At 41.7% G+C, this 61,776-nt stretch overlaps 2 protein-coding genes across 4 annotated transcripts in view; one reads left to right on the forward strand and one right to left on the reverse strand.

Annotated features, from left to right (window-relative positions):
- The window catches only part of LOC116698148 (transmembrane protein 50B), a 15,297-nt gene extending 4,908 nt beyond the window's left edge, over nt 1-10,389 (forward strand). Inside the window, exons 5-8 of one of the 2 annotated variants that reach the window (XR_004334132.1) lie at nt 1,214-1,306; nt 5,851-5,908; nt 9,212-9,415; nt 9,448-10,389. Coding sequence is in view for 1 of the 2 variants with exons in the window: in XM_032529934.1 (XP_032385825.1) it covers nt 1,214-1,306; nt 5,851-5,908; nt 9,212-9,257 (197 nt within the window). In the remaining variant the exon portion in view is untranslated. The other variant, XM_032529934.1, reaches the window with a different exon arrangement.
- A 19,713-nt stretch (nt 10,390-30,102) lies between these two features.
- Nucleotides 30,103-36,859, reverse strand: LOC116698147 (interferon alpha/beta receptor 1). Of its 2 annotated transcripts, none has more exons than XM_032529931.1 (5): nt 36,628-36,859; nt 35,004-35,118; nt 34,278-34,447; nt 32,954-33,099; nt 30,103-30,294 (listed from the first exon to the last, which is right to left on the reverse strand). In XM_032529931.1, the coding sequence occupies exons 1-5, from the start codon at nt 36,665-36,667 to the stop codon at nt 30,118-30,120; spliced, it is 648 nt and encodes a 215-aa protein (XP_032385822.1). In that variant the 5' UTR covers nt 36,668-36,859; the 3' UTR covers nt 30,103-30,117. The 2 variants fall into 2 exon arrangements, with proteins under 2 accessions (XP_032385822.1, XP_032385823.1); XM_032529932.1 differs by lacking the exon at nt 30,103-30,294 and adding an exon at nt 30,358-30,387.
- Between the last annotated feature and the right edge of the window lie 24,917 nt (nt 36,860-61,776).

Raw genomic sequence — 61,776 nt, forward strand, 5'->3', positions numbered from 1 at the left:
TTGCGAAAACAATGCATGTATGGGACGGTTATGTCATATTAATTTACAGGTTAATAGAGGCTGCAGTAGTCTACATTATAGCACAGTATTATGATAATTGATTTCATAATTGGAACATACACCCACTTACCAATACATAATTAAAAGCACTTTTGCTCAGATACAGAGGCAGAATTACAACAGGATTAAGAATATGTGTGTGTGCTTAGCACAATTGTGAAGGAGGGTGTCATATAGTGCCTCTGTCTGTAATGCCTGCCTCAGTGGAAACGCTATTTTTATTTTGTCAACCATTTTAAGACAGCATCCTGCTCATAAACTGCTATAGATAACTAGCATGGTGTTTAAACAGTTGTTATATATTATTTAATGGACACAAAACATTGCAATGGTTCTGTTTTCATACCTTGTATTCTCAAATACTACAGTGGGTGTGTTCAGCTGTCATGGCCCATACTACGAAGCAAGGTCAACATGTCCTTCACCCGGCTTCACCAAACCTAACAACCGCAGTCCGGCACAAGATGTGACACAGCGGTGGTTATCAACTTGTTCAATCAACCCAGGTTTTTCCCAATCTAGCGACGAGCGCCTTCATATAAAAGTGGCGGTGTTTGCACTATATGACCGATCACAAACATGGACAAGTCTACCAGAGTATTTTAATACAAGAAGAGCAAACCATAATCCTATAGAAACATGAAAGAACACAGACACGTAATACAGGCAACAGGAAAATGTATATGTGTAAGTTACCAGGCTTATTAATATCACTTCCCCATCAGTCAGGCACAACAAGATGTGAACATAATTACACTTGTGCATTCTGCAACCCTGGCAGTGGTAAGCAATTGTGGGAGCGAAAATAAATATAAAAACATAATTCAAACCAACCAATGGCAACATACGGTGGAAACCGAAACTTGTGCATGTTAAATCTGAATGATCTGATTTGAAAACAAAATTTCCCAACGGGTCCAAGTCGGAACTGGTTCTAGATGCCCAATCCTACTCCCTAGCAGGTTAGGTGTTTAGCATAAGTTACCATAGCGATGTAACCCGGTAACAAGTGACTGGCCGTTGTAATAAACATAACCCTGGGTTGAACTTGAAGCTACCTCGGTAGCCCCAAATCTTGCTTCGTAGTAGAGGCCTAGGGTGTGAAGACTAGCGGGTGAGCTAATGACGGTGATTGGCGCTGCTGTGCCTGCAGGAGCTCGTCTCTGGCTGTTTATCGGCTTCATGATGATGTTTGGCTCGCTCATCGCTTCCATCTGGATCCTGTTCGGTGGCTACGTGGTGCCAAGTGAGTGTCCCTCCACTTCAGCACATTTTCTCTAACTATTCCTTCTTCACAACTTCTTCTGGCCCTGCTTATTTTTTTGTACTTCCATTGATACTTGTGTACCAACCAATTATTTTATCTTTCAAAATAACTTTAGCTTTCTGGATGAAAGAGGGTCTGTGTTGTTGTTTTTTTGCTGGCCACTGCAGTCTACATGTCTATTGCTCCAGATGGTGTGTGAATGTTGTTGAATATTTATCTAATTAGCAGGTGGCCCCTGTATGACAGCCTCGGCCTCCAGTGAATCAATGTGTGTGTGTGTGTGTGTGTGTGTGAATGGTGAATGCTGCCTGTAGTATTAAGTGATTTAATTGCTTATTCGTCTAAGAGACAGCCTTTTCCCTCACTCAAAACATATCCTCTTCCTCTGGCTCCTGTCCTTACATGTCTAATGCTTCGCACATTCAAACACAGTAGAGTAATAGTTAGAAATAGCAAGGGGCCTTACTAAGGATATTTATAAACAGAAGAAACTGCTCGTTCGGTAGACTACAGTCTACTTGTTTTATCAGAAGCAGATATGGATTTATTGGAATCCGAATCAGAAATTATTCCTTACATGTATTCAATAAAACAGAATAAAAATGATTTCATGGAAAAGCTAGACTAAACTGCCACTGCAAAAAGGCTAAAATATAAAATGTAAGTTATCAAACACGGACTGTCTCTCACACAATTCCACTCCTAAGGAAAGAAAAAGACACACTTCCTCCTTTGTCACATGCTCTATTGTCTTATAGATTATAACAGAGAAGGAGGTCTCTAAAACAACAACACGCTTAATATCATCACACAAACACATAATACAGATTGAATAAATGCATCCATCAGGTTAAAAGTTAAAGCATTACACACACACACATACACACACACACAAACACACAGATCCCGATGCAAATACATACATTGGAATGCACAGTTCACTCACTTTAGGCAGGTTAAAAGTTCAGACTCAAAAGGGACAGATGATGTTTGCTGTTATCACACTCAGGCTGGGAAATTTACTTAAAATATAAAAGTTAAAGTGGCCTTGCGAATGACAACCATTTTTTATGCAAAGCTACCTCGACCACACACACGTTACTAGAGCTCACACAGAGAAACTTCAGTAGACGTGGAAAAAAGGCTCTTTATATGTCATTAGCTACATTTTAAATGGATGTCTGCCAACAGGCCTAAAGCATCCCATATATGATTATTGGGACAGAGACTGGGACTCCAGGTTAATAAGATTCTGACTGAGCAGCAACATATGAATTCAGTTGTGATTCTGTGAGAATTCACAGATCCAGTTTCTCTTCTTTAATCTTCCCCTTAAAATTTAAAGGAATCTACAAGTATGTGTGTATGTTCAAATATGGAACCATATAAGGAAAATAAAGGATTAAATATGAATTACTAAACAGACATTAATGAAGAAGTTCCCCATACATTTAGAGTTACATTGGCCAGGAGTTATTCTTGATGCCTGCTATCTCAAACATCTCTCTCAGATAAGGCCAAGGATTATTGGGAATATTATGCTACTTATCTGCCGAATCTCTGGGATCTTCATTTTCAATCATGTTGCCGTCCTTACTACTACGTGTTAACTTTACCGCCATCAAGCCGCAATGATTTACCGCAAATGAATCGGTTGAGTCGTCTTGTAGTGGTGCGTCGAGTGCAACGTACACTCACCTAAAGGATTATTAGAGCACCTGTTCAATTTCTCATTAAAAAAAATGAGCTGACAACATCAGTTATAGAACTTACAGTTCTTGAGGACTCACACACACCCAATCTCAGCTGATTATCCTCCAGACAGCTAGTCTCTTTCACTTTTCTCTCACTTTTTTCTCCGTCTGCCGTGCGCGCCTGCTTGCAGTGTGAGGCGCGTTTCCGCGCTATTCTCCGATATTAGTACCGATATTTGTGTTAAAATATGAGGAGTAAAAGTAAACAGTCGCCACAGAAATAAATAGTAAAGTAAAAATACCTGAAAAGATTGAGTACGGTAACAGTATTTGTTCTTCGTTACTTCCCATCTCCGCAAAACAACCTTAAAGTACATGTGTTTGGACGCTGGCTTGTGTAGGGAACATGTGAAACAGCACTATGGGCCTCTGGGCCCTTCTTACATATTTCTGATTTGTATAGGTGAGTCTTTACACCCCTACCCTGCATAGTTCCTGATTTGCCAGCATTAAAAGAAGATTTCAGCAGGTAAAGCTGAGCTGAATCCTTTTTCTATCTCGACTCTGAGAAATTAGGCCTGGGCACTGCATACCATCTTGTCGTTTGACCTTTCTCTTATTACACTGACAGAATCATATGTCCTCTCTGCCTGCAGCAGCTTTCACCTTTACACCAGTTGCTAGCTTGAAAAATGACATTTCCTGGCTTAAACTGGAGGCAGTTATCGTCTTTTAACCCACAGCAGTGAGAAGTTCATATTTTTTAAAAGAACTTGTCTGGTCACTTCGTGGAAAGTAAAGTAAATCACCTATGAGGCACTACAGCAGCACTGTCAGCTCATTAACCTACAGAAAGACTAAAGGTCATTTGAGCCATTACTTTCATTCCAACAAGTACAAGTTATTGCCATGTGCACAAGATCAAATCAGTGGTCAGTGGACAGCAGTACACAGGGAGAGGAAACAAATTAAAGGACAAAGGTGGAGCTATAACTAAGCAGATGCTTCCATACGGGGTACAAGTGCTCACTGACAGCCATGCCACGATACAATATTATTACAATTTTAGACATATTGCAATTTGGGATGTGTTTTATGTTTTAGCTAAAAAGATACTTTCATCGTCAGTTCTAACATTTTCTTTTTATATTTGACTGAAATAGCAAATGATTTTATTATTATAGTACCAAGAAGTAAAAATAATAAAAGTTCGATACTTGGGGGCGCCCTGGTTGCTCACCTGGTTGAGCGTGTGCCCCATTTACTAAGGCTCAGTCCTTTCTGCAGCGGCCCGGGTCCAATTTCGCCCTGGGCTCTTTGCTGCATGTCACCCCCCTCTCTCTCCCACTCTCCCATCATCAGCTATCCTATCTTTTAAAGGCCAAACTGTGTGTTCGTCAGTACTAGCAACTACAGAAAATAATTTCTTTCTTCATTGGTGTAAACCAAGACCTGGGTATCGTGCTCTGCCTTTGAGAAAATGAAAGCTCAGATGGGCCGATCTGGAATCTTACCCATTATGATGTCACAAGGAGCGAGGTTACCTCCCCTTTCTCTGCTTTACCCGTCCAGAGAATTTGGCCCCTTCATGAGAGTGAGACATCATGTCTTTCAAACAAACAAAGTGCCAGTGCCCCCCCCCCGCTCCTCCTCAAAAGCTACAGACTGAGAAATGGCACATACTAAGGAAAGGTCATTGTGGCTCTAGTGGCTGTAATTCTGCACCAAGGCTGTATTTTGGGAAAGAGACTTCAGATACAGTATTAGGGGACCACAAAGGTCTATATAAAAGAGACTTCAGATACAGTATTAGGGGACCACAAAGGTCTATATAAAAGAGACTTCAGATACGGTATTAGGGGACCACAAAGGGGTATATAAAAGAGACTTCAGATACAGTATTAGGGGACCACTAAGGTCTGTTTAAAAGAGACTTCAGATACAGTATTAGGGGACCACTAAGGCCTACATAAAAGAGACTTCAGATACAGTATTAGGGGACCACTAAGGTCTATATAAAAGAGACTTCAGATACAGTATTAGGGGACCACTAAGGTCTATATAAAAGATACTTCAGATACAGTATTAGGGGACCACTAAGGTCAATATAAAAGAGACTTCAGATACAGTACTAGGGGACATCTAAGGTCTCTATAAAAAAGACTTCAGATACAGTATTAGGGGACCACTAAGCTCTACAGAGACTTCAGATACAGTATTAGGGGACCACTAAGCTCTACAGAGACTTCAGATACAGTATTAGGGGACCACTAAGGTCTATATAAAAGAGACTTCAGATACAGTATTAGGGGACCACTAAGGTCTATATAAAAGAGACTTCAGATACAGTATTAGGGACCACTAAGGTCTATATAAAAGAGACTTCAGATACAGTATTAGGGGACCACTAAGGTCTATATAAAAGAGACTTCAGATACAGTATTAGGGGACCACTAAGGTCTATATAAAAGAGACTTCAGATACAGTATTAGGGGACCACAAAGGTTTAATGTTCATATAAAAGGAAAGTGGGTCTATCATAGTGAAGAACCTGCTGGGAAGACTGCAGTCCCTGTCAGCTGGATAGTTTACAGCTGGAGACCAAAAACATGGCTCGAATGAGAGTGTATATTGGACTTACATTCTTTAGTTATCCAGAAAACATCTCCAAATGTATGATAATGGATGTTGGATCCATTGGACGCAACTGGTGGCTAACACATTTATAATCAAACATTTACACACACGCAAGCATCTGTTTCAAAATCCCTTTGCTAACTGTTACTGTTGTGTTATTGACTGTGTGCTTTTGTTTTGTTAAATTCCTAGAGAAAGAAGTGGCCCCCGGGCTGGCTGTGTTCTTTCAGAACGCCTTCATCTTTTTTAGGTGAATATAACCTGAAACTGGACTAAAACCAACTTAGTGAGCAGTATTCAAATATTCACACATTGCCTGTCTGTAAAAGTAGGGGTAGCTGATATTTCCTAAAAACTTTGTACTTTCGTTTGCATTTTAAGCAACTTGTAAAAATTAAGAGACCACTGCATTATCAGTTTTTCTGTTTTTACTATTTAAAGGCATGTGTTTGATTACAATAAACATGTTTGTTTTATTCTACAAATGTTTTGACAACATTTCTTCTAAATTCCAAATAAAAATGTTGTTATTCAGATTATTTATTTTAAGAAAATGACAACTCGTCAAAATAACAAAAAAGATGCATTGTTTTCAGACCTAAAAAACTGCCAAGAAAACAAGTTCACATTCATTCTTAAACAACACAATACTAATATTTTAACTTAGGAAGAGTTCAGAAATCAATACTTGGTGGAATGACCTTGATTTTTAATTACAGCTTTCATGCGTCTTGGCATGCTCTCCACCAGTCTTTCACATTGCTGTTGGGTGAAAAATTCAAGCAGCTCAGCTTTATTGGATGGCTTGTGACCATCCATCTTCCTCTTGATCAAATTCCAGAGGTTTTCAATTTGGTTCAGGTCTGGAGATTGGGCTGGCCATGACAGGGTCTTGATCTGGTGGTCCTCCATCCACACCTTGATTGACCTGGCTGTGTGGCATGGAGCGTTGTCCTGCTGGAAAAACTAATCCTCAGAGTTGGGGAACATTGTAAGAGCAGAGGGAATCAGGTTTTCTTCCAGGATAACCTTGTACAATGCTTGATTCATTTGTCCTTCACAAAAACAAATCTGCCCAATTCCAGCCTTACTGAAGCACCCCCAGATCATCACTGATCCTCCACCAAATTTAAAAGTGGGGGCCAGACACTGTGGCTTGTAGGCCTCTCCAGGTCTCTGTCTAACCATTAGAGGACCAGGTGTTGGGCAAAGCTGAAAATTTGACTCATCAGAGAAGATGACCTTATTCCAGTCCTCTAGGGTCCAATCCTTATGGTCTTTTGCAAACTTTAGCCTGGCTTGTCTTTGCTTCTCATTGATGAGGGGATTTTTTTCTGGTTTTGCACGACTTCAGCCCTGCTTCTAGGAGCCTGTTTTGCACAGTCCTTGCTGTGCACTTCAGCCCAGTTGCTGTTTGCCATTCTTTTGTAAATCACTTGATGTCATTGTACGTTTTTTGAGTGGAATGCGAATGAGTTGGCGGTCATCCCGGTCAGTTGACAATCGTTTTCGCCCTCTTCCAGTTTGTAGCTTTGTTGTCCCCAATGTCTGTTGCTTGACCTTGTTCTTATGAACTGCCGTCTTTGATATGTTAAGGATGGAAGCAACCTAACGCTCACTGTACCCTTCTACTAGTAAAGCCAGAATTGAACCCTTCTTTCCTCTCTCAAAACTTTTCTTTTTAACTCTTTTGGCATAGTCAATTGTTCCTTTTTTTGTTTAAGTTACCTGTGTGGTACTAGTAGCCCTGTTTTTGCCATCCAGCAGACCCTATTGCAAGAGGATAGTGATGACCACAGCAGTGGCTTTTATACTTTTCCTCGTTGAATAAGATTTGGCTCAGGTGATCACTTAATCAGCACCTCATTAAGTAGAATGAGGTGAGCCTGTGTTGGAATTTAACAGCCACTGGTGTGAAATGGCTGCCATACATGTAGAGATACTGATTTAAGAGAAATAAAGGAGTGGTCTCTTAATTTTTTCCAGAGCTGTATATATATATATATATATATACTACCCCCAAATCCATAGACCACCGATAGAAAAAGTCTTCTCTGTGAGTTCATCTCGTGAAAAAATGGGTGCAAAAACTAAAGTGTTACATTTATAATTTTGTTCAGTGTGTGTTCAGTGGGGCTCAAAAATTTGGGCACCCCAGGTAAAAATTTGTATTAATGTGCATAAAGAAGCCAAAAAAAGATGGAAAAATCTCCAAAAGGCATCAAATGACAGAGTTGTTTATATGTCACAAAAAGTTAGACTTTATTTCCATCATTTACACTTTCAAAATAACATAAAACAAAAAAATGGGGTCTGTAAAAGTTTGGGCACCCTGCAGAATTAATACCTTGTACCCCCTCCCCCCCCCCCCCTTTGGCAAGTATCACAGCTTGGAAACGCTTCTTGTAGCCAGCCAAGAGTCTTTTAATTCTTGTTTGAGGTATCTTTGCCCATTCTTCCTTCCAAAAGTCTTCCAGTTCTTTGAGATTTCTGAGCTGTCTGTTACGCACTGCTCTTTTAAGGTCTATCCATAGATTTTCAATTATGTTGAGGTCAGGAGATTGTGAAGGCCATGGCAAAACCTTCAGTTTACGCCTCATTATGTAATCCACCGTGGATTTTGAGGTGTGTTTAGGATCATTATCCATTTGTAGAAGCCGGCCTTTCTTTAACTTCAGCTTTTCACAGATGGCATTAAGTTAGTGTCCAAAATTTGCTGACATTTTATTGAATCAATTTTTTTCTTCTACTCATGAAATGTTCCCTGTGCCAATGGCTGCAATACAACCCCAAAGCATGATTGATCCACCCCTCATGCTTGACAGGTGGACAGAGGCTCTTTTCATTAAATTCTGTGCCCTTTCTTCTCCAAACGTACCTTTGCTCATTCCAACCAAAAAGTTCTACTTTAATGTCATTGGTCCACGGTCATCGGTCATCAAATGACATTAAAGTAGAACTTTTTGGCCAAATTGGCTAACTTGATGCCATCTGGGCGAAGATACCTCAAACAAGAACTGAAAGACTGTTGGCCGGCTACAAGAAGCGTTTCCAAGCCCTGATATTTGCCAAAGGGGGGAGTACAAGGTATTATCTCTGCAGGGGCCCAAACTTTTGCAGACCCCATTTTTTGTTTTATGTTATTTTGAAAGTGTAAATGTAGGAAATAAAATCTAACGTTTTGTGACATATTATACAAATGTCTAATCTGTCATTTGATGCCTGTTGGAGAAATTTTCCATCTTTTCTTTGCTTCTTTATGCACATTAATACAAATTTTTACCTGGGGTGCCCAAACTTTCGAGCCCCACTGTATGTATATATATATATATATATATATATATATATATATATATATATATATATATATATATATATATATATATAAATAACAGGGTACTGCAGTAACCTGTTTCTTGTTCAAGCACACTAAATGTGCAGCACTTCCACTGAAGCTTTTTGATTGTGAAAAAAAATGGTCTGGTCTGTGTTGCAGAGATGTGTCCTAACAAACTGTTTACCCCCCCCCACTCCCCTCTCTCTCTCTCTGCAGCACTCTGATCTACAAGTTTGGCCGGACTGAAGATTTATGGGGTTAGAGGGTCTGTCTGATTACTGTCTTTCTGTCTCTCACTCTCTCACCAACACACACACATCTGGTATACAGTGTGTTAGTAGTTCTGCATCCCTTTTCATGTGTTTCCTGATATGAAAATAGTTTTTCTGTCCTTGCTTTGGCTACATTTGCATACTTCTAGTTTTTCTCATACTATCTGTGCTGCTCTTAAGAATTAATTTCAATGTTTGCATTATAAATGAGGGAATTCCTTTTTTGTTATTGAGAACCAAGAAGCCAGGTTCAGGTCAGTGTTATTGTATCTCAGATGCATCTTAAGTGTCAGTTGTGTCAACTCATGTCAGCATTTGTTCAATGTGTAGATGGTTACAGTGTAAGTTTACTGTAGTGGATCAGAAAGGGAGAACAGCATTTGTTCTAGGATGGACTGATTTATTGATATAAGTACAATCTGAAGTGGATGTGAGGCCCTTTCTGCTGTCTCTACTTATTTTTTATTATAATGTATTTCAGAAGACATGAGTTTTTTCTTTCATCGGTCTGATTCATATTGGGGTCAGTTTCCTTTTGACATACTAGTCTCTGCCGTTCTGCCTCAGGAGGAAGTGTTTTTTACATTGTCTGTTTTGTCCACTTGTACTTTGTCCTTGTTTAGCTCTCGTTTCTTCAGAACATGTGTAAAGTGAAATGCAAGTATTCTGATGGTTTTTGGTATAAAACAAATTTTGTGAAGTCAGACTGTAGGAACAGTATTAAAGGACTTGTAATGGACTAATTTACAGTATTTGCTACAATATCACATAGAGACATGTGCATCAGGCAATTTTTTAACGTAATAAGATGGACTTTTACTCTGAAGCTTTTAAGGTGGAGTAAAAATACGATCTGGGAATTTGGGGTTATTTCCCATCTGTTGTTCAACCTTTTTATCATTTGTGTATCTTGTGAAGAGCTTAAAATGTGAAAAATAAAGAACATTTTTAATTGGAGAATGCTGTAGATAGTCATCCATCCAGCTGTCCAGAAGCCAAAGTAGCCAGACCCTTTGAGCCTATGATTAGTTTTGGGCACTCTGCGACGCAGTCGATCAGCTGACCTGAGTTCTAATCAAAGCCCATGAAGGGAAGAGTTCAGGATGGATGGATGGGTCAAACTGCCAGGACTTTTACCCAGGACACCGCTGGTCATGTCCTGTACAAAACCAAAAGGGAATTTTGACTTATTTTAACTTACGTAGGTTAAAAAATTGATGTAACATGCTTTTATTTCCATAAAGTATGTGAGCAAAGTGGAGAGGTAAGAGCCTGCAGAACTGTTTGTTCCCTCTGCTCCACTAAATAGCGCTTCACCTTCAACTCAGATTTGGTCCCGCTCTACTCAGTTCGCTTACTGCTCACTCCAGAAAAAGAAAAAAAGTGGTGTTGTATTTATGAGATGACCGGTGCTCACCCTTACTCCATGCCCAGTGCTTTTCCAGCACAAAGTGGATGATACGGGCAGCATGGAGAGGTAGGGCGGCGGGCGTTCATCTGCTGTGCTGCTGTCGTCAGGTGGCACCTTGTATGGCAGCCTCGGCCACAATGTGTGAATGGTGAATGGTTCCTGAACAAGTGTTTGTAAAAGACCTTTGAGTAGACTAGAACAGCTATATAAATACAGTTCCTTTCACTAAACTTTGCTCACTTGTGCTCTGCTCGTCTCACATGCCCTGTAACGTACCTAAGTTCGGTAGGTAGGTTAGACAATATGTGCGTTTGGGGAAAAAAACAGCCATCGGCACAATAAAAGTCTAATAAAGCAATATTAAGAATACGATCACTTATATGCTGCGTGTAAAAGTAAAGAGTACAGACAGCAGTTATTTTCACATCAGGAAGAGGTACTGGTAAGTGCTAATTAGATAAACAGGCTGCCTTTATCCCTATCTATGAAAATGATCGTGCCATTTAGTGCTGTCAAACTTAAGACCTACTGGTTGGTTGGGAAGGCTTCACACACACACACACACACACATAAGGCCTAGTCATTTTCATCATTTCACAGCCTTGTGTAACATGACATTGAAACATATTATGTTATAGGTTATTCAATGCTAATTCTTTAACACAAAGCAACACATCATGTCATTAATTATAGCTAATAACCTATTAAAATCAAACAGTCAGGTTGAAGATAATTGCAGCACAAAAGATGACAGGGTATTAGGCTAACTAACACTCAGTGTAGTTTTGGTATACGCCTACATTATCTAATCCCCATGTTCAGGTACAGGAAGTAGCCTTTATCTCTGAATGTGTTGTCAGTGATACTCTGTACTGTTTTAAAATTGCAAGTTCTTGCAATATGGAGTTTCTGTAGCCAGTGACATTTTATTATTTGTATTTTATTTATAATGCAGATGTAATGGCATTGTACATTTGTGTTTTTTATTTGATGGCTGAGGCTTCATTAATAAACACAACCACAATTATCATCATTAGGGTTCAAACAGCGAAGCGGTAGCACCCTTCTATGTTTGTCTGTTTTATTTATTATTATTATTAGTAGTAGTAGTAGTGGTAGTAGTAGTCTGCTGCGCTGGCTCAAATTCCCGTGAGCTGGAATGAGCTACAAACATGAAACTTGGGGAATAACTGGAAATAATGTGCATGTGCTTCTATAGAAATATGAACCAATCGGCCACATGGTGGCGCTGTAATAAAGGCTTCAATCTGCAAACTTTGAAAGGCCACACCCCCCACACCGTATGTCCGATTGACTTGAAATTTCTCACATAGGTGCAGCTTAATGTGCTCTTCAAAAAGCCTCAAGGATCATTAAGGTCCGCCTAGAAAACCTTTCCGCCATTTTGAATTTTTGAAAAACCCATTTTTGAGCTCTCCTACACCGTAGCTAAACCAACTTTTCAGAGAATCATCAATGGATCTTATTACAAGTTGTGTAAATGATGTCCATATTTCAATACTTTTCAAGTTATTGACCAATGAACTTCAAAAGGGGCGTGGCTCTGGACATAAATGAACACAAATCAGCAACTGTAAGACCAATCATCACAACTCACAGATAATGTTCAGATAAGTGCCCCAGATATACCCCGACAGTTTTATTACGCCGAAGAGCTGACAGCTCATTCAGAATCAAAACATCAACAGTAGCAGGTACAGTATCATTACTGTAACTGTACTGCAATATTGTATACAGTTGTGCACAGCTCTACCCAAAGGGATTTTCTTGTAAATAAGGGTGTATTTTTCTTTTGCACAATGCTGTGAACCAATTAGAATTGCAAAGAGCATATGCAGTAAAACGTGAAACATACATATTCAGTGTCTTGTACTCAGTTACTTCATCTCAAAACGGTAATGTTTAACTTTACTGTAGTTTTTAAATGGCTGTGAAAATAGTATATAGTGCTGTCTGTCTTGAGCATTTTCAGGTAGTGTCACCAAGATCTGACTTTTTTGCATTGGAAACCATTTACAGAGTAAAGTGTCACAATGAAAACAAAGCTAAATAGTGACGTGAGAAATGCACCAAAGCGACTGAGAAAAACTGTAATTAAGGGAAAACGTCAATGGGGGATGTTAGTAGGGATGATTGAATAGCAAGCAGAATCATTTGAATCATTTGAAATGCATAACTTATAATAAAACTACATGTCTCAATGCATTACTAAACAGAATACAGATGAACTATGTGTTATGTGTAAACCAAATAAAACTACTTTCAATAGGGGTAATTGCAGGTGCTACACTTTCCATTGTAGTTTTTAGATTGTTTTTTGTTTCATGGTCATTGCTGTTGCTGCTATGACACCCAAATTTCCCTTCGGGGATTAATAAAGGTTTCTCTCATTTTACAGGGCTCTGCTGCCCAAGTTTGGAGATATTCATCTCAGAAGGTTCTGCGGTCTGCACTGATTGACTGTAATAGATTTTTGCTGTTGTTGTGATGTGTCTTTTTAGAAACAGTGTCCCAGTTACGCTAGATAATCCACAGGTCTCACTGTCAACACATTTAATTGGACCAGCTTTCTCCTTCAAAAATAGCCCCTAACTGTTGACAGTGTGTTGTGTAAGAAGAGAGATAGTTTTTTAAGCTTTAGGCAACACAAACCTAAAACTGAAGGCAGAGATTTTGAGTCCTCTGAAAAACACTAGGTTGTTTGTTCAAGTACCAGTTACGACTCGGGTTAATGTTGATAGTGGCCCCCCATAGTTATTACAGGAGCAAAGAGAAGTAAGGGGACAAAGTATAAGCGCACCAAATTCCACCTTAAGGAGGCAGCTTGGGGTGGTGGATCATTTCTTCTAAACTTAACTAAGGAGTTTTGGTGCCTAAACCTAATCAAACTGCAACCCTTTGACATGTTAACGTGTTTAAAACCATGACTGTTACATTCTCTGGTTTAGACACGAGGAGAGAAAAACGTTCCTGCGGGTCGGAATTGTCGGAGATGTCACATGAAGGTTTAAAAACCAAAACTCAAAGAGGTTAAATGTTTTGTTTGGATTTAAGTAAACTGAACATTTAAATGTTCATAAAAGACACAAAAAGAGGGTTTTCACAACGCATCATCAGACCGGAGGTTGCCATATTGGAGGTACTCCGCATCACAACAAAGCACAGGCACTGAAGTAGATCCCGAACGTCGTCAAGGAAAATGGTTGTTATTGCCATGTTTTAGGTCAGACCGAGAAAAAACAATTTGAATATTAGGGATTTCCAAACATTATTCAAAACCAGGGAGAGGAATGCCAGAAGTAATCAGAGGAAAGGAGGCTAGCTAAGCGCAAAATCACTCATGTAGTGTACAGTGTAGATAGAAAACTAGGGTTCTTTGAAATTAAAAAAAACAATTGATAGTCTACACCTTGAATATTGCAATTGTCATGGGCTATTTTCCATTCAGCTTAAACACTCCCAAGAAACTCCAGGACACAGTTGATTCATTTCCATGAAGTTTACTGGGAATTTTGTGAAACTGCAATACAATACAATGAGAAGTCTGTATTATAAAACAAACTCAAATGCACAGTATTAGTGTGAATAGCGCCGCTTAGCTTACATGGCGCTGTAGCCTATATAACACATATAGCACAGTTATAGCTAGCAAAACAGCTAACAGCAAGAAACATAAGCTAACTGCCTAGCAAAAACGATTTAGCTTCTTAGCTGCCTCAATATGGTTACAAACTAACAATGAGCAATAACCTAACGTTACACAATGAGAAATACTTACAGACGTTGCCTTAGCAAAAAGGGGAGAAGGAAAAGCGATCCACTCAGAGGCAGACAACAGGTAGAGCTCACACATTCCTGTAGCTGATTACCGCATGGCAATTTTACTTCCTGTTTCCCAACATGCACTGGTACTGTGTTGCTATGGTTACAAAGGTAAACAAACCACTCTAAACTGCTGAAACAAAATAGTTTTTACAACACATTTTTAACAACATGACACTCCCCGCTTGGGGTCTTTAAAGAGCCCACATTAATTAACAGACTCAGTCTTTGGAGAAAGAAGCAGAACCACTTCTGTAATGGGCCGAGAGAAAGTCTTTCTGGTTCCATCCTTAATGACTTCAACTTCGACCTTCCGGACTAATCCATCTTCTCCTGGAAAGGTTCTTGCAATGATGCCCATAGGCCATTGATTCCTCTTCGCCTGATTGTCTTTCAGGAGAACTATGTCTCGTTCTTGGATGTTAGGCCTTTTTCCTTGCCACTTGTGTCGAAGCTGCAGTGTTTTGAGATATTCGTGTTTCCATCTGTTCCAAAACATTTCTGCTAAGCCCTGCACCCGCTTCCACTCCTCTCTGATGAGATGTGCTTCCTCAAAGCTTCCTGTCGGAGGAGGAGGTGCAGAGCCTGTCTTGAGAGTCAGGAGCATTGCTGGAGTGAGGATGAGGGGCGAATCAGGATCCGATGACACTGGGATGAGCGGTCTAGCATTCATGATAGCAGCTACCTCGGCCATGAGTGTGGTCAAGACCTCGTGTGTCAGGTGAGACCTCCGCTGCTCAAGCAGCATGCAGTCCAAAATACGGCGGGCAATGCCAATCATTCGTTCCCACGCGCCACCCATATGAGACGCGTGAGGTGGGTTAAATACCCAGGTGCAGCTCTGTGTGTTCAGGTACTCTTCCACGCTGTTGAAGCCTGGATTAGACTTGTCCATCTCCAGCTCACGAGAAGCGCCGACGAAGTTAGTTCCGCAGTCAGAGCGGATCTGTTTTGCAGGGCCCCTGACTGCAAAAAACCTTCTCAAGGCGTTGATAAAGCTGCTGGTACTCATTGCTTCAATTACCTCGATATGGACTGCTCTTGAACACATGCATGAGAACATCACAGCCCATCGTTTTGAGTTGGAGACTCCTCCTCTTGTGCGGCGTGAGACAGTGTCCCATGGTCCAAAGACGTCGACACCGACGTAGGTGAAAGGAGGTGCTACCTGTAGCCGTTCTGCTGGCAGAGCTGCCATTTGCTGATGTTCTGTCTTTCCCCTTAGCTTTCTACAAGTGATACAGCTGTGAAGTAGGCTACTGATGCAGCGTTTAGCGCCCACCAGCCAGAACCCTGCCGCTCGAATGGCCCCTTCGGTCAGATGCCTTCCTTGGTGTTTCACTGCTTCGTGATAGTGAGACACAAGCAGGGTTGCGAGATGATGGCGGCCAGGAATGATGATAGGGAGAGCCTCGTTTGTGCTCAGCTCTGACTGTCCAATCCGACCTCCCACTCTAAGCAGTTGATCTTTGTCCATGGTGGGGTGCAATTTCCACAGGCTGCTGGAAGATGGGATGTTGGATCCTGCGTTGATGCACTTAAGTTCCTCTGTATAGCACTCATTCTGGACGCTCTTGACAATGCACACTTTGGCTCTCAGCAACTCTTCCTCTGTAGAGCGACAGATGTGCCACCCTTGACATTCTCTCTGGGTGGAGTGGGCAAAGGAACGAGCCACATGGATGAGGTGTGCTACGGCTTTAAGGAGAGTGCTGAACTTGGAGAAACGTTCAAAGCGTTGTGGGGGTATCACATCTCTGGTAACATGTGTGAGCCTTGTCACCACCTGGGGGCGCACTTCAGAGTCAGTATCAGGGTCAATCAGGTTATAAGTCTCTTGATGCTCAGATGCATGTGAAGACGCATCATGGAGAAAGGCTGGTCCTTTGAGCCAAGTTGTGCTGCTCAGCATGGCTGGTGTCACAGTTCTTGTCCCAATGTCAGCTGGGTTGAGGTGCGTTGGGACGTACTTCCACTGGCCGGAACAAGGCGATTGATGGATACGTTGGATCCTGTTGTGTACGTAGACATAGAATCTCCTTGACTGGTTCTGGATGTATCCTAATACAACCTTGCTGTCTGTGTAGTAGGTGATGTTGTCAAACGTTGTGTCCAGCTCTGTAACTACCATCTCTGCGATCTCAGTGGCGAGTACGGCTGCACAGAGCTCCAGTCTCGGGATAGTTAAGCTAGGCTGGGGGGCCAACTTTGCCTTCCCGAAGACAAAGCCAATCTCAGTCTGTTCTTGGTGGCTTGTAACTTTGATATAGGCCACAGCTGCTATGGCTTTGACTGATGCATCAGCAAAGACACAGAGTTCTCTCCTTAGAGCACCTGCGGTGGAGAGAGGTGTATAAGGGCATGGTATCTGGAGCCCTTCTAGATCTTGGAGTGATTGTTTCCATCTAGTCCACTCGAATTCCATGTCCTTAGGAAGAGGTGAATCCCAGTCCTCTGATTGTGCGGTGAGTTCCCTGAGTATCAGTCTCCCATGAACCGTGATGGGTGCGAGGAACCCTAGTGGATCATAAAGGCTATTCACAGTTGAGAGTACCCCTCTGCGAGTGAACGGCTTCTTGTCATCTTCGATTTGAAACATGAAGGTGTCTGTGCGCATGTTCCAGAACAATCCAAGGCTACGTTGGATGGGCAGATCATCAACGAAGAGATCTAGGCTGTTGACATCTTTGGCACGATCTTCAGGTGGGAATGCTTCGATGACTGCTGGTCGGTTGGAAGCGATTTTGTGTAGCCTGAGGTTAGAAGCTGCAAGCATCTTCTGCGCCCGTCCAAGGACGTTGATGGCCTCTTCCTCTGTGCCAAAAGACTTTAAAGCATCGTCAACGTAGAACTCACGATCGATGAATCTTCTTGCATCACTGCCATAGTTGGCTTCTGCTTCCTTAGCTGCCCGTCGTAGACCATATACTGCAACGGCAGGTGAGGGACTGTTCCCGAAAAGGTGAACCCGCATCCTGTATTCCACAATGTCAGAGGTAAGGTTGTTGTTCTTATACCACAGGAAGCGAAGAAAGTCACGGTGGTCCTCCTTAACGACAAAGCAGTGGAACATGTGCTCAATGTCGGCGGTGACTGCCACCTGTTCCTTCCTGAACCTCATGAGAACACCTAGCAGGCTATTATTAAGGTCGGGGCCAGTGAGCAAGACATCGTTGAGCGACACTCCTTCATGTGACGCGCTGCTGTCGAAGACTACACGGATCTTATCCGGCTTCCTAGGATGATACACACCGAACAGGGGCAGGTACCAACACTCTTGCCCGGGCCGCAATGGCGGGGCAACTTCTGCATGTGCTTTCTTGAGCATCTTCTCCATAAACTCAAGAAAGTCGGCTCTCATCTGTGGTCGTTTTTCCAATGAGCGCCGGAGTGAGACAAGACGGTCAAAAGCCTGTTTCCTGTTGTTAGGCAGCCGCTGTCTCGGCGACCTAAGGGGTAAAGGTGCAACCCAACTTTTGGAGCTGTCCTGGTAGCACTCAGCTTCCATTATCTTCAGAAACTCCAGATCCTCCATGGATGGAGCGAGTCTGTGGTCGTCAGGAGTACGAGTGAAGATAGTTTGGCCCAAGTAATCTCCAACAAGCATCGCTGGGTCATGGGTGGAGGTTGATGCTGGATGATGGTGATGTCTTAGCACTTGATCAAATACTTCTTTTACTCTGATCTGATTGCTGCATGGCTGAAGATGACTCGTACGACCGTTCTCTAAGATGGCTGTTTTGTAACTCCTTGCCTCGACTGGTCTGTGAGCACCTCCAAGGCACACATCACCGACTACGACCCATCCTAGGTCGAGCCTTTGAGCAAACGGTGTGTCTCCTGGGCCACTTATCTGTTCTCGGACCTTGTGTGCCCGTAAGATGTCCCTGCCCAGTAAGAGGAGAATTTTGGCGTCCGGATCCAGAGGGGGAATCTTGTTGGCGATGTGCTTCAGGTGGGCATGATGGTAGGCTGCTTCCGGGGTAGGAATCTCGTCACGATTGGTAGGGATTTGGTTGCACTCGAGGAGTGTGGGCAGACGAATGCTTACTTTCTTGTCCACCGGCTCTACAGTGTAGCCGCTGGCTCTCCTCCCCACTGTCTCTGTACGCCCCGCACAGGTCTTGAGTGTATATGGGTAGGGACTTCCGGAAATCTTAAAACCCTCGAAGAACTCTGACCGGGCCAGGGAGCGGTTGCTTTGCTCGTCCAGTATGGCGTACATTCTCTTAGACTCCTCCCTGCAGCCGTTAGGGAACACACTGACGAGGCAGATCTTAGCGCATGCTCTGGCACTCAATCCTTCGCCACATACTTGTGTGCACGTTGACATGACCTCCTGGATGTCTTCTCTGTCCTCCTCCCCGCCGTCCTCTGAAGTGGAGGGGAACGGTTTAGGTTTCCAGGTAGGTGGGTAAGGGTGAAGTGCTGTCGCATGAGCAGTGCTCTCACACTCTGCACACCTTATCTCAGCGGTGCAATTCTTTGCAAGATGCTCTGTAGAGGAGCAACAGCGAAAACAGATGTAATTCTCTTTCAAAAGCTGTTTGCGATCATTTATGCTCTTCTCACGGAAGCCCCTGCATTTCCTAAGAGGGTGGGGCTTTTTGTGCAGAGGGCAGTGTTTATTTGGATCAATACGTTCCGTACTTTGTCCACACTCGGCCTTTGCAGTTCCTGAGATCTGTGTCTTGTGAACATATACAGATGTCTTTGTAGGCCTCTCCCACTTACTCTTTCTCTCTACTGGAGCTTGCATGAAGAGGTTAAAGCTTGGGTCTGTGCGAGCCCTTGCCTCTGTGGCGATGAAGTTTACCAGCACGGAGAAAGGTGGGAAGCTAACCAAATGTTCCTGTTTGTATCTTGAACCAAAGTAAAGCCACTTTTCTTGTAAGTTGTATGGGAGTTTCTCAATGACAGGCTTAATTCCTCTGGAGGTGTCCAAGTATGATAAGCCTGCAAGGTAGCCGTCTTCCTTGGCGGCCTGTAGCTCTGACAACAGGTCGGCTAGATCCCTGAGTCTCTGTGGATCCTTTGTTGTGAACTTTGGAAAGTTTTCTAGTTTGTTGAACAGAGCCTGTTCGACGGCCTCTGGCGAGCCATATATTTCATCGAGGCGCCTCCATGCCATGTGCAGTCCAGTTGCTGGATCCTTAATGTTGACTGTTTTTATTCTTCTTACTTGTTCTGCTGACTCTTTTCCCAGATACTTAGTGAGGAGGTCAAGTTCTCCTGCAGCAGACAGGTCTAGATCGGCGATAGCGTTCAGGAACGATGTTTTCCAGGCCCAATAGTTCACTGGCTGGTCATCGTATGTGGTGAGGCCTGATGTCACCAGGTGGCTGCGAGCAAGATATTTGATGAGGTCTCCAGTGGATGCAGAAAGGTCATAGCTAGCTCCCGAAGGCATGCTGTGAGCAGGCGGGTGTGCCGGAGATGAGGGATCTGGTTTGAAGGTCTGTTGCAGACGATTCCCATCAAGGTGAAGAGTTGGAGACGAGTTGAGAGGCTGATTGAAGCTTTGCTGTGGCAGTGCCCCACTGGTTTGAAGGGGCTGAGGAGCCTGGTGTGGCATAATGTTAGCGGAAGCAGCAGCTTGGGTTTTACTTGCATTGAGTGGGTGGGGTGTTGAAGGGATGACATTGCTTGGTTGAGGGTGTGGAGGCTGAAACGTTGGTGAAGCATAGTCAATTTCTCTTTTGAAAGATGGACCCTTGCTGTATAGGCTGACTTGTGCTGACACATAATCTGCGACACGTTGATCTTTGACCGATTGGGGGACAGGGCTGTTAGCCTCACTGTGAACGTCGAAGCCCATATCTTGTAAACCAGCCACAAGAGTGTTTGCTTCTGCTATGGCAGCATCCTTTTCCTTTTCATCATTTAAAGCATCAAGATTAGCTTGAATTCGTGCCTGCTCCACTTTAAGTTCAATTTCCCTTTGTGCATGTGCCGCTCTAGCTTGTGCTGCTTCGGCTTTTGCTTTTGCCATGACGACGGCCATGCTAATTTTTGAGCTGGACGATGTACCAGATGAACGACTGCTTTTTGAGCGCACAGTCTCAGCCTGGTTATCTCCATATCCTTTTTTACTGTTGCTACGTTGTGACATTGTGACTCACTGCGTTTTCAATATCAGGAGAAGGAAGCTGTAGCGTTAGCCGTTTGTCTCTTGGTATTGAGCTGCTGCGTAGGATAGCAATCCTTGTGTCCCTTGTTAGCTGTGTTGCCGTCTTTTCACTGTCATGGGCTATTTTCCATTCAGCTTAAACACTCCCAAGAAACTCCAGGACACAGTTGATTCATTTCCATGAAGTTTACTGGGAATTTTGTGAAACTGCAATACAATACAATGAGAAGTCTGTATTATAAAACAAACTCAAATGCACAGTATTAGTGTGAATAGCGCCGCTTAGCTTACATGGCGCTGTAGCCTATATAACACATATAGCACAGTTATAGCTAGCAAAACAGCTAACAGCAAGAAACATAAGCTAACTGCCTAGCAAAAACGATTTAGCTTCTTAGCTGCCTCAATATGGTTACAAACTAACAATGAGCAATAACCTAACGTTACACAATGAGAAATACTTACAGACGTTGCCTTAGCAAAAAGGGGAGAAGGAAAAGCGATCCACTCAGAGGCAGACAACAGGTAGAGCTCACACATTCCTGTAGCTGATTACCGCATGGCAATTTTACTTCCTGTTTCCCAACATGCACTGGTACTGTGTTGCTATGGTTACAAAGGTAAACAAACCACTCTAAACTGCTGAAACAAAATAGTTTTTACAACACATTTTTAACAACATGACAGCAATGTTATACAGTTAAGATTGGTAGGTTGATTACAGACGTTATTGCATTACCTTACAACGGTCGCTAATGACTTGGTACTGCATCTCCCTCACTCATCCACACACCATCTGGTTATAGGCCTCCAAACCTTTGTAGGATTTAAGGTCTGCACCGGTGTATGGGCTCGAAGAGAAAAGCAGGTCGTTGACTAGCTATATAGGGAAATGCAACTGAAGGAAGAATCAGTCGTCACCTAAGAAGAGGGAGCCAACTCGTAGGGATTTGCATCGCCAATAAATTGTAATTTCTGGAAATATTGCGCCTTTTCTTGAGGTCCAAGTCCTTCCCTATATGTCTTCGCATCTTGGATGCTTTTCTTTAAACATGGCTACATTCACTTAAAGTATCCAAAGTGCACAATCCTCCACTGTACTTTGTTCAGTTGTTTACACCGAGTGCCTCCAATATGGCCACGCATCCGGGTTACTGCCCAGAACGTGATATTGATGAAAAACCCCTATAGAGGAGGACCGAGTGACCCAGCTGGCCTTCAAGAAATGGACACATCCTTGTTTATGGGGACAAATCACAAAGCTTTCAGTCTTTACATCAGTTATTTATTTTGTGTCGGTGTCAGAACAGAAAAAGTCCCAAGGCCAACAGGTGATCTGAACACAACATTAAACTAACTGATACACATGATTTAACTCATCGCCTCATAGAACATTTATGATTTCATCAAATTCAAAGAAGTAAAAAACACACATGGAAACGTTGACATAGGTCGGTAAAAACCATGGATGCAGTCAATAATGGCAGCGCCGGACAAGGGCAACATCATGATACTCAGAAAATCTAGATCTAATCTATATTCAATGAATAACAATAACAGTACAGAACACCTGAACACACAAATACCTTACCACAGAATGGCTCGATTCATATGTCAAAAATATCCAGATCACAGATGAGGGATTGAGGGAGTTTTGGTAGACTACATTTAGGATTTGGGGGTTTTCAAATGCTTCTCATAGCCATACAATGGCAAGGTACAACGGTCCTCTCTAACTCAGATACTTATTGCAATATGCTTTTTAATGTCACTATTCTTGTCGATAAATGTATCAGCGGTGCTGGTTTGTAATCGGGAAATGTTATTGCTTATTAGCGCTGAAATGTCAGGTTTTATCGGTGATCCGCCCCACTATACCACCCTGTGTCCGCCTGTGCTTACCGGGCCATGACCTCTCGCTGCACCGCTCTGCTCGCTGCTGCTGGGTCAGACTATTCACATTTTTAACATCTCTTATCACTATACAGATGTCAGTCAGCTTCATTCACCTTCAGGCAGAATGAGACATCCAATCTTACAAGGCTCCTGGGTTGCACAAACAACCGGAAAGCTAAAAGCTTTTCCAGCCGAAACCCGGATAAGACGGAGGTTTTAATCATAGCGCCAGACAGCGCTATCCCTCCAATTAAGCAGAACATTGAACCTGTGTCATCTGGGGTCCGGCCTAGTCTAAGGAACCTTGGGGTGACAATTGACATGTGGGGATAGAGCTGAAATTAAAATCAATTGCTGACATTAGAAGAAACTCATTAGAGGTAAAAACAGGAGGGTATACACCAAAAGAGCAACACCAGAGTTTGGGTTTGCTGAATGTGGACTGGACTGTTTAAAGTGAAGACAAACTTGTTTAGGCTAGCTTTTGGGTAACCTATGTCTTTTTATTTACTGATCATTTTATCGTTTTTTATTTTTTCTTTATTCTATCTTAGACTATTTTATCTATGTTTTATCATCTATACACATTGTAAAGAACTAACCCTGTTTGTGAAAACACTGTATAAATTAATTTTACTTACAAAGCTAAGGTAAAGTATCTGTGTGTTTGTAGGTGGTTTTATTAAAACCAAACTTAGTTAATGCTTTGAATGTTATCATGTGGTTTGTTAATGCCTAGGTGCAACAAAAGGAAGTGATACACTTTCAAATAAGCTAAAGTACCACATAAAACATTATGAATGTAGAGCAGTATTCTTGGCTCAAGGAAGGCCCTGTGAAAATATATATATATATATATATATATATATATATATATATATATATATATAATATATATATATATATATATATATATATATATATATATATATATATATATATTATATATATTGAGACAAGGTCACACTGTTCCTATGGGAGTGGGGGTAATAACAGTGTGGAGCCTTTTCAACTTGAGTGGTCTAGAGAGTGATTCAGTCTTTTCATTGCTCCCTTTTCTCTCCTAGAAAGAAAGCTAAATGAAGATCAAATTAGACTCTCTTCCCAGCAATTTAGTTTGAACTAGAAATCAATTTGTCTCTTACACTGATTCAAAAAGTATGGCTTCAATGTATGGCACATATAACAGGCCACAAAGTGGGGGAGTAGCGCAGAAGCTGCTTTCAGTTGCTTAACTCCTGAGAGGAAATGGAAGAAATAACACAGCACTCCTCAGTGGGGCTGCTGCTGAAGATGGAGAGGTGATGCTCAGGAAATGGTTCCAGGAAGAACTACAGGAGAAAAGAAACAAAGTCAACCTTATTTGATAAAGCAGTTACCTTGAAGATACTGTAGGCAATATGCACACTGGTAAGAACTACATGTGACCTGCTGTGAATAACCTCATATTTACTCAAAGCTGTCAGTATGCTGGTGATCCTTTTCCTGTGTTTGTATCTAGCTTATACTTTATGTTAAGCCGTCTACACATGATCAGCAGTAAAACCGCTCTGCGCTGCCTGTTCCATTGTTTTTTCTCGGGGGGGGCACACTGCTCTGAGTTGCCGAGTTTTTTTTTTTATAAATAGTCATCGCATTATCGACTCCCTTAATATGCACATATAACAAAAGACTCAAGACAATTGTGTAAATTGAAAGAAAAAATGTAAGAAAGCTCCAAATTAAAATGCAAATGCCATTTTTTTTGTGGTGTGGTTTCTTAGTGGTGCCTTTTATATTCAATTCAATGTCCAATTTGTTCAATAGAAGAATGTAGGAAATGATTTCCTTTCTTTTGTTTTAATTCAACAAGCAATTTTAGTTTTTATATATATTTTTTTATATTCTGCAATATATTGCAATTTATAACCTTTTTTCCCAACTGCAAATTTTTCATCAATTTCACATGATTGCCCAAAAAAGGAAACTTTGTCAACATGTTTTATCTAAAAACATAAACTTCTCTGTTTGTTCATATCACTTCAATTTTATTGCTGCGAAGAGTGATTGTCCAGCAGACGAACTGACTATATGAACACATATATAATAATAGATCAATACTTGGCGCCTGTGTATCGATACAGTATTGCCACGGAAAATATTGCAATACTATGCTGTATCGTTTTTCTCCCCCATGGCTAATATTTTCCTAATATCATGGAGCCCTAGTTGCCGCTGCCCATTCAAGGTGCAACCAATTCCCGAAGCATCGATGGCGTTGACCTGCGCTGCGCCTCGTGGTCTTACCTCTGACCATGTGTAGCGCTGTCTGACACACACAGTGTATACACAGTGTGACCCAGTGATGTGTGGTGAATGTGTTTATCAGTGTGTTGGTGCTCACATCTTCTGGGAGCTGGTAGGGCGGTCGCAGCCACTGCTTGATTCTCTCAGTCTTACAGATGAGGAAGTAGGCTACCACAGAAATCAGGCCAAGCAGGACCACGATGAGCACCACAGCTATTATCACTGTTTGTCCTTCTTTTTCTGGGAATAAAACCACACACACACACACACACACACACACACACACACACACACACGTCAAAAAAGAACAATACTGCTGTTTAAAAATCCAAACAATCTAAACAATCCTCGCATCGTCTAATAAACTGAATATACTTTTAGCTATGTTGTGTACCAACAATAAACTTCACTGCTCTTAATTTGGCGCTATATAAATAAATAGAATTTATACAAGCTACTACCAACTTGTCAGAGCCATATTACAAGTCTAGAGTGAGTGTAAAAAGAGACTGTTTCTGTAGAATATTCCACAATTTGTTTCTGACTGAGAATCTAAAAATAAACCTGATTAATCATGATGACGAATGATTAATCTGTTGATTATTTCCTCAATTAATCAATTAGTTTGGTCTTTAAATGTCAGAAAATTGGGAAAAATGACGATCAGTGTTTTCCAAAGCCCAAGATGACGTCTCGCTCAAACGCAGATATTCAGTAAACTAACAGAGGGGTGAACAAACTAGAAAATATTCACATTTAACAAGGTGGAATTAGGCTATGTTCAGACTGCAGGCCTTAAAGATGAAGTGAACTGAAAAACTAACTTTTGATAACTTGTTGGTTATGGTAATTCCAAATGAATTACACTAAAAAAAATTATTTAAAAAATCAATATAGCTTTTTTTTAAGCAACACAAAAATTGCATTTGTTAGTATTAGAACGCTGATAATATCGATGACGTCACTGGCATGGTAGGACCTGCGAAGGTATATAGGCATCGGCTGCAGCACATAATATACACACAAGAAAAAGTCATTTTAATGGCTCGGATTACGCATTTGAGCCTGTGAGGGACAGGCCTGTAGTGTCTGACTACCACCACAGGGAGGACAATCAGTTTCAGGCTCCACTGAAGTACAGGATCGCTTGGGGGGGGGGTGACAGTGACCGTGACCGGTGTGTGTGGGTGCAATTTACTGTCATGTACTCTCCTTTATTGTCTCCAAGAACATTATGCATTTTAGGAAATAGACTGCTTATATATCGTGTCCATTTAGAGAAAATAGAAAAAACATGGTTAAGGTCCTGTTCGTTTACGAAAATAGAGGCAGATAAATGGAAAATGTAATTGGACGCATTACTCTAATGGGATCGCTTGTTAGCTGCACGTAGGAGAGTTACCCCAGTTTGACCAAAGATGCGCGGAGGAGTCACGAATTTTGCGGAGTTGGCAGATTTTTACAATGGAACTAGCAGCTGTTTCTGCATCAACAATGTGCCCTGAGACGGCGAACGTGAGCTAGCTTCAGGTGATTAGAGAGGGACGTTGGTATCTGTGGTTTAGCTAGCGGCTAACATCAGCTAGCTTCAGGGTGATTAGAGAGGGACGGTGGTATCTGTGGTTTAGCTAGCGGCTAGTAAACGCATTATTATGGGTCTGTGATATCGTCGGAGTCTTGGTTTATTTCTACAGTCTGTGGTCGGAGTGCTAGCTTGTGGAGTTTGTCATAAGAGCTGCCATCGTATTTAGCTGCTAGCCCTTTCCCTCGGTCGGATCGTTGGTATCTAGCTTGGTGTTGTGTCTCAGTAATGCCCAGTGTGTCAGTCTCTGTTTTGTTGAACGCTATGAAGCCGACACGTTGGGCTTTATTTTTGTAAGTGAATATGTTCGTGTTTTGTGTATGTGACAACAACGTTACCCCCAGCCCTTGCCTAGTAGACTTCAGAGTAAGCTGACAACAGGTAAACATACCGCTAACTACCTCTCTGTCCTCTGCCTGCCGTGAGCGTTTCAGCGCCCTGTCTGCGGCAGGTAGCATCGGGGGTGTTACTAGCCGGTGGGTTATCGGTCTGCCCTGAACTGGAGACTGCAGGCCTCAGGTTTCAGTCTGTTGGACTTAACCTCTACAGTGACGCTGTTGTGTCAGAAGCACAGCTTTCCAAATAGTCTGTCGCTAAAAAATGCTCCAGACTGGAAATCCAGGGGCTGTCGGAGGGCTAGCCCGTTTTAAGGCAGCTAGCTGCTAGCCATGACTTGAGGACTGTTTTTTCCTTGTCAAAGGTAGCCTGTGGAAATGTGTCGTAACCCCAGCTGCCTTAGCCCTATACAGGTCCTTACTGCAGCCAGGGGCAATACATTATGACCCCCCTAGTCGTCTTTCTTTCCGTTTCCCAAGCCGTATGTCCGCTAGCCTCCGACTCTTTGTATGCTGTTCCTATGGCTGCGCTGCTAGTGCTAGTTAGCCACGGAGTAGCTTACCATGCCAGTGACGTAGTAGATTGTGGAATTCCAACATGGCGGCGCCCATGTTACAAAAACAACACTTTCAACTTGCCATTTTATCCCTTTTAACAAATTCACCCCATTTTAATAATAGTACCAGTGAGAAGAAATAAAACACATCTGTTATATCACCATTATTAAAATTCCAGTTCAGTTCCTCTTTAATGCTCAATTCCAATTTTTTCAACGTTTTTTTTTTTTTAACCCTCATGTTGTCTTGGTGGTCATTGTGGCCCCAAATTAAATCTTTTGCCATCAAAGTGTTTTTATTCATCAACTGCGGTAAAAATAATGGTGGTTGTTTACTACTTTGCTCTTAGAACCGAAAGCTGATGTAGAAGAGGTATCAGATGTGCAGCAGTGAATCTATTATGATGAAGATGAAGACTCAACGGATAAGGTAGAATCTAAACAAGCCACTATAGTCTCCAATTGATGACGTAGGTCCACTTGACCTGTCTGATTGGCTTTAATTTCAATGTTAATGTGTTTGAATGAAGTTGTTATTAAAGGCTAAATACAGAATTAGGTAAAGTATCCACTAAATATTATTTAAATAACAGTAAAAACCAGATGGGGTCATTTGGCCCCAGAGGAAACATGTGTGATTATGGGCTGTAATTAAAATATTCAAATGATTCAAAAACAGCTTCCTCATTTGACATTTACCACTCTGTGGTAAGTCAGATAGTCAAAATAATATTAGGTCAAAATAATTCATAGTTTCATTTTATTTTTTTACTCAAAAACAGGGTATACTTTTATGTAAAAAGGTCTATTGGTTCTAAATTCCAAAACAAAGGGAAACATGTTTAGTAGTGGGTTGAACTGAAGTAAGACGAAAGGTAACACAGAATTGATTGACAATTTATACTGTATACTTAAAATACAGTCAATACAGGGGGGTCATTATGAGCCCAGAGGTGACAAAAGGTGTAAGGCATTTGGGAGGACATTATGAGGGTTAATGTGGCCACATCAGACTCAAGTACTGGGCACGGCCTAAAAGTGAGCCGCATGCACAAACGTGGAACAGTGAAAACACACCGGGGGCTTAAGTGTTGCGTATAGCCTGCGAAGCGTGCGCCTGGCCATTCATACCGGATGAGGATTTCTGCGCGCCGACTAACAAAGCAATCCATCTCCTCTTGGCTCTCTTTCTCTCCGACAGAAAGAGAAAGGATATGTAAGGAAAACTGTGGTAACTGTAGCTTATATGTGGCTGTGAAGCGATCCTTCTCCTCTCGGCTCTCTCTGATAGAAAGAGACAGGATGAGTGAGGAAAAGTGAGGTGATAACTGTAGCCTCTGTGTGTGTGTGTGTGGTGTGTCTCTGTGTGTGTGTGTGTGTGTGTGTGGTGTGTGTGTGTGTGTGTGTGTGTGTGTTGTGTGTGTGTGTGTGTGGTGTGTGTGTGTCCGTCCATCTGTCAGGCTCTCCCTTTGTGTGCCTGACAGCGTGTCTTGCTGTGAGAAGTCAAGACCGCCAAAATCATCAATGGCTGTTGATATTTTGAAATGAGTCTATTTTTGTAAAGTATCCAGCTACATTGTGGTCTTCCTGTATGTGATTACCTGCCTGGCTCGAGGCAAACTGGTAGAGCTATATATCGATATTGAGATATGAGACTAGTTATCGTCTTACATTTGGATATCGTAATATGGCGTGTTGTAAAGTGTTGTCTTTTCCGGGTTTTAAAGGCTGCATCACAGTAAAGTGATGCAATTTTCTGAAATTAGACTGTAGTTGTAACTGTTCTATTATTTGCCCTTATTTGTCTTTACTGATGATTATTTATCAAAAATCTCATTGTGTAAATATTTTGTGAAAGCATCAATAGTCAACTCTACAATATTGTTGCAAGGTATTTGGTAAAAAATATCGTGATATTTGATTTTCTCCATATCAACCAGCCCTAGCGCCAGGTGTGAATGGACAGATTGGATAACATGAGAAGTAAAATAAAAATAACTGCTTATGCGCCCGGTGTGTTTTTGCTGTAATACAGCATCATGAGTCACATGCAACACCCTGTTCAATGCTTATCAATGGATCCATTAAGAGTCCCGTGGTCCTCTTCTTGCGTTCACATTCACACTATGCCTCATTAAATAACTCTGGATTTGGCTATTATTGCATGTTACAACTTGTAAAACATAATGATTTAAATGTTCAGACTGGTATATTTATATACCTTCCTCCATATAAAGTCTATAGGAAAGACGTTGCAATTCCACCGTTGACCACTATGCCCATGTCTGCATTAAAGCCTGCTTCTGTTCCTGGGGCTTGCTGTTTTCGACACAGAATTGTTGACAATGGTTGCCAGGGTCGCATGAATGCAGATCTGACTGTCCAGACTGTCCACATTTTTTTAAATATCCAACTTGCAACGGTTTTGGACCACAAATGAAAGTGGCCCAAATCAGAACTGGAAATGATCGGATGCCATGTGACTTGGGATGTTTACACTATCATAAAAAATCTGATATGAGCAAAAAGGGTCACTATTGCCTGCAGTTGCTGAAACAACTTAAACCGATTACTTATCAAAATAGTTGCTGATTATTTAATAGTAGACAACTTAGATCTCTTCCTTACTGGTGCTTTCATGGAAGGTCTGATATTCAAGATTTAAGATTTAAGATTGGACCGCCACACACTGCCTGCACTTCATTGCAAGATTGTATATGGTTCTATATTGTGGACTGTGTCAAAGCAAAACAAATACAAGCAACCCAGCTTATTTGGTTGTTTAAGGTCTACAACATTTTTTGCATGGCTCAACTTAGCAGCAGAAATGTCAACCATGGTCTTACTTGATTCTGGGATGAGCTCACACTGGGTACAGGTGGCCAGTCCGACGGATTACGAAAGTAAAGGTACTGCACCTGTACACAGTACCGCTGTCCCTCCTGCAGCTTAGAGATGGTCACGGAGGCCACAGTATCTTTATACTTCTGTTGAAGAGGGACAGCGTTTACAGAACATTAAGATATATTAGAATCAGAAAAGTTTTGTTGCCACAATAAATACACTTATGTGGAATTTGCCTTGGTGAAAGGGGCATACATAAACAAACAAACAAACACAAATACTAAAACGGTAATATAAAATAAACAATAATTACTGAATAAGAAAATTCTAGTGTGGTTAAAACTCCCTATTAACGTTACTACTGTGCTTGATTTACAGCTAATGTACTGTATGTCATTCAGTACAATAACAAACAGGAACAGGAAGTGCTTTTATTTTGAAGTAGCTTACATGGAAGTTGTATGTTGTGTACTTGTGTGATGAGATGAACTGAGACGCTGCAAACAAGCCCGTCATGCTTAAGGTTGTTCACTTTCTTGTTTGTAAAACTGCAGCATATTGAACAGTAAAAACAGGCGTTTTGGTTGGCATTTGATGCCACTACACTACAGCTGGTTCTGTCCATAACTAGTAACATTTAGGGATGATTGCGATGATTGTCTCATGAAAGTAAACTCAATTTTAAAGATATTACATATATTCATCCAATATTGGCCGTTAGCTGGAAGTATCCTGAAACTCTAACAGGCTGTTCTTGTTCCACTCTGCCTTGAAACCAGACATGCAGGCAGCTAGCCAAGAAATGTACTTGGTGCTAAAAACTTGTATCACCTGCTAAGGGTGTGTACAGAAATACTTTATGGATATGTTGAGATAAGGGCTGGGTATCCTTTTTCTTTTTTTCCTGATACAGCTGCCTAAACCTACCCTTTCCCTAAACCTTGTATTAAGACAACCATGACAAAAAAATCACCAACTTCCTCTTACTTTCTCTGTGATTGCTCATTTTTCAATAGAGTTAATCAGTTAATACAGCGGATGACATCCATTTGCAATTTTGTTTGTTTGTAGGACGACTTCAAAATTATAAAATGAAAGTGAATTTGGTAGTATTTTTCCCCCTTCCACAGTCAGACTGATGGCAAAAACATAAACACTGAACAATTCACTATGATAAAATGTGCAAAAATCATCACTTACTGTGCAATATTTTTTCTCATGACAAATGCAATACCCCCCTAGTTCCCCTCCAGTTGCAGTATTCATCATTTATTATATTTTTTGCACTCTTTTGTAAACTGTTTTTTGTCTTATTTTATTTTAATGTATTTATTAACCTTATATAATGTCTTTCTTTTTCAGTTAGTGCGCTTTTCTTAGCCCTAAACTCTTTTTACTTGACTCGAAGAGCCTGCATAAGAATGTGCCTGGACTGTTTGATGTATGCACAAATGGCAAATAAAAAAATCTTGAATTTTAAATCCATTATAAATATAGGTGATTACGGGCACCCAGATAGCTCAGTTGGTAGAGCGGGTGCCCATATATAGAGGTTTACTCCTCGACACAGCGGGCCCGGGGTTCGAGTCCGGCCTGCGGCCCTTTGCTGCATGTCACTCCCCTTTCATATCTGTCCTGTCAATTAAAGGCCTAAAATGCCCAAAAAATAAATAAATGTGATTAATATAGATGATTACAAAGAGCAGGAGGGGACTGAACAGAGGTTTCACCAGCAGAGATGCTCCCATTTTGGTTTGTTGTTTGCTGGCCAGTTGAAAGGAAGAAGAAGAGATTTAACTTTTTGTTTAGTGAGCTAGGAGACTGTTACAACCATGACCTGACAATGCTGCTGGGTAACATTTCCAAAATGAACAGTGTGAACATAGATCACTTACAGTACACGTTCAACAGGAAGAAACAGCATGTGTACTTTTGTTAAACTAACAAGGGGCTCTTCTCATTTCTCTTTTATGTGTCTTCTCAACTTTTCTCCGCTCTCCTCAGTCCTCCAGTCTGTGAGCCAAAAAACTGATCTCACACGGAATCTTGAAGGATGTCTCAATTCCTAAAATGCATCTCAAGGAGCTAGGAGAGAAGGCTTGCAGGAGGAGCTATAACTGAGGATGCACAAATCACATTCTGATAGTGGGCTGATACTGACTCAGCGGCTGAATCGGGTATCGCTGACAATGGAGCCGACCTATTCTACGCATTTCTATGAGTGATTACACGTTTGTGCGCCACGTCATGCTCAAGCAGCAAGCGCCAAGAGGCGGGCTTTACTACTTTACCACTTCCTTTCATGTTTTGATGCCAGCAGACGACAGCAGCATCCAGCTCCCTGTCTGTTAGCATGTACACAACTCTGTGTAGTCACAGTAAAAACTATAAAATAACACAATGTCCTTGACTGGAGTTGAACTAGGTTAACTAAATGTTTCACCGGACTTTACTGACTCTAACTGACTGTAAATAAGAAGCATTAACACTTAATTTAGCCTGTATATTGCTTATGCTAATCGCTTATTTTTGGCCCTGCAAACCACTGATTTTTCTGCTGTCTCAGCCTGAATTTTTTGTTGTCGTTTTTTTAATTAATCACTTGGGAGTTTTATGAATGTCAAGCAGAATGTATTTTTATTTTCCTTTCCTAACATAAAATATTTACACAACAGCCGCCGTATTTAGCATCACAGAAATTTGTTAACTTGGGCAAACATCTCAGGTGGGAGGGACTAGGACGCAAGGAGAGGAGGAGAGGATGTACAATCTGAGAAATGAGAAGAGGGGAGGGTTTCTCACCAGCAGGGGCTCTCCTTCCTTGCCATAGTAAACCCTGTGTTTTGCATGAGCTGCATATTCCAGAGCCAAACTATGGTTACTACTCAAATTAACCGTCAGGGAGCCGGGCCGGGGTGTCAGACTGAAGTCAGGGGTACAGGAGTCACCTGGAAGAGCAGAACACATATGAGTGTTGACACAATCAGGACACAGCTAAGCCATCTGTCCTCGACCAATAAACAAAACAAATAAACCTCATATATGCTACTGGTCAAAAGTTTGGGGTCACTTCGAAATTTCCATTGCACTCCATTATTGACAGAATACCAGTTGAGATCAGTTGCATTGTTTTTTTTAACCAGGGCAGCAGTTTTAAGATTACATTATGTGCTTACATAATTGCAAAAGGGTTCTCCAATGTTTTCTCAGTTAGTTTTTTAAAATAATATCAGATTAGTGAACAGAATGAGCCTTTGGAACATTGGATGAATGTTTGCTGATAATGTAGATATCGCTTTAAAGATCGGCTGGTTTTCTGTCTAAAATGGAGTGGTATGGAAATTTGTAAGTGACCCCAAACTTTTGACCGGTAGTGTACCTCAACTTACAAATTGTTTACATACACATAATGTTTTGCCCTTATTCTGAAAAAGACATATTTGGATTAAGCGGTTTACATGGCTAATGAAAGTGAATAAGCTGAGGCCGTTAACTGTCACAAACTGCAGTAAAAACCCTGACTGATACTAATAACACCATCATATCCCACACATCTTAATCAGAAAATGCTAGGTGGAAAAAGGCCTTTTTAGAATATGCTGTTTACATGACCCGTATCAAATTTGGAATACTGGGCTTTACAGCACAATAGTGGAATATTATTGTGCATGTAAAGATACTCTAACTTTTACTGAAGTTATGAAAACTTGCTATGGGTTTGTTAGCTTTTGACACTTCACAGAATCTGAAAAGGATTTCTTTTCACACTTTCAAGGAATTTGCCTTTGGTGCATACCTAAATATATTAAACATGAATATGAGATACACAAACAAATACAGAAACAAATATGTACATATAACTTTTAACATTAAGAAAAGCGCGCGCAAGAGAGAGAGCGAGCGAAGAGGATGTATGGATGTGGTTCATACACCATGTGGTTGACACCATGGTTAGGTTGGTTAACACTTAGAATCTCACTATATGATAGAAAGACACATCCTAACTCTGATTTTACCTTGACGTAATTGTAAAGGTTTGCACAAACTATGAAAGGCTAGAGTGGTTGCGACGTTATCACACTGATGCACACGGCCCTATTGCCACGGCAGCTCGTGGTTTTCTTACCATGTCTGCTACAGGCTTTGACTGATGTTGAGGTCAGCCCACTCCTCTCTGCTTGTACACGTAGCATAACACAGCCGTGCTCACCCTCAGCTTTGGTGGAAGTTACATTACAGGAATTTGAAGACATATGGACGCAGGATGGCACATTTGTCCACACGCCGCTGGAAAAGCTGAGGACAAGGAACAATCAGTCTACAGTCGGATGTGATTAACAATTTTTACATTAAAATGTAAATTCAGTGTGGAAATACAACACTGTCAGCTGTGTTACCACTTATTAATAATTACTCTAAGCAAAAATGAAAATGCTACAGAAGGGAAAGATAATTTAATAATAGCCTGGCATATGTCCAGACAAAACAAAAGTCGAAATATCATACTAATTTTCAGCTTCAGAATTGTATTTTGGGGAGCTACAAGAATATGTTTACGTGATTTAATGTTGAATGTTGTTCCCCCCCCCCTCCCCCCCATACTGTGTCTGAAAAACCTGTTTCACCTTCAGTTGAAAACGCTTTGCACCTTTGCAAAGGTACTTCGTAAGTTGTGGGTGGAGATACTCAGATAGGGGGCGGTATTTTCTAATAAGCCTGCATGGGACAAATCTGAACAGCTACAGCTTAAATTTACCCAAATGTTTGTTCACAAATCACTGAAAAAAGAAGTCCTTCTCATGCAGATTGTAGAATCCCACAATGCAACAGGCACGATAGCATCAGAGCTCACCTGCTGTACTGAACAGTGTAGGTAGGATCTCCCTCCTCGCTGGAAGGAGTCCATGTCAGCAGCCAGTTATTAACATGGATGTTCTGTGGCGGAGCTGGTGGCAACGCAGACAGTGCTGAGAGAGATGGGAATTGACATGGACAGAGAAGCGAATGAGATGATTGCTTTATTTAGACACTGTATGCTTGAATACCAAGCAGCAACCTCCAGTGCAATAAAATTAAAACAATCCAAAAGAAAATGGATTACCACAATGGATACTCCCTGTTGGATAAGACAGGAGTTATACGTATGTAATCTGGCATTGCCAAACCTCTTGCCATAGCGCTGCGAAGGAGGGTCAGTCCGGACGGAGCAACGGTGACGCTGCAAAATAGACTCTGGAAGGAACTTGTTTAGGGGGAACGTGTATGTTCAGAAGTACTTTTAGTCGAGACAACAGAAAACTCAGGTTGGACAGATTGTCGAGCTAACTGTCTGGATTTACGCTGCAGAGATCTGAGGACCAGGTAACCATAGCAGCAAGATCCTGAACAATCCCGGAAGTGGAACGTTGTGGATATAGACTAGGCAACGTCAGACACTGCCAAGATGGCAACGGCCAGAGCATTTCCATTTGTATTTCCAAGGATGGCAAAGGCATTACCCGCCCTACTCTTCAAGGCATGAGGAGTGAGACTGGTTAGGGTAGGGATACCATGTTCTGCCAATCAGAGGAAGAGTAGGGCCTTCACCATCCTATGGAAAGAAAGATCACCACAAGGAGCCCCTAACTTTGAGCTTAATTTTGGCTCTTTATTAACCTACGAGTGACGTAACAGAGACCACGTCCATATATTATATATAATTTGGGGAATACAATAAAAAAAAAAAAAATCAAAGATTTTCTTGTTAACCATCACTTCGGTTATGAGACGCCCGTATGAGATGCAACAAGAAAAAAAAAAAAAGGAAAGATCAGCCATCTCTTTTTCCTAGGGGCAACACAGGCTGCCAGTTAGGAATGACATTTCGGACACTTTAGTGTAAATGTGACTGCGATTCAAAGTGTTCAGATGTATAATGAAGTGTGAAGCATAATTGGTGATCAAGCATGTTCAAAAATCATATAGGTTATAGTTTTACTCTCAGAGTTCAAATTTGAATGAAATTAAGTGGTGTTTAATGGATTCACAATGCCCTTTATGATGAATCAACAATAACGTCTGTAATGGAGTCTGCCCGCTATCTAAACAGCTGTTTCCATAGTAATAAAGAACGGCTAAAGACTAATGGTAACGTTAGCAGCTAACGTTAAGTGCGGGTGTTTAGCTAGTTTATTTACAGTCTAAAGTGTTTAGCGAGCGTTAGCTTGGGAGAAGTTAGCACTTTCATTTCACACACACACACCACAACACACACACACACACACACACACACACACAACACACACACACACACACACACACCCACACACCACACACACACACACACACACACACACACACACACACACACACACACACACACACACACACACAACACACACACACACACACAGGATGTGCCTCACAACTAGAACCAAGAAGTAAGCTTAGGTTAGCCAAAAACCAAACTCCCACTGTGAGGCTTACTAGCTACTTACCTTGGACGACGACTAGCATGAACAGGACACTGGAAGGCATCTTAACAGCGTCATTTCACAGCGTCCCCGACCACATTTGTCACCATAGCAGTTTAACTTATAACTTATTGTCGTTGAACAGCAATAAGACGCCACTTCTCCGAAACCTGGAATTGACGACAGTCTGGGAAGTTCCTTGTTTTTTGGCAGCTTCCTGAAACGCCTCTTAAAGGAAACGTGACATATATTACGCACCAATAATAATAGTATTAATAACATAATAAATAGTATTAAAATGTTGTTGTTGTTGCTGTCATTTGATTGCTACGACCATATGGTAGTATCGTACTCTTGGAGCTAGACAGTTTCAGAAAATAAAAACATTTCTACAAACCGTTTTATAGTATCAGTTGGTTTCTCAATCTGTCTAAAAAACCTTCATTGAAGTTGGCTGTGATGATTTCTTTGACTAATGTATATTTTTGCCATTTATCTGACAGTCCAAAAGAACTGTAATTTCCATTTTAAGAGAAAATAATGAAATATCTTCTGTTAAAAATATATTTGATTAAATAGCACACACGTTTGTTCAAATTTGTAATTTATTTATTTTTCAGAAATGTAGGCTGTAAAGATTATACAATGTTTACACTAAAAAACACCTAAAACTGTATCACTGGAACATTTCATTTACTTATCATAGCTCAAAATCTGGTGAACCAGAGCAAATCAATAAACAACAGCATTAGTGAACAAAAACACATCACCAATATTTTTAAATAGAAAACAATCCAATTAATGAAAAACATGAATTTGTTAAAAATTAGCACATAATTTCTTCACTGCTTTCTAAATGCTGAACTAGAGCAAACTAGTGAAAACTAGAGCAAACCATTTATGTTATCATAACTTTAATATAACAAGTTGAATGTAATGTTGAATAACAGATAAAATAGGCAAAATCAAAAACTTATATGCTTATATGCCTATTTGCTGAACCAGACCAAACACTCTGTACTTAAACGTTACTGTCATGTGTGTTATGTCGTAAATCCATGTACTGTCAAATGTAATCTTGTGGTTCTGTTGCTATGGTTACTAAATTTACAAACCGAAAAAAATGATACCAGGATTCTATTTTGTACAGTGTGGTGAAAATGATGGTGAACCCAAGGGACAATGGTTCAACTTATGAAAAATATAGGAAAATGTGAATAAATATCGCAGTATATAATTTGTATAATTGAAATTGACATTTTTTTAAATAATTTGTTCTTGAAATTTACATTATTTAAACATTTAATTAAGAATTAAGCAAGGTTGAACATACAAAGTCTGGCTTTGGGATAGAGGGAAAACCATGCACAAAAGGCCTCATATTGTTGTGGTTTGGGGTTTTGTTGGGGGTTATTTTCCCCGTTTGGCCTTCCTTGTGTTTTTGCCTCGGTTTTCTCCCTCATTTGGTGTTATGGATCCTGTCTTATGTTTCCCTGTATCTGTTCTGCTTCCTGTTTTGGTAGTCAGCTTCCTGTCTTGTCTTGTCTTGTCTTGTCTAGCTTCACGTTTGCCTGTCTGATTGTCCAGCCCCGCCCTAATGTGCTTCACCTGACGTCTCACCTGTTCCCCATTACCTCGTTACCTCTTGTATTTAACCCCTGTGTTTTCTTTGTCCTTTGTCAGATCCTTCTGCCTGTCATGCCGTCGCCCTGTGAGATTGTCCTCTTCACCGTACCCTTGTAAGTATCAGTTTGCTGTCACCCTTTTTTCCCTGTCTGTTTATCCTGCCAGCTGGCGGTTTTCCGTCCCGTCAGCGCTGGAAGCCTGCCTTATCCTGCCTGTTCCCTGACTATTCTCCGTGGGTCTCCCCTTGAATTCCCCGTCAGTCCCCCGTGAGTTTCCCTCCGGTTTTGGACCCCTGCTTCCCCCTGTGCTGGGTCGGATTTATGTTTGGACTTTGCCCTTTGCTGATTTCTGTTGAACTCTTGTGAATAACCCTCTATGACTCAGCCTATCTCAGCCTCCTCGTCTCTGCATTTGGTCCTCCCTCCTGTCCCATAACAGAAGGATCTGACCATAGAATGGACCCAGCGGAGTACGTGTTCCAGCCACTCCTCCACCCTTTGGACCGTTGGCGGACCTCATGTCCGCCGCATTCCGCCGCATGCACGACATGGATTCCACAGAGACCTGGCATCTGATGATGGTGCGGTGGGAGGAGGTGGACAAAGAGTTTGGTCCCCTCCCGGAGTCCGCGGAGGAGGCACCCAGCATTCCCCAGACGGCGCTTAAAATCACCTCCCAGCCGCTGTCTGCCGCCGCCGGCCCCCCCAAGAGGTCGAGACGGTTCCGCGCTTCCCAGAGGGCAGCGTCCCAGCAGACGACTGCCGCCGCCGCGGAGCCCCAGCAGACGACTGCCGCCGCCGCCGCCGCGGAGCCCCAGCAGACGACTGCCGCCGCCGCCGCCGCGGAGCCCCAGCAGACGACTGCCGCCCGCCGCCGCGGAGCCCCAGCAGACGACTGCCGCCGCCGCCGCCGCGGAGCCCCAGCAGACGACTGCCGCCGCCGCCGCCGCGGAGCCCCAGCAGACGACTGCCGCCGCCGCGGAGCCCCAGCAGACGACTGCCGCCGCCGCGGAGCCCCAGCAGACGACTGCCGCTGCCGCCGCCGCGGAGCCCCAGCAGACGACTGCCGCCGCCGCCGCCGCGGAGCCCCAGCAGACGACTGCCGCCGCCGCCGCCGCGGAGCCCCAGCAGACGACTGCCGCCGCCGCCGCCGCGGAGCCCCAGCAGATGACTGCCGCCGCCGCCGAGGCGGACCCCCAGCCGCCGGTCCCTGCCGATGAGGCGGACTCTCAGCCGGCGCCCACAAAGACAAAGTCCCAGGGAGTGCCCACTGAACTGTCCTCCCTGGGAACAGACCCAGACCAGCCGACCGTCCCCCGCGACCCAGACCGACCGACCGTCCCCGCGACCCAGACCGGCCGACCGTTCCCCGTGACCCAGACCGCGACCCAGACCGGCCAACCGTTCCCCGTGACCCAGACCGGCAGACCGTCCCCCGCGACCCAGACCAGCCGGCTAGCCTCCCTGTCCCAAACCAGCCGACCGGCCCCCTAGACTCAGACCAGCCGACTGGCTCCCCCGACCCAGACCGGCCCACTAGCTCACCTGACCCAGACCAGCTGACCAGACCTCCCGACTCTGTTCAGAGGTCCAGCCTTTCTGACCCCCGGCTGGCACTCGGTGGCCCTGCCCCCCGGCCGACGGCCACCGTTTCTGGCCCTCGGTCGGAGGTTGGTGCCCCCGACCGCCGGCCGGTGTCTGGGCCTCTGTCCTTTCTAGGCACTGGCTCCCGGGGTTCCCCTGATCCCGGTTCCGGGGGTCCCCTGGGACTCAGTCCCCTGGCTTCCTCAGGTCCTGGCCTCAGTCCCAGGTCCTCAGGAACCCCGGCCCCCCGTGTCTTTGCTTCTCTTAGTCCTAGTCTCCCTGGTCTTGTGTCTGTCCCTGTCTCTGTCTTTGTCCCCGTCACTGTGTCTGTTCCTGTCCCCGTCTCTGTACCTGTTCGTATCCCTGTCCCAGTGCTTGTCCCCGTGCCTACGTCTGTCCCCGTGCTTGTCTCAGTCCCTGTGTTTGTCTCTGTTCCAGTCATTGTCCCTGTCCCGGTCTCTGTCCCTGTCACTGTTCATGTCCCCGTCTTCCTCCCTGTCCCTGTGTCCACTCAGTCCAAATTTGCCGCCACAACCGATCCGTCTGTAGTCCCACCGTCTCCGTCCGCGTCCCGTCCTGCCCGGTCTACGCCTGTCCCGTTTTCCTGTGGCTCTTCCGTGAGCTCCTCCGCGGGCTCTTCCGTGAGCTCCTCCGCGGGCTCTTCCGTGAGCTCCTCCGCGGGCTCTTCCTAGTGCGCCCTCTCGTGGGCTTTTGTAGTATACCCGTTCTTGGGTTCCTAGTGCGCCCTCTGTTGGGCAGTCTTATGCATCCCCTCCAACCTCCTTAATCTCTTCTCTCAGTCCCTCGTCGATCCCTGTGTTGGTGAGTCACCCACATTCTCTGTATCTCTCTCCCCTTCTCTGTTTTTGTTATGTATGTCTCTCTTCCGTCCTCTGTGTCATTGTTTCCCTCGTTTTGGTCTCTTAGTCTGGTCCCTCTCCTTGGTCTGGTCTTCTTTCGTTCCATCCTCCTTCTGGTTGCCTAGTCTCATTGTTTTTTTTTGTGTTTTTTTACTTATTTGTTTCTTTATTTGTTTATTTATTTTTTCTCTCCCTGCTTCGGTTTCTTTCGGTCCCTTCCGGTCTCTTTGCCTGGCTGTCTTGCTCTCTTTTGTCTGTCTGGCTTTTTGCGTCTCGTCTTCTCCCTTTTTGTCTCTCCACCCTACTCGTCCATGCTCTCTGTGTGTCCCGTGCTCGGTCCCACTCCCTTCCTGTGGTCTCTTTACGTGTTTCACACTCTGCCCCTATCTCCCTGCGCTTTTCTCTTTCCTTGTGTCTGTCCTGCTCTCTGGGTTTCAGTCCCTTTTTCTGCCTGTTTGTGTGGGTGACTCTCCCCGTTTCTAGTGTTTTTTGCCTTTCTATCTAGGCTGCGCTGTACCTGTCCCTGCTTGCTTCTCCTCTCCTTTTCTCTGTTCTTCTCCTTCTATTCCTCTCTTGTCTTCATCCTCGCCTCTTCCCGATTACTTGTCTCAATTGCCCTGTCTCTCTTGCTTTCTGTATCTGTCGGTCTTGCTCTCTGTACTGTGTCTGTCTGTCTTGCTCTCTGTGCTTCTCCCCCTTTCGCTGTGTCTGTATCTCACTGTCTTTCTGGTTGTATCAGTCTCTCCCATGTCTCTCTTGGTCCCTGTGTCGGTCTAGTTCGCTCTGTCTCTGCGTCTTGCTGTCTCTTCCTCTTTCTATGTCTGTCTGTCTTGCTCTCTGCGTCTCATCCCTTTCTCTCCCTCTGTTTGTTTGTGTGTATCTCTCTCCGTCTCTCTCTGGCTCTTTCTCCGTACCTACCCCTGGTTCTTTTTCGGCTCTCTTTCTCTGTCCCTCTCCTCCAATCCCTCGCTGTTTGTTGTCCTCACCCTGTCTCCATGGCTCTGTCTCTGTTGCTCCCTGTGTCTGTCTGTCTGTCTGTAACTCTCGCTCTGTTGTCTCGGTCTCTCTCTCTCTCTCTCTCTCTTTCTGTTGATTGTCTCTCTGTTTCTCCCTGTCGGTTTTGCTCTCCGTCCTGGTGTCTTTTCCCCTCTGTCTTTTTCGTTCCCGGTGTCTGTCTGTCTGTCTGTCTGTCTTGTCCTTGGTGTCTCTCTCGCTTTGTTCTGTTTGTTTGTCTCCCGCTCTCTGTCACTGTCTCTCTTTCTAGGTGCGTCTCTGTGTCTCCCTGTGTCTGTCATGCTCTCTGTGCCTTTCTCTCTCCGTGCCCCGCTCGCTCTCTCCTTGTGTCCCTACCCTTCGTCCTTTGTTGGCTTTCTCTCTGGTCCCTTGCTCGCCACCAGTCTCCAGCCCTTGTTCTGAACTTCCTTGTGCCCGCTATTAGTGCCTTTTCTTTGTCTGGTCCTTTGTCCCATCCCTCTCTCATTCCCTCCTCCTTGGTCCCTTTCTCGCTCCCTCGTTAGTTTCCCTCCTTGCTCGGGCTCCTTTGTCCATGCTCCCCTGTGTCCTTGTCCCCAGTGCTCAAGGTTTGCCTCTGTCCCCAGTGTCCTTCTGTCCTTTGGTTTCCCCGTCCCTTGGCCCCCTCGTTTCCAGTGTCTTCCGCCCTTTCTGGGTTGTTTTTTGTTCCCTTTTTGGGTATTTTTATTTTTATTTTTTATTTATTTTTTTGACATCTGGGATCTGTCTTTGGGGGGGGGTACTGTTGTGGTTTGGGGTTTTGTTGGGGGTTATTTTCCCCGTTTGGCCTTCCTTGTGTTTTTGCCTCGGTTTTCTCCCTCATTTGGTGTTATGGATCCTGTCTTATGTTTCCCTGTATCTGTTCTGCTTCCTGTTTTGGTAGTCAGCTTCCTGTCTTGTCTTGTCTTGTCTTGTCTAGCTTCACGTTTGCCTGTCTGATTGTCCAGCCCCGCCCTAATGTGCTTCACCTGACGTCTCACCTGTTCCCCATTACCTCGTTACCTCTTGTATTTAACCCCTGTGTTTTCTTTGTCCTTTGTCAGATCCTTCTGCCTGTCATGCCGTCGCCCTGTGAGATTGTCCTCTTCACCGTACCCTTGTAAGTTATCAGTTTGCTGTCACCCCTTTTTTCCCTGTCTGTTTATCCTGCCAGCTGGCGGTTTTCCGTCCGTCAGCGCTGGAAGCCTGCCTTATCCTGCCTGTTCCCTGACTATTCTCCGTGGGTCTCCCTTGAATTCCCGTCAGTCCCCCGTGAGTTTCCCTCCGGTTTTGGACCCCTGCTTCCCCCTGTGCTGGGTCGGATTTATGTTTGGACTTTGCCCTTTGCTGATTTCTGTTGAACTCTTGTGAATAAACCCTCTATGACTCAGCCTATCTCAGCCTCCTCGTCTCTGCATTGGGTCCTCCCTCCTGTCCCATAACACATATCATATAATAAAAAGAATGATTGAGCCCTGATACATTTTTACAAGTTCCCCTTAGGGTGAAGTAAGTTTGACAAACAGAAAAAAAGAATTGTTTTTTAGTTTTTATTATTTCATCCAGGGACAAGAAAAGTACCATCGTTAAAGAATCACCCATTTATGGCCATACATGGATGCATAGGGCTTATGCGCCACTGTCGCACTAAATGCTTGCTCTGGGGGGAATTACTAGAAATGTTGGGGCTTTGTAAATTATAGAATGTGGTCCAGACTCACTCTATCTGTAAAGTGTCTCGAGATAACTTTTTTTATGATTTGAAACTATAAATAACATTGAATTGAATAATGGGTCGAATGTGTGCCATGACAATATTCCCCACTTTCCACCCGCCGCCTGGACAAAGTGTATTCATGGAGTCATGTTATTTATACCAAATTTTGCTCGTGACATCTACATGTGATGGTAGAAATTGAGATTTTGAAAGACGTCATTTTTCCAATCTTCTACCTTTAGGTTCCTGTTCTGAGCTGACAGGAGTGGGACCCACTGTGGTCTGCTGTTGATGCCTATCTTCTTCATAGTTCCACATATTGCTCTTGAGATAACGTCTGGCTGTCACCTTTTTTTGTCAGCCTAAACTGGTCTTGTCCTCTGACGTCTCTCATTAACAAGGTGTTCTCACCAACAGCACTGCTGCTCACTGGATGGGTTTTAGTGTTTGCACCATTCTCTGTAAATTCTAGAGACTGTTTTGGTCAAGCACCCAGGAGATTAGCAGTGTTTGAGATACTCAAACCACCCTGCCAGTAGACAAGTCTGGATGTATTGAAAGCATGGATTGAGGTTTTGGAAGCAAAGAAGGTGCAATGGGCAATGTTTTTGAGGTAGTGGTACATGGGCAGGAACCCAGATAAAACAAACCGTCACGTCCATATTGTACATTTCAAAAATTAGATCCTGTCTAAATGATTTCACTGCTTTGATGCTTGTAAATGCTGCCAAACTTTCAGAAGCAATTAGAACTAGAAAAGCTAGAAGCTCAACTGTATGAAGTGGTAGATGATATGTGGCTCTCTTCTTAATAATTATCTTATATTGTGGAATGAAAACTGCAGCTCCAGTGCGTCACGTCTGAGGTTTTTTTAACCATATGTACATTTCAACAACTTATCTGCTAAGTGCTGCTTAATAATGCTGCACTATATTCCCAGCAGATCTCAGCTCAGACTTCTTTCTCAATTTCAGTTTGATATTTAAATCTATTAATGGCATCACAACCAGGGTGGAATAGCTGAAGACAGGACTGTTGGATTATATTTTATATTCCAATCCAATCCACTTTATTGTATAGCACATTTTACAAACACAAAGTTACCAAAGTGCTGCACAGAAAACTCAAACATACAAAACAATTATTGTAAAATATTGTAAAAACAAAATAAGAGCATCGGGTTTAAAAAAAAAAAAATAGATAAAATGAATAAATACTAAAATACAGTAAAACAATAAGAGACATCAGAGGACCACACAACTCACATGGAGTTAAAAGCCAAAGAATAAAAATGTGTCTTAAGGCGAGACTTAAAACACTCAACTGTTGGGGCTGTTCGGACATGGAGGGGCAGAGCGTTCCAGAGTTTAGGTCCAACCACAGAAAAGGCCCTGTCCCCCCGAGTTTTAAGTCTTGTCTTGGGGACCACCAGCTGGAGCTTGCTCTCTGACCTCAGTGACTGCGCTGGCCTATAAATTAGGATGAGGTCCGAGATTTATGTTGGGGTCAGTCCATTCACAGCTTTAAAAACAAACAAAATCCTAAAATGAATCCTAAAACGTACAGGAAGCCAGTGCAATGAGGCAAAAATTGGACTTATATGAACGCACTTTTTAGTTCCAGTTAAAAGACGTGCTGCAGAATTTTGGACTAACTGTAAGCGTGAAAGTGCTTTGTGACTTGTACCGATATAAAGTGCATTACAGTAGTCTAAACGAGAAGAAATAAAAGCATGTGTAGCTTGCAGCAAAACTGTTACTTTACCATATTACTTAAATCTATGTTCCTGCCTTTACACTTCCCATCGTCCCAAACTATGAACATTTGATTGTAAGGAAGGGATGTGGAAAAGGTGCCCGGTGCCTTTTTCGGTGTGTGTAGTGTATTGTTGTGTTCTGTATGTTGTCATCTGTGACATGTGAGCATGTTGAGCAGTTTTTACCTGTGAGTAATGCTCGTCTTTCCAATACAATTTAAACTGTTTTTACAAGATAATTATTATTACATAATTCCATGTGTGGAAGGATTAGATTATGGCATTAGTAATACATTAATTTTTTTTTCTAAACAAGCACATTTGATTGCATACTAAAGCTTAATACTTATTAAAAAGCTTCCTTGAAGTGCTGCCTACATTTTACATGATAATAGACTGTCAAAGACAACACAAATAATACATGAATCAATGTTTCTGGTACAGTACATTATGTTAAGCTTTTACAGTTACATAGCTGTGGTGCTAACTGGTTTCTTTCTGTTCTAGACAAACAATTCATACACCTTCACAACCCAGTGCTTCATCTTTTCTCCATCACGTCACTTCTAAGGTAAGACAGTGTCAAAAAAACTTATTTTGGTAATAAATAAATCATAGGTTTCTGCTTTTGCTGTCTGGATGTAAACTTAGTTTTTTTTAACACAAGGTGTTTAATGATCACTTGAAATTGATTCATTTCACAGGGTGAAACCTGAAATAGGAGCACAGTTTTTGGCAGTGTGGCAATTAAGGAGCAAATCATTTTATTTCTGTTTTTCTTAGGTTCCCAGTGTCCAGCTGTGTTAAGACAGCATTCGTTATTTAGGATTAGCGGACTGTATTAGAGAAGGTTAAATTTCATTTTTATATAGTAAAAATAGTAAAGGTTGGACTAGTTATCAAAACAGTTATTTTTGCATTAGTTCTTGCAATTGTCATTTTTTCGCATTTCATATTGCTGTATATCTGGTAAATTTGTCTTTGTTTAGGAATCCTTTTCCTCATCACAGGTTTACATCTTCACAGTAAGTTACATGAAAACCTCCTTTGAAGAGCGGTATTCTTAATAAAGTACACTGGACAAGGCTTGACTTGGCAGATCCAGTCCAGATCAACCCACCGGGCATCAACAAACCGCTACATAAACAATATACAAGCTTATTATTTGTCAATTGTCTGCTTGGAATAGACTTTGTATTAGTTGATGAAGTTTAGTAAACTTTGTATTGTTATCAGATGGCAACGTCCCCACCAGCCAGACCGGTCCCATGTGTTCTCCATCTAAAACTGCATTCATTTGGTGTTGTCATCTGATTCCTAAAACGCAGACAACCCAAGTCCCAAGTGGTAATGTGATGCAAGGTCTTGTGTTTCATAAATCATGTGTCATTTTTATTAGATGTCCAAACCACAGAGAGTTCCACGGTAAAGAAGCTACTGGATCTCCGATGATGCACCCTCCTGTTCTTGTTATCCAGCTGAAAAGGCAGGGGTTTTCCCTAGACAATTAAAACTTGTATCTATTACACACAAAAATACATATATAAAAAAAATTATGACTAAACAATAGTTTAAATTGCAAAAAAATTCTGACAAATCAAATAATTTATATTAAGAACTGTAAAGTGCTTAAAGTATTGATTATTTACATGGAGTCTGGTGGGTTTAGGATGCATAAAGTACTGATTATTTACACAGACAGACAGACAGACACACACTCACACACACAGACAAGCTATAGACATTTTTCAACATACTATAGTACGCCTTTATCAATTTTTGACCTGCTATTGTATAAGATTTCACGAATAAATAAGCAGCAATAATAGTTAAAAAGATTTGCTGCTACTTGTCTCTGACAAATCAATTTATGGAAACTCTGTGACAGCCCCTGTTACTGTTAACAGTCTTCAAATTTAAAATAGTGGCACAGAGAGACAGTCACATATGTTGAAGAATTCTTTTATTATTTTCATGTAAGAACTAAAACTGAATTAATTAAATCTATCAGTGATAGCAATAAAAAAAAGTTTTGCCAAATCAACCTGGCACAAGATGAGTCACACATCAGCACAAGTATTGAGACTCTCAGGGCAACTCACAACCAGAATGATGTGAGATACAACTGCTAGGGCTGCACGATTATGGCCGAAATGATAATCACAATTATTTTGATCAATATTGTAATCACGATTAATTATCACGATTATTTGTTGATTTTAACCATAACAAATTTTATTATCACATAGGCTATTTATAACTGCATTCACATCCATATTATGCTACATTCTTCTTATGTTGAAGTTGTATGTTGTACATACATACAGCTGCAACACATGTAAATGAAAATTTGCTATCTGAAATAAATAGCATAGGATAATAAAATAAAATAAAAAATGTATCTCTGAGAAAGCTCCTTCACTTGTTTTTTAACAATAACTGATTAAAAGAGCTAGGGAGAGAGGGGGGAGCGATGAACGTACTCACAGAGATACGGCTGACTCATTATGAATAATTATGAATGCACGAGTCAAATGGGGGTCAGCGGAGTTACACACCTCGTGTGTATGAAATGTCTGTATCATCACTGCGCTGCATTTCATGAACTATGATATTCTGGTCATCGGTCTCATCTCGCGCCCAGGTCCAGCAGGCTCCGTCTTACACTCTGAATTTAGTTGCATTCAATAACCTTTTCTGTGTTTTTCGCCTTGGCCGCCGGGATAGAGTTACAGCAGAAACACTGGTACAAATACTAATAATTGTCTCTCATGCTTAACAATATACAGCTGTGTTAACAATTAAAACTGTAAACAAATGTCAGAAGTGACAACCACAATGTCAATTGTAACAACCACCTGAACAGAGGAAGCATGCCATCTATTGCAATTGCAAATAAACTGGAACTGGCAGCAATCCCACCAGAATTGGTTGAATTTAATGTGCTTGAAAGACAGCTGATTGCCAAAATCCTACCATTTGCCAAAATAGTTGCACTGCCCAAAGGACAGCAAAGATCAGTACATTGTGCTGTTGTGTGTGTACTATCAGAGGCATCAACAGTGTTGCAGATGAAACTTAAAAGACGCATCAAGTAGAAAGGATATCAGCACTTCTACAAAGTGAACATTACCAATGTCCCAGCAGGGACTAACCAAACTCAAAGAGATCCATTTAGAATACAAGGTTGTATCTAAAGATGAAAATGCTAAATTTAAAAATCTTCCAGATGATCAGCAAAGTGATGCAGAGGAGACCCAACAAGACGACCCAGATGCAATTACTGCACATGCTGGACAGCCCAGAAACCCAGAAGGAGAAATGGTGTCAGAAATGGGAACCAGTGCAGATGCAAACAGTGAGCAGACTGACCAGTCAAAAGACCCAGAAAATGAAAAAGAGGAATTGAGACCGGGTCTGGCCCTGGACACTTGCATGCAGCCCCCAGACCCTGCAGAGGAACTTCTATCATACGGTTACGGAATATCCAGCATTGCACCGTCCCAAGGTAACAAACCAGTTGGCTTCTTTTCCATACCAAAACTAGAAGCAATGGCCTTCCCAGTGCAGTTTCCCAAACGGAGAGAACACATTAGATGAGGTCAGACAAATGAAACTAGCATGTACTTCAATGCAAGGCTGTTCTCTGTTGATACCCGTTTTGCAAGTGACCAGAGTCCCCTATTCTTCTCCCAGTTGTGACAGAAACCCACTTGGCTACAAACAGCATGTCAATCCAACTGCGTAAAGGCAAACCGACAACCAGATATGGACGGAAAATTTCCAGCAGAATGCTTAAAAATAAAAAGATGTGGAAAGACTGATAAAAAACAAAGATGAAACACGCTTCATGCAACCTTTGAGAGGCACTCCAGCCTATTGGGACAAAACCCTCAGAGACCTCAATGCTATGGTCAGACAGTTGGGAAAGAAAACATTCTTCTGACCATTTCTGCTGCTGAAATGAGATTACCTGTGGTCATAGAGGGAAAAAAAGCTCAAAAAGGTGAACAAGTTGACTTTTCTGAGCTTGACTGGAATGCAAAATGTGACATTCTACGTAGGGCTGTAATCTCCCAGTTGACTAGTCGATTTATTCGTCGATACTTTCTGGCTCGACCAAAATTCTGATTCCGATTTTTTGCCGTGTTATTTCATCAGGTGGAAGTATAGACCGTTACGGTCTATGGGTGGAAAGCACTTATTTCTAATGGGGGTGTTTTCAGAGCATCAGTGTTTAACAGGTAACAGTCTGTCTTTAGAACAACCCCTTGTTTTCACTATTTTTGGATTAGCCCAACCCACTGGGGACAGATTGAAGATAGAACTAAAAAACCTTGTTTTAGTGGTTTGATGAATATTTATTTAATTGTAAGTGTTTAATTTACAGTCAGTCCTCCTCAACTATGTCAAAGACATCGCCAGTGTGGCAGCATTTTACAAAAATAGATAACGGAAAAAAAGTCAAATGCAAAGTTTGCAAGCAACAGTTTGCATATCGCACCCATAGCAAAGCAAAATTGAAGATGAGATCTCCTTTATGTCACATTTACATCTCCTAGATATAAATGAGCACTAATCGAGACAAAAGTGGTTTTCTCATACTTCTCAAATGTCTCTCCTGAGAAATAAGTCTCACATAGAGCACTGTGCAAGTTCTCTAAATTCTCTCACAGCTGTCTCTTTTCCTGATCTCAACTAAGAGAAAAATGAGACTACTGTGCCACTTTCAAATATGTCTCAATTGATCTCAGTTATATCTCAGTGAGAAATATGCATGGTTCTGTCTCTCACTGCTCACTATTTGAGTTCTCAGATTCTCTTACAGTTGTCTCTTTTCTAGTGTTTCAGCAAAAAGAAAAAATAGTAGTGCAAGCTCTCAAATTAGTCTCAATATGAGACATTATTTATACCTCAATCATATCTCAGTTTATCTCATCACAAAATTGAGAAAAGAATTCAATTCAAGCAAATAATTTGAGATATATGGTTTATTTACATAATTTTCAACTTACAAAATGTGTTGATTTCTGACATAAGCCATACAATTAATTAATTAATTACAATTTTGAGTTCCAAAACTTAACCCATTAAAACATAAGCCATGATATGCTCAAAAGACACCTTTGTGAACTTTCTAAATGTTGACATTGTGCTGTTTTGACAGAATTCACAGCAAAGCTCTATTGTATAGGGCATTAATATATTGTGTAACACGTAATAGAGCACATACTGTTTTAATTCAATTCATTCAAGCACCCTGATAATACAATAGAAGCAATTCATCTTGCCCCCATACACCCTGACCATGACCCTTTGTTGCATCCAATAAAACCCAATATTAATGGGTTAAAACTTTTCAAGTGTGTTTGGGAAATTAGCTGCAAAAACAATGCCAGGCATAGATGTCAAGTCAAAGAAAACAACTTTACCCAGTATATGATCCAAGGAAACTACTGTATTAACAGAGGTTTCTAATAGGGGAACAACATGACTGCATGTACCATTTGTTACACTATCATGCAGCAATGTAAAACCGGCAAACTTTGAATTCATTAACAAGGGCCCATTTGGCATTTGAATGTTCTGAGGTAAAGAAGAACTCAATCTGTCCATACTTTCTTTGTCCATCACTAGAAAAAACAACTGTACAATTGTTTCTTCTATTGCCTTTCCCATAGTGTTTTGATGTGAGATAATTTCTTTTAACTGTGCCCTGTGAAAGATCCTTACTGTTTTAGAACAGATGCAATGACCACCATGTCTTTCCAATGTAGAGAGGTGAACTCTGTCCAGTTGAAGTTCACTAGATGCTCCATATAGTTTGGTCCTAGACAAATCATTGTTTTCCTGACAGAAACTATCATCTTTAGTCAGCCGTGGTGTAAAATTCAGCTACGGCATTTCCTGGTTTTATGGTTTGTGAAATAACAGGAATAGACTGCACAAGTTTGACTGCATGGACCATCTGCATAGGTATATTTTGAGTGCCATGTATGAGCCTTAACAAATAGCCATTCTTGTCTTCAAAATGGAAACACGAATGAGTCCATAATGGACCAAGGGCCTTCACACTGTCTGCTAGGTGCACAAGAAGGTGTACATTTGCAGTTTCGTACCGCTCACCATATAGAATAGCCATTTGGGAACAAAAGTTCCACAGTAGTTTCTCTGCATGATCAATCTGTTCAACTGATATGGATTCCATCAACAAAATGAAAATGGCTTCACTTAGTAGAAGGAAGTGCTTGTAGTACAGTGTTGCAAGAATTCCACGGAAAACAACAGGTCCATAGAAGATCAAAATATCCCGATATTCTGATGCTTTAAAAACATTCTGTGAGATGCCACTGATCGAGGATATCGAGTGGAGGATGGAGGAGAGATATCCTGAAATCGCTTGTCAATTTCCTTTGCATTTTTTGCCATGCTGAAGGGCTGACGAGAAAATTCTGGAGAAAACCACAGAACCATCAAAAGGCGCATTACCCCAAGAAGGACTGAGTGCATGTAATCTATAGCAGTGCCTTTGATAAGGTTATAACTTTTAAGTTTGCTAAGACAACAGGGACCCTTCACCCCTTTAACGGTGGTTTTGGTCTCATTTGAGATTTTCATATCAAGAGCAAACTTTTCATTTGTGCGCAGTGGGCCTTTTGGATCTCTATGTTGGTATGGAAATGCATGAACATGTCCCCTTTCCCCTGTCTTTACAGTCTTTCCTGGCTGCTCACATTTATGACATCCAAATTTCCCATTGTATTGCACTGAATTAAGTACTAATGCTTTAGCAGGTAAGTCGCATGTTCCAGCAATGGTGAGCACTTTACACACAAAGGTTCAGCTGTCAACTCAGCAGGTTGCACAAGAATTCCATCATCTGCAAGTTTACTGAGTGTGTCACCTAGTGGTCTAAGGAATGTAACCATGGATGGTTTTGAGTCCCCATACCAAAGTCCAGCAAATATCATATTCTCTCTTTTTGTGCGTTCCATGAAACTCAGTTCATTGATGATACAATAAAAAGGCACACTGAAAACTTGGACGATTTGAAAATAGGTACCCCATCTGTGTTCCAAGTAAGTGAGATGTTTTTAGGATCACTAAGAGGACCACCCCATCTACAAGCTGTTTGTAAATTTCTGCATCATATATATCTTCAATGTTGTTAAGATCTGTCTTCTTCCTGCTTAATCTAAAGTTAAGTTTCTCCTGAAAACCTGGCTTGAGAAACAATGACCTTATTTGAGCCTCAATTGGAACCTCTATGAAGGATGAGGATCTTTCTTCTGACACACTGGTCCCACAAGATAGACATTGTACTTCACCTTCTAATGACCCAAAACAATTACTGCAATATTTATGCAATACAATAGGAGATGATGCAGCATGTGAGAAAAAAAACTCTTTTAACTTTTGTACACTGTTTAAGCAGTCTGTATTCAGACTATCAGGACAAAGCAATTTGAACATTTTAAGCAAATCACTAAGTGCCTTATCAGTTACTTTATGACAGTTAACGTAAGCCATGATGATCAGAAGGCTCTCTGCAACAGTTATTGATGCATTGTCATATAATGGTTTGTGTGTTGTGTCCTTGAAATTTGACTCTTCTGCACAGTCCTCACTCAAACCCTCTTCAAATCCCTCACTGAACAAATGTCCATCATCATATGTCCAATCCCCCATATCAGGGAGAGCTTCCTCAAATAATTGAGATAGATCATACTCAGCATTGCCATGTAGTTCAGTGTTAGGTCATCAGGCGGATCACTGAAGGCTGATCTGGAAGATGGTTCTTCATTGTCTTTGATAGAGTTAACAGTTGAAATACTCTCTTGTGCCACGCACCTTGTGCTGGTAATAAAATAGAAATAAAAATCATTAAGGGTAAAAAAAAACATCTTGTCACAACACAAAACCTATACATCTCAACCTGTATATCACTTTCTTACACTCAGATTATTTTGTCATATTTTAGCAGGATCTGTTCAGTGACAAAATATACTATACATCATTACAGACAAACAGACAGAGAGGGTGTGTGTACCGCAGGTGGTGAGAGGCTTGATGTCCGAGAGAGTGTGGTATATCCTGCATGGACACCTGGAGGTTGGGGTGTTCCCCATGAAGTGCAGCGTTTTGGGTTCCTCCAGGAGGCACAACTCCTGCTGTGTTCGCTGCTGCTACCTCCTGACACAGACAAGATCACATCAGTGGTTCACACTTTTTTCTAGATCAATATTAGTCTAATTTGCTTAGATTACATTTTTAATGAATTAGCAAAGAACAGATTTGGGTGAGAAACTTTCTTGCAAGAAACTCAAAAGATAAAAAAAAGAAAAAGTGAAGGATAGGAGAGAAAGCTATTTTGCCATGCTTGGTTTGACCGACTGAAGACTGCATTCTATCTACCAATCTATATTTACATGGCCTGTGATTCTTAATCAGAACTAATTGTGTTCAGGATCTCTCTGTCCTCTGCACATAAGACTGGTTGTGGCTTTTGAACATTAAACACACACCAACACATTTCATAAATTACCTAAATATTGCTGATCAGTCTCCACATGAACACTGTGGCTGCAGGGAGGGATGACTGCAGGGAGGAAATAAAGCATTAAATATCATATCTGCTGCAAGTTTACTGCAACACGGCTATGCCAGGCTACTCACCAATTGTGCAGCCCGTCTTGGTCGTTTACTTGGGTTCTTATTACCTGTCCTTCTCCATCGTTTTCCAGGTTTTCGTCTGGTCATTTTGACACTCCAGTACTGTATAAATACAGACTAAAGTTGATGGAATATACAGTGGAACTTTTTGTAAAAGTAAACTCTATATTATGATGAAGCGTTTATTAGTAACAGACAGAGGTTTCCATCTAATCAGCTCTTTAGTACACAGAAATACATTTCCTAGAAAGTGTCAATTTTCCACTTCCAATTCTCTGTTAATTTCTTTGTACCATTATCCCTATGATGGATAAAGTTTCTCTTATTTTATCACTTCCACTTGTTTATTCTTCATCCTGCATGAATTCACTCTCCTAATTGGATACAATTAATATCCGAAAATGCATTTTCGTTTACTGAAAAGCAGGGGGAAACAGGGAGACTACGGTCATTTTAACAATGACTGGTATCAGAAATAATATAGAGCTGTTTTATTAATAATCGGCTAGTGCACTGTTGTGTACACATTTTCAAATCTTAAGTCAAACTACAAAAAATTATTAGCATCATATTCTTAAATACCAAAAGTATTGATCATTGATGATCAATTGATCACCAAAATGTAAATTTATGCAAGTTATTTGTATTACTGACTCATAAAAATATCAGGACGTATAATTACATAAATAATCTATTTATTAGGTAGCAGCATGAAATAAATGACCAAGAACAAATACAGTTAGGCTTATGATCACAACTGAATGAATACCAGTTTCAATGTGGTCACAAAGACATGTTTTGTGCCAAATAATTCCACAAATATTCTTTAAGACACACGTGTATTTCTCGTATGTTTTGACATTGCTGAAGAGGTCTGAAGGTCTAGGAGATTTGTAACCATAGATATATATATAGCGAGTTGTAATTATTTTAATAAAGATTAGAATTCTGCCTTAGTAGACATTTAGGCCATTAGCTAGCTAGGTGTAGCTAAGTAGCATAGCTAGTGGTAGCCCCTTGAAGTGGCATTAGCAATGCGTTGACGTTACTCCAAGAATCCTACCTCATGTGTAACTAAAGAGTCCGTTATTACTATTACCACTACTATTACTTACCGTTAGTCGTTATCCTTTACAGAGAGCGTTGCTGTTTTTCCAAAAGCCATTTCTGCCCCACACTGCACAACGGGCAGTGCACTAACGCCGCGAAAAAATAAGAAGAAGAAGAAGAAGAAGAAGTTGAACGTTGCACGCGCGGGAGACGTGACCGTAACTTCAGGGGGAAGCATACTCAGGTTAGGAAAGCGGATTGGTCAATGATAGGACCTGAACAAATAATGCCCAATAGTAGTAATTGTAGGGCGGGTCTTGGCGCTACCATAGTGGGAGTCGTAATTTTGCTGGAGGGTGAGAAGTGTCCGTTGGTCACTGCTGTTGCACGTGTTGGCTTTTACCCCTGCCACGCTGAAAAGGTAAGAATGAAATTCTTTTGACATTATCTTAAAGTGAAATATTAAACAGTTTGGGCTGAAAACGGAGTGGTCCACTGGAAGGTGGGGATAAGGTGTCAATCCAACAAGGAATTGACAAAGAAACTCCGAACTATTACTATTTTTTATTCAGACCGTCCGAAAACGGGATGGGGCTAAGTTAACGTTAGCTGACGGCTAACGTAACGTTAGCTAACGGCTAATGTTAGGTTCTATTGCATATTAAACTGGGGGTCCTTGAAATGAAAACAGTTTGAGAACCATGATGTACAGTAACGTTAAGTCACACTTATGAAGTATCTATTTGAAATATGATTAGCATACATGTTACCAGCTGTAATTTATTTATTCAGTTCTTTGACTGAAATTCTAGGGTGTGGCAATCTTGAAAACCATGATTTTATATGACTTTTGATTTAAAAAAAGATGGTCACAATTTAAAATAAATTTAAAATTTGACTTAGTTGACTGGAGTCGGCCCTCCTGTTTTTGCTCTACGTTAAATACTGATGAAATTTCAGATCTGCAAGTCATAACATTATGTCACGAGTCCGTATGTTGTGAGCAGAAAATACTTTGATTTGATTTTTGCTCATTTGATTACATTCATGCCGCCAAAGATATTAAGTGAATTAGGTTAAAATAGTGCTATTTATATTATTATTAGCGTAATGATCTAAAAAAAAAAACTTTTCATTAACAGGATGGAGAAAAACAAAGTGCCGGCAAAAAAGAGGCTACGAGTTCCCACTCAGAAAATGAAGGACCTGAGCACCCCTCCCCCAAATGAGCAATCTGGTAAGTGTAGGGGGTAAAATCATAAATTATCGTCCAAATGATGTCTAAAAATACCAGTCTAAATTGTTGTGGCCAAATAGAAATAGAAATTAAACATTCTCTCTCTGTCTGTCTCTCTCAGGATGTGTTGCATTCGTCAGATGGGAGGATGGTTATACCGGCAAAATCTTTAAAGGATCTGACATTTTGGCAAGGGATGAGGCTCCTGTGCAGCTGCAAGATCTTAGATCAGGAGATCCTGTTTTAGCAAAGTGGTCAGATGGTAAATTTTATAGGGCCACTGTTGAATATATTTCAGGGGAAGATCAGGCTAAGCTGCCAAAAAGCCACCCAACTCCACAGGAGTCCTTTTTAAATATGTTAAAAGGCGATGAGCCATCAGACTCAACGTCAGGGTCTGACACTATTATAATAGATAGGAGCCCACTGTCTGAGCATGGCGAGAAAATCTCATCGCTGAATCCGTCAACTGACGGGGGACATGCAACAGGCCGCAACACAGCTGGACCACCACCCTATGGGTAGGTTTGTCATAATTATTACATAATCGCCTGGGCCCATGAGTTCAAAACTTCTAATCATTACCCAATCACATTTGGCAAAGTTCAAAACCAAAAAACAGCATTAGGATATTTGTTATCCAATCTATGATAACAGAATAGGCTCTACGGACAGCTCCACTACTTCCTGTACTTAAGGCTGCTCTTTTATTTCCTGCCTTACAGTATTGGACAAACTGATTAATCCACGTGTGTCTGAGTCACAATGGTCAAACACAAGTGGATTAATCAGTTTGTCCAATAATGTAAGACAGGAAACAAAGGAGCTGTCTTAAGTCAGGAAGTAATGGAGCCTTACTGTATTTCAGTAAATAGTATGTGAATGACTCGTGGGCCTTAATGAAAATTATTTGCCATTATTTTGCTTAATGATCAGAATTGTTTATGTTCATTTGTTAAAATTAATCTGTTGAAAAATGTTTATATATTTCAAATCTTTTAACAAAGAATGGAAATAGCCACTTTACAAGCTCACATGTCACAACATATTGTGAGTTTGTTGATTTGCTATTTCCACTATTTAAATGGTTTATGTTTTTAAAGTATAAAAGATTATAAATATGGCAGATTTTGGTCATAGTACATTTATTTTCATTATTGGTGCTGGTCATCCTATACATAAAAAGACTAGAATCCCCAGTTGTCAAGGCAGCATCTACCTTCTTTTATGTCCATGACAGTCAGTTCTTTGTAGTTATTGGTCATATCTCTTCTGGGAAATTTGTGTTCACAAAAATGTCATTTCTGGTTCCATGTAATTTTATTATAGCTCTGCCAAAGGGGGGACCATTGGTCCATCACCCTACAGAGGCCATGAACCCAGCCCATCACCGTATGACCTCTACACCTTTGGTCCATCACCCTACAGAGGACATACATCCAGCCCATCACCATATGGCCTCAACACCCAGGTACATCGTTCTATGGAGGCCATACACCCAGCCCATTACTGTACAGCCTCAACACCTCTGGTCCATCACCTGGTGGAGGCATATACCCAGTCCATCAACATACAGCCTCAACACCTCTGGTCCATCACCTGGTGGAGGCAATTCAGCCAGCCCATCACCATACAGCCTCAACACCTCTGGTCCATCAACTGGTGGAGGCAATTCAGCCAGCCCATCACCATACAGCCTCAACACCTCTGGTCCATCAACTGGTGGAGGCAATCAGCCAGCCCATCACCATACAGCCTCAACACCTCTGGTCCATCAACTGGTGGAGGCAATGCAGCCAACCCATCACCATACAGCCTCAACACCTCTGGTCCATCAACTGGTGGAGGCAATGCAGCCAACCCATCACCATACAGCCTCAACACCTCTGGTCCATCAACTGGTGGAGGCCATGCAGCCAGCCCGCAAAAAAATGCATGGACACCATGTGAGGATTGTAAGGGGGAGTTTGAAAGAATCCTACAGGAAAAGAGAAGGATCGATGAGGTCATCTCGAGAATAGGCAAGTCATTTCTGCTAATTCATTCATGACGTAATTGTTCTGTACCTATATTAGTGATTGGGCTTTGAACACATAGTTTGAACTCTCCTAGAAAAAAGGTAGAAAAGTGGGTTGTGGCGTTAGACAATATAATGGTATGGGAAGGTTTATAAACGTACTATTTATTGCACATAATCCTTGATATTGTTAGCAAATTAGAAATAATACTTAACTATTAATTATAGCAATAATATATTATAGTATGAACATAATGTAACAGCACAACAATTCATTATATAAATTATTATTGTGATATTTTAATGATACGGTAAAGTGCAAATGGGCTAAAGGTGATCAAATTAATCTGAACTGGTACAATTAAGTAAAATCTATTTTCACTCCTTTTTCCTCAATATTAATATAAATTAAGTGCAGCAGTAATAGTTTTGAGTTCTTGTTTCATCTTTTTTGGGCGGGAAACCCAAGGAAAGCCTTTGTAGGGGACTAACTAGTTAATGGTGGGCTACTTAGTCTTGGGACATATTAACACATGCCTACATGTTTGGCCTCACATAGGCATTCTTCAGCCATGTAGAAAAACATGACACCACACGAACAAGCTACTGTATATGCATCTATTGGTCCCATAAGTGCAATAACCATCAGCTGTGGAAAGGGGAATACTCAGGTATACATCATTGGAAGATAGATGTATAGAATTAACACATAACATCAGCTCTAATTAATATAATCAAGGCTTGACAAAAAAAAAGAAATGTAAATCTTTTCTTGTGACAAGAATTTCAAGATTTTTTATTATGGTTTATTTGTCAAGCCTTGGTTTTATTAATGATCCATCAAGTGTTCATTCTATACTCCCACAGACATATTCTAAAGTCTCTCTCTCTAACTATTTTTTTCTTGTGGTGTTGTAGCCTATGCAAGGTTATCTAGGCATTTTTTATTATGTTCCAAAATGAACTTGCCTGCCATTAAAGCTCTTTAACCATTTGAAAGAGTAGCTTGGTATTTTCTCACTCTGTTTTTGTTGTACTATTTTCCCTTTTAGATCCAGGCCAAGTCAAAGAGCTTCAAACTCTCTGCAACTTAATTGGAGAGAGATATTGTGGCAGCCCAGCTTCACCATCAGGCCAGCAGGAGCTGTTTCCTGGGAGCGGCATATTCATCTCATCATTCCGCCTTGCTGCCATGAATCACGCATCAAAGCCAAATTGCATGCGTCTGTTTCATGCACTTTTTGACCATTTCTTCACTGTTGAGGAGTGTCAAAATGCAGTGCCCTTTGGTCGCCCTGGCAACACCCCTCAGGAAGGAAGGAAAGCAGGTCCTTGACCGTAAAAAAGTTGACGGAATCCTAAGTACGTTTTTTTCAAAATTAGGCTCTGTGTGTTTTTAGGCTAGGATAGTGGGAATAATGATTATATCCAATCATGACAGTGCAGCAATGATTGATGCAAAGTCTGCAAAACTAGTTCAGGCAGACAACTCAAGCTGCGCCCATGCTGATCAGTCACATGCCCTCCTCATCCAAATAGGGAGGGGGTATTTAACCCCCCCAGCTTACCTTCTCATCCCTGGCTACGCTTCTGCTGTTGCAATTGCCTGCTCTGCTGCCTTGCTGTTGCTTCTGTTCTTCTGCATATATCTCGCTGCTGCCATTAGGTTTTGCAAACCCACCTCCTCCCCATCATCCACCTTTGGGCTCTGTCTCAGGGGGTCTGCTTCATTCACTGTAATGTCTTGCAAAGCAGATCATTCAGGGAACAAATTACGGAGTCAAAGCCTGACGCTAAACCTGCTGCAGCCATGCTCAAGGATGGTGTGCTTCAGCTTGCAATGCTTATAAATTAGTTTTTATAATTTCATAGATGTCTGACTGAACTATCAGAATAGAAGTTTAATACCAGAAATTAAGTTTTATCCTGTATCACTTTATAGCACTTTTAAGGATAACAGACTGTTTTATTTATATTCATGATTGGCCCAAAAATCTTACTTATTGATTTGCAATTCTCTGAACTAAAATTGTCTCACGGTGTTATTTCCTTTTAACTTGAAGTGCAGTTGTATATGGTCTATGTGGTAAGTCTTTTTTTCAAATTACTCATGACAGATTTTAATGCTCTTGTCTTGCAGCTTATGTCCTGATGTGCAACTCTACCGGACTGGGAACCAATTGAGGAGGCCAAGCTCAAGAAAGCCTTTGTGAACAAATGTAGGGCCAGAGCAGGTTCCAAGGAGTAGGCCACTGATATAGCCTGTCCTATGTGGACCGCTATCTCTCTCTCCTCACCCCTTTTATTTTTCTTATTCTTATATACTTTCATGGTAATATGTTAATATAGTTAGTAGTAGCATGCAAGGACCGCTAATGACCATGGCAAATTCACATACTGTTGTCAGTTTTAGATTTTGTAATGTTGTACCAGTACCGTTTCCACTTGCTGGTCTGTTTTTTGTTTGGTGTCTGGTGTTAACACTAATAAAGTTTTCTACTTTTCAATATTGAGTATTGTTTTTACAGTTATTTCTAATTACTAAAGATAATTAATCTTTAAATTGCATTCTCAATTTGTTCTCGTATTTCTCAAATATACCTCATATATCATTCTCATATATAGTTTCAGTAAGACATTAAAGAGAAATAATCAAGAGATGGAAGAGACATTGGACACAATGATAAGATCTCTTTTAAGGCTCATACTTCTCAGACTTGTCTCATAAAAGTCTCAGATTCATCTCATGTTATTCTCTTTCAAATAACCAAGACATATTGAGATCAGGGATACAATTATGAGATCTCCTCTTTTTATCCCACTTCTCAAGTATTGCTCAAATGGTTTTCTCAATTCAACCTCCTTTGTCTTACTGGTGTCTTGTCTCTTTTAGCTTATGTCTTGCTCCTAAGGGACCCTAGGAGAAGTAACTCAGAAACAAATGATCACAGAATGATATGAATACGAGAAGCTCAAATTGATCTCAAGAGATGAGATGAACAACAGATGAGCAACACATTTTTCCTATGGGGCAGCTTGACTACAAGATGGCATTTCACCTAAAAACGGTAAGCTAACTTTCTTCTGCGTTAGGTTCCCTGTCTGTTTTGAGTAGGCTATATGAACATATCAGAATTGGCATATTTTATAGTCTAATAATCGTTTAATACTCCCGGCGCACCCACCCGCAACGACCCCCCCAGTTCCCGCTGGATTTAAGCCTCTACAATCCAAAGGCAAAATTATCATCACAGAGAGAATTGTCGACTTTATGCTCAGGATATGACAGCCATTGCTGTTGTGGAGGGCTGAGGTTTTAAGAACTTGTTGATATACAGCGCCAGCACGCCACACCCACACCTCAGTGCGAGGAAATGCACAGCGCCCTGATGCAGCGCTGTCAGAGCCGACAGACGGGTGGCATTTCAGTGCAAAATAATTAGGTCAAAACCGTTTATTATACTGCAAATAGCCTACCAGGACAAGTACTGCGGGACAGTACAGCTTTGCTCAACCAGGCCATCACTTTCCACCTGATGTCCTACATATCTTTGCAACAAACAAAGAAGTTAATGCGAACAATTCTGACACAATGGCTGCCCTCCATTCTGACTTTGTAAGCATCAAGGCAGAGGTCTTTACAAAAGACCGACCACAGGGGAAA

Source organism: Etheostoma spectabile, chromosome 11, assembly GCF_008692095.1.
Source record: "Etheostoma spectabile isolate EspeVRDwgs_2016 chromosome 11, UIUC_Espe_1.0, whole genome shotgun sequence".
NCBI lineage: Eukaryota > Metazoa > Chordata > Actinopteri > Perciformes > Percidae > Etheostoma > Etheostoma spectabile.

What these genes read in the sequence shown, in the direction of transcription:
- LOC116698147 (XM_032529931.1), bottom strand. Translation starts at nt 36,667, where the DNA reads ATGCCTTCCAGTGTCCTGTTCATGCTAGTCGTCGTCCAAG. An exon ending in TACACTGTTCAGTACAGCAG is followed by an intron (nt 34,448 to 35,003) that starts GTGAGCTCTGAT and finishes CCTTGTCCTCAG; the next exon opens with CTTTTCCAGCGGCGTGTGGA. An exon ending in CAAAGCCTGTAGCAGACATG is followed by an intron (nt 33,100 to 34,277) that starts GTAAGAAAACCA and finishes CTGCTCTTCCAG; the next exon opens with GTGACTCCTGTACCCCTGAC.